The sequence below is a fragment of the Lampris incognitus genome, chromosome 21, assembly GCF_029633865.1.
Source record: "Lampris incognitus isolate fLamInc1 chromosome 21, fLamInc1.hap2, whole genome shotgun sequence".
In the NCBI taxonomy this organism is placed as follows: domain Eukaryota; kingdom Metazoa; phylum Chordata; class Actinopteri; order Lampriformes; family Lampridae; genus Lampris; species Lampris incognitus.
In genome coordinates, this window is record NC_079231.1 from 16233355 (window position 1) to 16305443 (window position 72089).

The 72089-nt window shown below is 46.6% G+C and overlaps 1 protein-coding gene across 2 annotated transcripts; it reads right to left on the minus strand.

The window, feature by feature from the left end:
* Nucleotides 1-4385: 4385 nt before the first annotated feature.
* Nucleotides 4386-57000, minus strand: LOC130131560 (semaphorin-5B-like). 2 transcript variants are annotated; one of them, XM_056301296.1, is made up of 22 exons: nt 56904-57000; nt 51647-51746; nt 50208-50253; nt 40917-40979; nt 40060-40158; nt 37726-37939; nt 36312-36597; nt 31623-31758; nt 31150-31357; nt 29862-30069; nt 24267-24384; nt 23674-23858; nt 19527-19670; nt 18594-18741; nt 15440-15665; nt 10835-11056; nt 9499-9669; nt 9149-9151; nt 8058-8207; nt 6525-6563; nt 5700-5911; nt 4386-4547 (listed from the first exon to the last, which is right to left on the minus strand). In XM_056301296.1, exons 1-22 carry the CDS (start codon nt 56953-56955, stop codon nt 4386-4388), a joined length of 3192 nt encoding a protein of 1063 aa, XP_056157271.1. In that variant the 5' UTR covers nt 56956-57000. The 2 variants fall into 2 exon arrangements, with proteins under 2 accessions (XP_056157271.1, XP_056157270.1); XM_056301295.1 differs by lacking the exon at nt 9149-9151.
* Nucleotides 57001-72089: the final 15089 nt, after the last annotated feature.

Consider the following 72089-nt stretch of genomic DNA (forward strand, 5'->3'; position numbering starts at 1 on the left):
GCTGCTCAGTCACTCCTAATTGTAAACTTTGTTGAAAGGCGTGAATTTGATGCAGTTTGTCGCAGGATAAAAGGAAGCTGTACTAGAAGGCTTAGAAAAGTGATGTAGAAGAGAAATATCACATTACTGTATATGGCGTTACAGTAGTCTTATATTGTGGGCACTTCATTTTAGGAATTTGCAGCTTGTTAAACAGCATGTGACACCACCTAGAAAAACAACTGCTCATGTATGAACACCCCTCAGTCAAACTAGAGCCCCCAAGGCATCCGGGTGGCATGGCAGTCTATTCCATTGCCTGCCAACACGGGGATCGCCCGTTTGAATCCACGTGTTGCCTTGGCTGGGCGTCCCCACAGAAACAATCAGCCGTGTCTGTGGGTGGGAAGCCAGATGTGGGTGTGTCCTGATCGCTGCACTAGCGCCTCCTCTGGTCGGTCGTGGCACCTGCTCGGGGGAGATGGGGAACTGGAGGGAATAGCGTGATCCTCCCACACGCTACGTCCCCCCTTGCGAAACTCCTCACTGTCGGGTGGAAAGAAGCGGCTGGCAACCAAACATGTATCGGAGGAGGCATGTGGTAGTCTGCAGCTCTCCCAATATCGGCAGAGGGGGTGGAGCAGCGACCAGGGCAGCTCGGAAGACAGGGGTAATTGGCCAGATAGATCCATTCATCCATTATCCGAACCGCTTAGCCTGCTGTCAGGGTCGCGGGGATGCTGGAGCCTATCCCAGCAGTCATTGGGCGGCAGGCGGGGACAGGCCGCCAAGCCATCACAGAGAGCCCACACACATTCACACCTAGGGACAATGTAGTATGACCCAGAACGACCACCAAGATTGGACTACCCCGGGGCTCGAACCCAGAACCTTATTGCTGTGAGGCTACTGCGCTAACCACTGCACCACCGTGCCGCCCAGGCCAGATACAATTGGGAGGGTACCCACTTAGCCACCGAAGTTGCACTTGGTGGCTAAGTGTTTTTTGTTTTTGTTTTTTTATTATTTTAAAGGACACTTCTATTAGCTGTTGGTGAAGCTGTCATTGCATATCACTGCAGTGGAACAAGGAGAGTCCTTAGAAATACAGACGCACACTGGGCTGAGATGACACAATTACACAACAGCGAGGACGCAGATCTGTTTGCACGTTACATTTGAAGGCGAGTCTTTCATGTGCACCGTGCACTGTTTATATAGACAGAGAGAGTCAAGGAGGATATGCTTTTAGCTAAATACGTTTGGCAAACTTGAGAGACGAAGGGGAGCAGTGCCGAGGGTAGCTGGGGTGAGCTGATAGGAGCCGGGACGCTAAGCCACGCACACATTCTGCTTCTTAATGCTGGTTTGTGCCTACGCTTCCCAATAAAATATTCAAAATATTCTGCTTAGTCCATTTACACAGGGATATATTTGTGACTGGGATGTGACAATTCACATAAACAGCAGATGAACAAAACAAAACAAGTCCATGACGAGAAGATGAGCAAGCGTCTGTTACAACACACTCAAGTCGTTTTTAGCAAAGAGCAAGAGTTAACCATGAAGCGCACAAAGAATATCTGCTAGATGTTTGGCACCAAAGTTCAGATTTATTTCTCTCTTCTTTTTTTTTTTACAGTGTATAATATACAAAAATATAGAGTACCAAAAAGTTCACAGTGTCCAAAAAAAGGCAGTGTTCAGTCAGATTCACAGAAACGCTATGAAGAGAGGAGGAGTCTTGTGAGGGGGCGAGCAAATCCGCTTCCTGTCCCGTCAGCTGCTTGTGAGGAGAACACGCCGCACATGTGACAGCACCGCTGGTTTCCATTGCATAGAAGGGTGGTCGAGCCCTTGACATGCAAAAAGCATCGCGTCCTGTCAGACAATAGGGTGAAGGTACCCCCCCCATACACACACACGCACACACACAGCCCACCCCCTGAAAAATGTCCGATTTCTTCCGCGATTAAGACGCTCATCTGTACATTCAGATGCATGTGTACCGTGTGCATGTGTGTATTTGCATTTAAGCCTGCTCATACATGCAGACACACGAGTGGGCTCGCGTGGGAGCGGGGGGGGCGAAACTCAGAACACACACACACACACACACACACACACACACACACACACACACACACACACACACACACACAGACATTGCCATTTGGGTGAGAGAATGCCGTACCGGATCTGACCGTGCGGCTACTTAAACAGTTGTGTTACCGGGCTTTCAGCATGCTACATAGTGTTCCAAATGGAGAGCGACGCCTCCATCACCGCTCGGTGTTGGTCGTCACAAAGCACATATCACAAGTTTAAGCCTTAAGAGTACGAGCTATACAGTATACACACATTTTACAGCAGACAAATTTAAGATATTATGAATACTGTTGTCAGGGGGTAATATCAATGCACAAAATATATGGGGGGGGTAGACTTGTTTTTCATGTGACCTTTCCAGCGTGACACACACCCACCATGTTGAAACATGGTGAGTGCTCATAACCTCCAGCTGTGGCAGAGTGGTGTAAAGTGATACTGTGAAGCAAAAAAACAAAGGTGCTGGTATTGAGCGTATGCTAAGTGGCGTTCACATTATCCCGTCATCCCACCATCCAGGTGGCTGCATGCACTCTGTGCACCGAATTCACGCCAAGGGACATTCCCCTTTGACGCGAGGTCGAAAACGTGGTCTTCCGCACTGTCATAGCCGTCATGCATATTTTTAGGGTGTGGGCATCTGGGCCTTTTTCTCATGCCTGGACAAACCCCGTCCATTTGAGGGATGAGGGTGATGAGTTTTCTCTTCTATAATGCATCTGTGTGCCACACCTTTTAATAAAATGCTTTCCCTCGCAAATGCTTTATTTTATTTATTTATTTTTTAAATGGGAACAAGTCCCTGTTCTCGTATGCTGGTGCGGCTACATAATTGGATTTTAATTCCAGAACGGTTCAGTCAGCTCAAATACCCGAAGCCTCTTGTCTTCCACTGTCAGTAATTTAACACCATGAGCAAAACCTGTGCAGGGTTTTCATATTTTCATAAGAGTCAAATAAACCAGGAAGGGATGGAGGGGGTGGGTTGACAGCTTTTTGCCCAAGCCATCATGAGATCATGTAATTTGCTGACAGAAGGGTTAGCAGGCCGGCATCTGCACCAACATACGTTGTGACACATGTCAAAATTGCCCTCTTCAGTCGTCTTTTTTTTTCATGGTCTTCTCCTCCAACCGTGAAAAATGAAAGCAAAACGGGCGAAAACACATCGCTGCAAGGTAATGTATGTCTCTGTGGATTTCTAAGTTGATTTACCATTTATTTCTTTGCCCCCATCAATCTCAAGCAAGGATACATTTGGGGGACTTCTCTCACGAAATACTATTTATCTGCTGTTTTTCTGTCAGAACTAGTTGTTGTTCTTGCAGGGGTTTTTTTTTCAAACTATATTCTGCAGAGGGTATTTGTGTTCTGAATGGGAACTCACCAATGACAGGTGTGCAAGCTGCCTATTGTACAGTACATAGTATCGCTTAGTCCTCTGAGCCAGTCTGCCAAAAATAGTGGATTCCTGTTAGGTAGAAAATCACATCTCGCTTGATAACAACAATTTCAAAAAAGAAAAATGGAACAGTCACATCACCAGTGGACAAGTGTCTCTTCTCACTCCAGTGGAAAAGTGATCAAAAGGGGCTCATAAGTCCTGTGGTCTTAGTGGGCTGTAATGCACGTTACCCCGTACCAGTAAAGTTTTGGATTTGGGGGCGTCTGGGTAGCATAGCAGTCTATTCCGTTGCCTACCAACACGGGTATCGCCAGTTCGAATCCCCGTGTTACCTCCAGCCTGGTCGGACACAGTTGGCTATGTCTGCAGGTAGGAAGCTGGATGTGGGTACGTGTCCTAGTCGCTGCACTAGCACCTCCTCTGGTCAGTCGACTTTTCGGGGGGGGATAGCGTGATCCTCCCACGCGCTACGTCCCCCTGGTGAAACTCCTCACTGTCAGGTGAAAAAAAACGGCTGGCGACTCCACATGTATCAGAGGAGGCATGTGGTAGTCTGCAGCCCTCCCCGGATCGGCAGAGAGGGTGGAGCAGCGACTGGGACGGCTTGGGAGAGCAGGGTGATTGGCCAAGTACAATTGGGGTCCAAAAAAAAAGTTGTGGATTTGGAAAGAAGCATTGCAGGGATTAGTCTTTGCCTCAACAATGTGATCTTTTTTTAATGCTTCCCGCTGTGTTGCGTCTTGAAAAAACAAACAGGAGATGTCATCAAAAGTAGTCTTTCAGAGGTCAGAGTTCGGGTGAGGGTCCCAGTTAGGATGGTCGAGTTTCGTCTTGTTTTATTTTGTTTTTTTATGGGGAGGTGCATGGGATTTAAAAGGGGTGATGCTGGCTCTCAGCTGTGCATGTAGTTCCTACACGGGGAGTCGGGGTGGAAGTCGTACTTGCTCAGGCTGGGGGGGTAGTAGGTGGTGGTGTAAACGTTGCTGGAGGGCAGCGGCGAGGTGAAGTAGTTGCAGGTCTCATCGTTCACGTGGAGGTTGTTCTTATTCAGCGTCTGGAGTCGGGATGAGTGGGGGGCGGAAAGAAAAAGAGGGAGCGGGGAAGGATGGAAGGCAAGATAAAGCAAGAGGACATTAGGGTGACTTTATCGACACACTTGCCACCATCTAAAATGCCAACTGCTGTATATTCCAGTGAGTTTGCGTGCCTGTTGTGGTGTGTTTCCAAAAGACAGATGAAATGGACTGTGATGTGGCTCGGGGCATGTAAAAAATAAAAAAAAACCTGTTCATTCCTCATGGCATGAAGGTAGAAGGCATCAGGTCAGTAACCATCAAAATCTGAGTCTGAGGTGTATAGAGACTGCTAAAGGCACTTAACGTCAGACTCGAGTCGAACAGCATTCGCAATTACTTTTTGTGGTTTGTTTTAGCCTGCTTAGCTGCCAGCTATGAGAGAATCTCAAACAAGCATGTAGACAAAGAGTAGTGAAATTAATTTCCTAAACAAAAAAAAAACAGTAGTGCATTTCCATCTTAATTTTTCCTCTGCACAATTTAACTGAAATGTTTTTAGAACAGCTATTCTCTGAGGCCAGGAATCTAACCAATTACACTCTTCTAAGGTTGACCCTTCTTCGACCTTTGACCGCTCTTCATCTCCTATCCAGCCTCTGCTGACCTTTAACCCTGAGTTAGGCCCCTGGGGTACTGGCTCATTTATGAGCAGTGCCCTGGCTTTACTTTATCAATAAATGAAGGGATTTTGATGCTTCTGTTCTCTGTATATCCCCTGCCAGCCTGACCTGTAACTCGCCTTTCTATCTTCGTTTCTCCGTCACTCCCTCTTTCTGTCTAAATTCAGTATATGAACACTCCATAGTCCCTGAACCCTCGATCCTGGATGAGCCTTAATTTGTGACCAGCGAGCACTAAAATTCAGAGTGACAGTGACACATCCCTGTTGTGTTCCGCTTTTTTTGAATGCACTCAAAGAAATGAAATGTTGGATTTACTTTAAAATGTTATGCCGAGTGGTTCCACGCAACTGTGTTAAGTCCCTTTTGATTCCTTTAGTACTTCTTAACGGTTCAAGTATATTAGAAGTTAGTAAACACATTTGTGTGGAGCCCCTTGACGTTACTTGAAGTAAATCCAACGTATTTTTTTGAGTGTGTGTAGGTTGTAAGGGGGACAAGCCAGCCCACCTTGAACTCCATGGGGGTGTACTTCTCGTTCTTTGGTGTGGAGTTGCCCTGCTTGTTGTAGGTGAGGTGGTTGGGGGTGCTGGGGTGGATGACCGCCGACTCTGCCGAGGGCCGGCTCAGCCGCTGGCAGTAGGCGTAGGCCAACACAGATATCAGCACCGCTGCAAAGAAACTGGCCACTCCTACGCCCACCAACTGGAAAAGGGTGAAGGCTGGGGACGAGGGTATTTTAAGGAGAAGAGAGAGTGAAAGAGAGAGGGGAGAATTTGAAAGTTTGTCCCAAAACTACAAACAAAAGCCAATATATTTACAAGAACTGCGTAGGTGTTGTGTGGTTGAACAAACTCCAAAGTGAACGTACAACTTCACAATGCATTTTTGCATGCATGCATGTGTGTGTGTGCTTTTCAACAAGCTGTGAGAGGTGAACTTTTAACTTTGATTCGTTCAATAACCAGCATGAAATGACTGTTGACTCATGCTCATTTTGTCCTAATAAGATGACACCCTTGTCATCTTGTCAGGTCCCCCCTTTAACTCGCTGTGACACCCACCCCCTCAGAATAGGCGGGGGACTCGGAGGGGTGGGTGTAGCAAAGGAGATTTGCCTTGGGTGCGACACAAGTGGCAGGGTGTGAAACCCTTTTGCCCCCACTCCTTACCCCCACCCCACCCCACAGCAGATTTACTTTGGTGGCTTGTGGAGGGGCACATGTGCTTGCTTAGAGGGTCTATATATGTATGTGTCAGATAGTATGCAAATGAGTGAGAGAGAGAGAGTGCTACAGTTTTCATGAGGTTCCTGTCAGCTTCTTTTTCACTTACTTCCGCAATGCTGCTCATCTTCCTGTCCGGGCAAAATCACTGGAAAAATAGAGATAGAAACAGAGAGATCACAGAAAGACAGACAGGAACAGAAAGAGAATATTACAGAGGGAGAGAAAACGGTCAACATCGAGTCAAACTGCTGCTGCTCAGAAACATCAAACAGCCCAAGTTGAAGACAGCGGTTAGTTTTCCCCTCAAAGGGAATCTGCTCCGCCGCTCTCCGGGGAGCCAGAATGCTGACGTCCCCATTTAAAACGTCTTTTCCAATTTCCCCAGATGCAGATTCAAGGAAGTCAGCATTACGTTGTGTACGGTGGAGCTTTTGTGCGAACACAACCAGGTGTACTACGGCTTTTCAGTACGGAAGAAGACCGCTGCGTTAATTTCTTGATGAAAACCACGGCGATAAATATCCATCGACGAAATTTTCAACCATGACAAAAACGAGACTTTGACGAGTTCAGTACTGATCTTGGTTAGCGAATTCTATGAAGAAATGTATTTCATCATAGTTTTTGTATGCTAATGTGAATTTTGTATTTGTCACCCTCTCGTATTTGTCAGGTCACTGATGGTGTTTTTTGATGTAGATTTCACCAGGAAAATAACACTGGGTTTCAGTGCTGCTGGGTGGGGGTCCAGTAGGTGCCCTTCCATTGCAAAAGACGTCTACAGGTTTTGGGGTGTCTCTCCAGCGGTGGATGTCCATCCATCCATCCATTATCCAAACCGCTTGTTCTGCTTAGGGGTTGCGGGGATGATGGAGCCTCTCCCAGCAATCATTGGGCGGCAGGTGGGGAGACACCCTGAACAGGCCGCCAGTCCATCACAGGGCCCACACATTCACACACATTCACACCTAGGGACAATGTAGTACGGCCGATTCACCTGACCTACATGTCTTTGGACTGTGGGAGGAAACCGGAGCACCCGGAGGAAACCCACGCAGACACGGGGAGAGCATGCAAACTCCACACAGAGGACAACCTGGGATGACCCTCCAAGGCTGGACAACCCTGGGGTTTGAACCCAGAACCTTCTTGCTGTGAGGCGACCACACAAACCACTGCACCTCTGTGCCGCCCCTAGCGGCGGATGTCTCTGGGGGAATTAGCATGCATCACGCCATCTTCCCCCAGATGAAACCTGCAGCCGGTAGGTGAAAAGAAGCGGTCACTGGCTCCAGAGGATACATATGGTAGTCTATACCCTCCCTAACTGCTGGAGGAGTGGTGCAATAGCAGGAACTTAGGAGAACAGGGAATTGGATGTGGCCAATTGCGATGGAAAGGGGGATAAATTTCAAAAAAGAAAAGAAAATCAAACAGGACATATGCTACTACTTGGCAAGTAGGTATCAAAAAATGGGAGAATTCTGTCAGCAGTGACCAGTGAGACAAACCACAAGCCATGTCTGTCTGCTGTCTGTCTGTCTGATCTGATCGGATCTGATCAATATAGCATTTACCTATCTGTTTGTGTATCTGTTGCCGAGTGTCTGTGGAGGAAGTGGCTGAACTGCAGGTTTACCTGGCACCTCGTGGGGCTGGCAGGGTCTGGACTGGGTGATGTTGTCCTGACACAGGCCGGCATCCATCTCCCCATCTTCCCCACACAGCCGGCTCCGGTGCTGCAGCCCGCCCTCCTCACATGCCCCCCATTCTGTCCATCCACCCCAACCTGAGTCAGGGAGGAAGAGAATTGGGGTGGGGGGGGGCACAGGTGATTGAAAGAGAGATGAGGAAAGAGTAAGAACAATAGGAAGCCAACTGCTATGTTTTTAATCAAGCTATTTTTATGAATTTTGTGTGAGATATAAGATGAGCAGAATGAAAAATTATTGGGGAAAAAATCCTTAATATCAGCAAAAAGGCTTTTAAGCTCGCTTGAGGTGGAAAGGGTGAGGCGTTGATAAAGAGCTTATGCGATAAAGCGTGGCAGAATTGAATTTTTTTTTTGCATTTTTCCAATGGCAAATGATTCTTACGCGGCATTTTTCATAACAGCCTTTGATAGAAACCATATATCATTTTTATAATAGCCGCCAGCAAATAGAAATACACTTTGCATTTTAGTTGTGGGGGTTTTGTTTGAGTCATGAAAACGTTTGCCTTTAAATTCACTTCGAATTTGAATTTGTATTGAAATGCGGCCAGCAAGGAGGAGAAAGTAATGATGATTAAAACTGCCCTTTTTAATTCCTGAACATTAAAAAATGGAGATTGATGGCTTTGCATTACAAGTACCGACCATAATAAACATTGTTATTATCATCACACCATGGCCAATTAGGACTGACAAACAGCTCTTTAACATGGAGGTACGGAGAGCCCCTGAGCATTCACATCACATTTTTTTTCTAGTCTGTGTTTGTTTTAATAAATCATGTCCTTGGGAGTTCATTAAAGTTGGAAATATATTCACAGATTCGAACTCCCCCGGATGAAAAACTCATAAGCGAAACGCTGTTAAAACACAAACAACAACTCGTTCCTACCGTAGTAAGGTAGACAGCGAGCTACAACCTAATTTTTTTTCTGCATTTGTTCCCCCCCTTTTTCTCCCCAGTTGTATCCGGCCAATTACCCCACTCTTCCGAGCCGTGCCGGTCGCTGCTCCACCCCCTCTGCTGATCTGGGGAGGGCTGCAGACTACGACATACCTCCGCCGATACTTGTGGAGTCGCCAGCCGCTTCTTTTCACCTGACAGTGAGGAGTTTCACCAGGGGGACGTAGCACGTGGAAGGATCACACTATTCCCCCCAGTTCCCCCTCCCCCCTGAGCAGGCTCCCCGACCGACCAGAGGAGGCGCTAGTGCAGCGACCAGGACACACACACATCCGGCTTCCCGCCCACAGACATGGCCAATTGTGTCTGTAGGGACGCCCGACCAAGCCGGAGGTAACACGGGGATCTGTGTGTGTGTGAGTGAATTCGTGTTTCAGGTTGAGTGTGTGTTCCTTGTCATACCTTCACAGGTGTGTGTGTTGCAGAGGGCCTCCTCGGTGTGCAGGCCTATACAGATGTCTCCTCCGTTGGCCGGGGCGGGGTTGCTGCATGTGCGAGTGCGCTGATAGTGCCCTCCGCCACAGCTGACGGAGCACTGTGACCAAGACGACCAGCAGGACCAGGCTCCATTCACTGGAGCACGTGCACACACACACACACACACACATACATCATAACCAGACAGACACACAAACACATAAGCAGTTATATAAACACACAATAGTGCACACAGACACGCAAGTATAATACACACCAGTGCTCAAACACAAAACACATATTCGCACAACACATACATTATCACATGCAAAAATATACAATATGTGCGCACACATGACCAAATACATGCACACACATGCAAATACACACAATATGTGCAAACAAACGAAGAGATATCAAACTGAAGTCATTTCAGCATATAATCCTATAGATCAGGATGAGAAGCCCTGATCTATGAGATGGGAATGCTGCATCAGTACCGAACGGCAAGTCAATCCGGACTCGGCCCATACCTCGTGTTATGAATACAATACGTTATGAAGTGTAACTTTTTGTATTTTGTGTTGTTGCTGCCAAGTTCACACATTAGCGTTACACCAGAGCATTTGCTCTGAGGGGGGTGCGAAGCTTTTATTGCACTTACATAATGTAACGAGTGTAGTTATCCTCAACTCGCTATCGCTAATGCTATCTTCACTTCTCTGCTCCGCTCCGTGTGTGTGTGTAGGGGCTGAGCCCATCCTTGTTGAAACACAGAGAGCAGAGGAGGGGAGAGAAACTAGCGTGACCATAATTAACAGTAACGAGTACCCTACCAGTACATGAGGGTTTGAGCCAATCAGAGGCGGAGTAGGGCGGGCCACGTTCAGTTCCACGTATTGGTGTGAGTCTGCACTCTCCACAATAAATGTGGTGAAACGCTCATACCGCAGTAGCTTGACCAATTAACATTTGGATCAGTGTCTCTGACTGGCAGTTGCACCATTCGTGCCTAGGTTCGAGCAACTGATTGCAGGGAAACAATGTAACTTCTCCCACTGGGCTCGAATGTATTTTGACTATCTTGACTGTCTTGAACTTGAATGTATGTTGCTTAAAAGTTATAAGTGAGTTGATTTAATGTTATTTTGTTATCGCCAATCATTCCAGACCTCTGACCTTGAATAAAAATCAGATGCAGACCTTTGAGTAGTAAGTTTGAGAACCCCTACCATAGATGCTCTCTGACCCTGTGACAGATGATGGATAGGACATGTGACCAGGGGGGTTTGTGAGCATTCAGGTTTCTTCTTCATCTCACCTGGGCAGGGCTGAGAGTTGCAGTCCTGGTACTCCACCGGGGATCCTGTGCACGCATTGGGGGCGGTCTTGCCTTCTGGTGTCAAACAGGAGCGTCTGCGGGTGCGGAAGCCTCTGGAACACTCCTGGGAGCAGCTGGACCACATTTCCCAGGATGCCCAGCGAGCTCCCTGAGGCCGGACCAGAGGTTGGCCGCTGGTCCTCACCAAGTCTTCAACCAGAGCTGGAATATGCACACATGTAGCCCAGGTGAGAAAGGTGGGGGGTCTAAGACACTATCAGGCTTTGTTCAGTTAAATCAAGTCTTTCCCAGTTATATTGAAATGCATAGTCTCATGTAGACTGAACCTACAATATTTTCTTTCTCTAAAAATATTGCTTGGTCAAATGTGTGGAAAATCAAATTGACACTTTGTGATTGGTTGTTGGGAAAATAAGAGGCTGGAGGAGGGACCGGAGGGGGTGAGAGTGAGCATGGAGGAATGCTCAGAAAACAACAGACACGAAAGACAAATTTCTTTTCGTTGGAAGTCAAAGTTAGCAGTAGCTCTGCAGTGTAATAAGTTGTTTTTGACCGAGTTCTAGCCTGTGCTTTTTTGCTAGTGAACTCCGACACCAAAGCTAATCTTTAGTACAGTAGCTTAGCTTGTTAGCTGCTAACTGCTCGTAGCCTAGTAGCTCAGAGGAGTATGCACATGGAACCAGGCCCCGGGGCCGAGGTCAGACAGAGCCGGTGTTTCCTCTGACGAAGACCTCCAGACTCCGGCTAGGACTAGGGTGACCAGATTTTCAAAATCCCAAACCGGGACCCTAAAAAGTGTACCGCATGTTCGTGCACGCGCACACGCATATGCACGCACTCACAAGCTTGTCTGTCTCGCCGGACATGATACAATGAAGAATTTTTATCCCCTCCCACCAAAAAAAGACAGGCTAGAGTAGCTGGAACTCGGGACACCCAGCTTGAACCCGGGACAATCCCGGACAAACCGAGACATCTGGTCACCCTAGCTAGGACGCTCTTGTCCTGTGCTGTCTCTAAAATACTACCGCCTGTAAGTCGAATGATTGTGATTTGTATTAACACATCTGTGGTTGACTCCGATCAGGCAGCAAACTGAATATGTAACACTTCCTGTTTTGACTGCAACCTGGAGGAAGTTGTTCCTTTATACCTTTTTTTAATTTTTGGATTATCAAAATTCTTTCAATAATTTTTGATCGTGTCGCTGCCCGATCTGACTCAACTGTAGATGTGAGTCGTGCATGCGCGAGCCTAAACAGTTTCCCCAGCTTTATTATATCATGAAGATAAGGACAGAGGTTGTTATTTTTGGTTCGTCCAGTGTTCCTCCAGTTCTCCTGTGCTAAGATCAGCAGTGAATTATTTGCTGACTTGCGAAATACGATCAACTTCTCGTTTACTTTCAGGACTCATACTCGAATACATAATGTTTTGACACTCTCGCTGCCCGATCTCACTCAACCGTAGATGTGGGTCACGCATACACACGGTTGACTTTATCAGGCAGCAACAGAGAGCAGCAGCGTTGGTCGAGCAAGCTGAAGAGAGGGAGTGGCGGTAGCGAGAACAAACGTTTTTCAGAGGTTTTGTAATCACCGCGACCATGAGAGGTTCTTTATCATACAGTCGGTCATCCATCCATTCATTATCCAAACCACTTATCCTGCTCTCAGGGTCGCGGGGATGCTGGAGCCTATCCCAGCAGTCGTTGGGCAGCAGGCGGGGAGACACAGTGGACAGGCCGCCAGGCCATCACAGGACCGACACACATTCACAGCTTGGATCAATTTAGTATGGCCGAGTCACCTGACCTACATGTCTTTGGACTGTGGGAGGAAACCGGAGCACCCGGAGGAAACCCACGCAGACAAGAGTAGAACATGCAAACTCCACACAGAGGACGACCTGCGATGACCCCCAAGGTTGGACTACCCTGGGGCTCCAACCCAGAACCTTCTTGCTGTGAGATGGCCATGCTAACCACTGTGCCACCGTGCCGTCCACAGTCAGTCATAACTGTGCAAAAAAAAAAAATGTCAGGTTGATAGGCCCAGTAGTATGCGACATTAGCCACAGTCAAATACATACACAAACCCACAAACACACACAACCAATAAGACCACATCATTCCGCCGTCTTGAGCAAGAAAATCTATCCTCTCGTTTAGCGGGGACAGGCGGAAAGTGAGTGTCCACTTATTCTTTAAGGAATTCAAAAGTCAAATTATGCCACACACTCTTGCGTATACTTGCACACGTGTACATAAACAAACAAAGACACACACATACAAACACTTAGCCTGACATTATGGCTCACTATACCATCTTTCATATCATTTCCATCCCTCTATAATCCTGATGTATTAGTTATAGGAGCAGGAGGGTGTTAAGACATCCTGCAAAAAAAAAAAGTGGACTGCATATTGAGTTACACCCAGTGTACAGTACAGGTTAAGTTATCGTGGGGAAGAAAGGAAGCATTGCAGGTTTAATGTCAAAACATTCTTTTTATGATGAGAAATGAATGCTGACAAATTCATTACACTGACAGAGGCACAAATCCTCCAGATGTCATCGAGTTCAAATAAAAAAACCCCAACATTATCTTTTTATTGCCGAGCTCAGCAGACAGCTTGTTATTAAAGATTTATTTGTGAGGTGCGATGTGGGTCATGTCGGAAAATGAACTAGTTTCATCTTCTTCCCCCGTCTGATGTGTGTGTGCGCACACACACACACACACACACCATAAATCAGCGCATGCACCATCGTAATCGCAAATAATTTACATTTAAACCAAGAGGGGTCTCCGTAGCTTCAAACGAGATCAGCAGAAATCATTACTGTTTTCCATTTCATACATATTAATATCCTTTTTTGTTTGTTTGGGGGCCACGTAACTGCCAGACAAAAGGTGTTAGCAAGTAAACACTGTGCGACATAGTCGCTGTCAGTGTAGACATGGTATAATAGGAAACTCCTGTGAGATGCCGTCAGCGCCTTAATTCATACTTCAACATTACAAACTCTATCTCTCGCTCTCTGTCTCTTTCTCTCACTCTGTCTCTCTCTGTCTCTCTAGCCCTCTCACTCTCGCTCGCTCTCTCTCTGTCTCTCTCTCTCGTGTGCTCTCTCTCGTGTGCACTCTCTCTCTCTTGCTCACTCTCTCTCTCTCTGTCTCTCTAGCGCTCTCACTCTCGCTCGCCCTCTTGCTCCCTCTCTCTCTCTGTCTCTCTCGTGTGCTCTCTCTTGTTCTTTCTCGTGTGCTCTCTCTCGTGCACTCTCTCTCTCTGTCTCTGTCTCTCGCTCTCTCTCTGTCTCTCGCTCTCTCTCATGCTCTCTCTCATGCTCTCTCTCTCGCTCTGACTCTCTCTGTCTCTCTGTCTCTCTCTCACGCTCTCGCCCTTTCACTCTCTCGTACACCTGCCTTGCCTTGTATTATAAATGTTTAATCAGCCGGATTTTAAATTTGTAGATGTGGAAAGAGCCTCTAAGCAATTTCACCACCCACATGTAGTTGGTAAACTTAACTACGTTCCACAGATTTTCTCCACCGTTTACTGGCGTAGCCCATAGTCTACATCATTTTTTAAATACTTTTAAACAGATGAGCTGTGTCTTGGGCGGCACGGTGGCGCAGTGGTTAGTGCGGTCGCCTCACAGCAAGAAGATCCTGGGTTTGAGCCCTGGGGTAGTTCAACCTTGGGGGTCATCCCGGGTCGTCCTCTGTGTGGAGTTTGCATTTTCTCCCCGTGTCTGCGTGTGTTTCCTCTGGGGGCTCCGGTTTCCTCCCACAGTCCAAAGACATGTAAGTCAGGTAAATCAGCTGTACTAAATCGTCCCTAGGTATGAATGTGTGTCGGCCCTGTGATGGACTGGCGGCCTGTCCAGGGTGTCTCCCCACCTGCCGCCCAATGACTGCTGGGATAGGCTCCAGCATCCCGTGACCCTGAGAGCAGGATTAGCGGTTTGGATAATGGGATGGCATGGAGCTGTGTCGTTGTGTTGTTTTAGAACTTGCCCTGTTGCATCACTGTTCCCATGAAAGACGCATCTTATTTCATTTTACACCAGTATGACTGAAATAGCAAACTTGACTTGACTCGATACGCTTCTTTTCCGTGTTTTTGATCCTCACAATCGGGCTTTTATTGATTTATTCATTGGTTTTTGGGGTTTTTTTCCATGTATTTAATTTTACATCAGTTTTTAATGATTTTGTTTGTTTGTTTTTTTAGTAGCCTTAAGTGAGCTTCCTGTTATTGCTTAAATGTTATTGCAGCATCTCTTTAAAAAGTGCTGTACAAAATGAGTCTGCAGTTAAGCTGGTGTTGAACTCCCGTGCTGGTTATCTCCAACGCCAAACACTCAGCAGGGGCGCTTTTGTTTTCCTTGAAGTCATTTGGCATTTGTTTAGACTGCAGGCCACAGCGGAAGCTGTACGAGGACATGTGTTGAGGAATGGGAATGTGCTAATGTGTGTGAGTGTGTGTGTTTGTGCAGTTGCAAACACACACACTCACCACTCACACACTCGCAATACTGTATGTGTATGCACACCACATCCTCTCCCTCCACTCACAGTCAGTTTCGCAAACTCCGGAGCCGTCATTGGGACACATGCGGGTCTCCACCTTCTTCTTGCCAAGCTGCAGCCTGTGGGGGTCAGGGAGGAGGGCCCTGCAGGTGTAGCGGGCCCTCTGCTCCTGGCGCGCCCCGTCCTGGCTCACGTTTACAGGCATCCAGGGTGTCCAAGGGGTGTTGCGGCGCACCTCAGGGCAAGCCTCAAGGTTACAGGCCTTGTACTCCTGCAAAAAAATAGAAAGGGAGAGGGTTGGACCGGGACCAAAATGTCAATCATGTTTAAGTCGCATTTTTTTAACCTATTGATGCCACTGGTTAGGCTGGCAGTTGCAATGGTGTCCCCCCCCCCTTTTTTCCCCCCAATCGAATTTTGCTCCACCCCCTCTGCCGATCCAGGGAGGGCTGCAGACTACCACATGCCTCCTCCCATACATGTGGAGTCGCCAGCTGCCTCTTTTCACCTGACAGTGAGGAGTTTCGCCAGGGGGACATTGCGCGTGGGAGGATCACGCTATTCCCCTCAGCCCCCCCAAACAGGCGCCCCGACCAACCAGAGGAGGTGCTAGTGCAGCGACCAGGACATATACCCACATCCGGCTTCCCACCCGCAGACGCGGCCAATTGTGTCTGTACGGACGCCCGACCAAGCCAGGAGGTAACACGGGGATTCGAACCGGCAATCCCCCTGTGGTAGGCAACAGAATAGACCGCCACGCCACCCGGACGCCCCACTGCAATGGTGTTGCAATGGTGTGACAAGTCCAAATCCCAGTGATCCCTTTGAAATGAAGCAGTCGTCAGTGCTGTTGTGTTGTTACTTTCCCCAACACAACACAGAGAAAACAACTTAGCTGAACCTGCGTGTTCGCTGTTGACGTGGTAGTATCTGTTGGTGAAGGTCTTCTATGAGCTCAGTCTGCCATATCTCCATATACTGTATGGCGGTACATATGTATATATTTGTGCAAGGCGGTGGACCCGTTTTCCGTTGTGATGAACTCTTATTTGGACGTTTGCATGTTGTGATGTACAGGCTTTGTGATCTGTATGTCTAACCGTCTGTTAGCCAGGACAATTTGCCTTCTTCAAATTCATGACCATCTTCTTTCATTCATTTGTCTGTTTGATTGAGGACACTAACACCATGTGCTGCATTTTTTTTTTTTCCCCAAGGTACACTCAGTGCTCCCTGACAGCGACCATTAAAACTACAAAATCCTTCACGATTCGCATATTCGTGGACTTGGAGTTGTAGCTTAGGTCCCTGGACATGTCTGGAAAGGTAGAAAATAAATGAGAACTTACCCCCCCCCCCCCCGTCTCCTTAAACAACTACTTTTGGGTAAGGCTCAGCGTTTTCGGTTTTTACCGATTTTCACTGAAAAATACCCAGATTTTTAAACTGATTTTCACCCAGATTTTATGTTTCCACTGATCCTAAAGTTGTTCCTGTTCGTGTGAGGTTATGTAACAGTGTCCTCTTGTGGCGAAATTCGTTATACTGGATGGCTTTGAAAAATAAAAACCGAAAAACGCCGAGCCTTGAGAATACTGCAGTTGTGCGAACGTGTGAAGCTCGATTTGTGTAAGGCCGGTCACTGCCGGAGAAGAGTGTGTGATCCGTAAACACTCCCTGGGTGACTAAAGGTCAAAGAGTGTGTCAAAGAGTTCTATTATGGTGTGTGTGTGTGTGTGTGTGTGTGTGTGTGTGTGTGTGTGTGAGGAGAGAGATTAAAGCCTACCTCTGGCTGTCTAATTTCATAGCATTTCAAACCAGCCTTAAAAGCTTTTCAAAGCAGCATGGGGGGTGGGGGGGGGGCAGCAATTTATTTCTCCCAGTTCAAATGGCCAAGCGTACGTCGCCACCCAGATTTATCGCCAGGCGATGATTTATTTTTTTGCGTCTTCCCGTTGTCCATATTAACGCTGACCTTTAGCAGGGTGACAGAACGTTCCGGTTAAACGGTGGCTGTGAAAAATGAATGACACTGGATTTGAAATGTGCTACACAAGGAGAGGGAAAACGGTTTGTGGCAAGGGGTCTCACCAGAAACCCATGGCAGAGGAAAAGCTTTGTTTTTGCATCAGGTAGATGAGTTCCTTACTTAGCTGATTTGGTTGACTGGGGAAATCTCATTGCGTATATATTTTTAATTCATGGGACACAGCAAGCTGCAGAAGTGGCCGACATGTGATATTTCTATGTGGCCTCTATCATCGAAACGCACCAGTCCTGACAGTTCGGTGCGTCCACATTTGACAATAATAATTAGTGCTGCATGATTTGGTGAAAAAGTCATGTTGCGATTATTGTGGACAATATCGCAATTTGCGATTGTAATAAACAAATTTATACATATAGAAATAATACAGATTTGTTGTGTTGCCACGACATGTAGCGACTTTCATTTTGCGTTTTTTTTTTACATTTCCCCCTTTTCCCCCCCAAATATATCCGTCCAATTACCCCACTCTTCCGAGCTGTCCCGGTCTCTGCTGCGCCCCCTCTGCCGATCCGGGGAGGGCTGCAGACTACCACATGCCTCCTCCGATACATGTGGAGTCGCCAGCCGCTTCATTTCACCGGACAGTGAGGAGTTTCGTCAGGGGGACGTAGCGCGTGGGAGGGTCACACTATTCCCCCCCAGTTCCCCCCTCCCCCCCGAACAGGCGCCCCGACTGACCTAGAGGAGGCGCTAGTGCAGCGACCAGGACACATACCAACATCCAGCTTCCACCCGCAGACACGGCCAACTGTGTCTGCAGGGACGCCCGACCAAGCCGGAGGTAACACAGGGATTCGAACTGGCGATCCCCGTGTTGGTAGGCAATGGAATAGACCGCCACACCACCCAGACGCCCGACACGAAACATTTCTCTGTGGCCTCCGTCATCGAAATGCACAAGTCGTGACAACTCAGTGCTTCCACACTTGACAATAATAATGCAATCTCTTTGGTCAGATCTGTTTAGATTTCCTATTCCTGATCAAAGTCGGTATTGTTGACCCTTGAAATGTCTCTGAGTATGACGGGAGATTATGTTGCTATGCTTTGTGTTTTAAGTTGTTTGTATCGCAAACTTTGCCAAACCCGGTGTCAGCATGTTGTCTGTGATCGTTTGCACTGGACAGCATTTCAAGTGTAAAGTACCACGGCACATCCAGGACAGCTGTTCCCGTTCTCACAGGTTCTGCTCCGTGAATGGACCCCTCCCCCACAGTCGGCGCTGCATCGGGCCCAGGACGCCCATGGCGTCCAAGAAATGGGCTGGGGACACGGAGCCTTCTCATTGCACAGCCTGGAGATAGAGAAAAATAGTTGGCTTTTCAACATCTTTCCCCCCCTCCCCCTTTTCTCCACAATTGTACCTGGCCAATCACCCCGCTCTCTTGAGCCGTCCTGGTCGCTGCTCCACCCCCTCTGCCGATCCGGGGAGGGCTGCAGACTACCACATGCCTCCTCCGATACACGTGGAGTCGCCAGCCGCTTCTTTTCACCTGACAGTGAGGAGTTTCGCCAGGGGGACATAGCGCATGGGAGGATCACGCTATTCCCCCCAGTTCCCCCTCCCCCCCTTGAACAAGTACCCCGACTGATCAGAGGAGGCGCTAGTGCAGTGACCAGGACACATACCCACATCCGGCTTCCCACCTGCAGACACGGCCAATTGTGTCTGTAGGGACGCCCGACCATGCCAGAAGTCACACGGGGATTCGAACTGGCAATCCCTGTTGTTGGCAGGCAATGGAATAGACCACTACGCTACCCAGGCGTCTATTCACATGAGATTTTACCAAAAAAATGTTATAGCATAGTTTCTGAAAGAAGAAAATGAATGATAGTAACGGTTGCTAAAACTGAAATCTGAGCTTCATTCTGGCTTTCACCGTTGAGAAAAATGGAGACACAATGTGTTGACCCATTTTGTGTCCTGGTTGCTTTTGCCTGTGCAGAAAGAGAGACCTCTATTTAACCCTAATCTTGACACCTTGGCTTAACAAAGTGCAGGCCGCTTTTTAAATTCCAAGCTTCCTCAGGGTCAAATCCCCTCCCACCCAACACACAAACCACATGCCCCCTCACCTCTCCTCCCTGCCCTGCCCCACACAGACGCGCCCGCCGTGGCGGGGCGACGGGTTGTTGCAGGAACGCTGTCGCACCTCGAACCCAATGCCACAGCTGGTACTGCACTGGCCCCAGGAGGACCAAGGTGTCCAGCCTCCGTTCCTGAGAGGAGGTGAAGGAAGAGAGAGAGAGAGAGAGAGAGAGAGAGAGAGAGAGAGAGAGAGAGTGACAGGAAGGAAAACTGATGTCTACGCACGTTCATATAAGCACAAAACAACAAGCAGACAGCGGCTCAGCTCGCTCGCAGAAGCACACCGACGTGACGCCGGCGTGTTACACGATTTTAACTCGTCTAATCCGGAGGTTCCACTCGCCTAAATGGGAAACTGACCAGACAAATCTGGGGAAGACGTGCAGACCAAAAACCGTCCAGCAAAAAATGGGTATTTTAATTTGTCTGAGTGCTTCTTCTCTAATGGTTTCTTGTCCTCTAATTCAATCAACGCTTCCTTTAAAGGCAAAATTCAATTGCACTTCCTTCACAACCCCCACCACACACACACACACACACACACACACACACACACACACACCAGCCACCCCGTCCACAGTTTGTTGGGATGCGGTTGAAGATTGAAGGAGACACAAGTGAACCCATTTAATCACTGTGGCCCATTACAACAGACAGCCTGTTCATTCATACTCATGGAAATGCGGAGAACAAAAGGAAACAATAAGATAGCCAGGATCACGTAGTTTCCATCTCTTTGTTTTTATCTCACTCTTTCCCTCCTTCCCTCCTAAAGAATGACCTGTCTGAGCTGTCCCTTCATGGTGCTCATTTATCTTTTTAACCAAATAAGGTCAAACTATAGAAGTCATATCAAAAACTACAGCTCGTACAAATGTAAAGACACCAACCAAAAAGAACGGTCAGTCCAAAGAGTAGCACTTTGAAAGTTTTCTTTTAGAGTGTCCTATCATATTCGTCATGTTGAGAGTAGCTCTGTTACCAAAACCTGACATCGCAGTCTGCTTTTATTTTTCCAATTTGGAATAGTTCCACATTGCAGACTGTGGCAAATCTGGACCCACAGCCGAGACACGGACACGGGTGGTCAATGAGGGCACAATAGCCCCTTTTATTAAAACAAAGACAACAAAAACACCAGGGATAAAACCCACTTAAAAGAGTAAAAACACGTCCATGTAAAAGACGGGGGGGGGGGTCAGCGTCCCTGCACCCTTCAGCTCTCTCTCTGGCTCTGGTGTGTCTTCGTCTGGGGCGTGGAACCAATTTATCTGTCCCCGAGTTGATTAGACTAACTCAGGACGGCTGGTGACTTGTGCCTTATCGCTGCAGGTTGTGGGTAATATCAGTTTACAGCAAGTAGGCGGAGCACCTATAGTGTATGGCAGCGGGCAAGGATGGCACACAAATGAAATAGAGGATTTCACAGAAAAATGAATCGGTTCGTCTGGACACAACGTTTATTGACAGATATGTTTCATCACTCATCTAAGTGACCTCTTCGCTCTAAACTGACTGCAGGTAGCCCCACCCTTATAAACAATACAGTTGCATAACAACTGAAACCAACAATCGGTTTCTTATGCAAATATGGGCGTGGCCATTAGCCAGAGTTTCAATGGCCATGTGTAGTAATCACAGAGGATTAATTAAATTTCCTTTATTAATCCCTTGGGGACATTCAGTTACTGCAAATTAACCCATCCTAGCTGTGATCTGTGTAGCTAGGAGCAGTGGACTGCCGCCTTCATGCTGCACCCGGGGACCAACTCCAGTTCTTTTCCCATTGCCTTGGTCAGGGGAACAGACAGGAGTATAAACCCGAACATGCATGTTTCTTTTGATGGTGGGGGAAACCAGAGCACCTGCAGACATGGGGAGAACATGCAAACCCCATACAGAGGATGACCTGGGATGACCCCTAAGGTTGGGCAACCCCGAGGTTCAAACCCAGGACCTTCTTGCTGTGAGGTGACAGTGCTAACCACTGGGCCACCATGCATGGTGGGAATTTGGGGATGTTTGCAATCACAGCATTGTAAAACGGTGACAGATGTGCGCTTAGCCCCCCCCCCTCTTGGTTCAGGGATGGTCATTCCCTCTTAACATAGATGGCCTCTATGACTCCCCGTTCAAACCAGCGTTCCTCCCTATCAAGGATGTGCACATCCTCATCCTTGAAAGAGTGGCTGCTGGCCTGTGTTGTACCATCCTCTTGGCCAGCATCTGTTTGGTTTCCCTGATGTACAAGGGATACCTGCAGTCAGCTGAGACTGAAGAGGCCACTTAGATGAGTGATGAAACGTTTCTCCCAATAAACGTGTCCAGGTGAACTGATTCAACTTTCTGTGATTTCCTTACCTGGATTATTGAGCATGCATGAAGACGAAATAAAGGATCAGAATTTGTCTGATACAGCCGTTCGGCTCCGACACAATCCCTCAGATTGGATCGGGACATCCCTAACCAGCTCTGCAGGTTTTCTGTTCTGCCAGGCAGTTAATTACATTCACCCGCTGTACCAAGACCCTCCTGATTAGGCAGTTGGAACAAATGGTAGAATATAAAAACCAGCAGCACCGGAGTCCAGATTAACCGTGCCGCAGTTACTCATTTATTCAATGTCAGTAACTGCTTAATCCAATTCAGGGTGGCTGGGAGCCAGAGCCTATCCCAGCAGGCATCTGGCAGAAGGCAGTCCATTGTAGGGGCCCACACGCACACAATCATTCACTCTCCCCACTCATACCTGTGGGTGATTTTGCCAGTTAATCTACCATGCACGTCTTTGGACTGTGGGTGTACCCAGAGGAAACCCACACAAACACGGCAAGAAAATACAAGCTCCACTTAGAAGTCTGGGATTGAACCCATGACCCGTCTATCTGCCAGGCAGCAGTGCTAAACGTTTAGCCACCAAATGGGACCGGGCAGCAGGAAATTAAAGCGATGATCCTAAAAGATTAGCATGAAAACAAATGTCCTTTTTGGTACTTTCTGTTGCTTGTGTATTCAAAAGGCAATAGCTAATCCACAAATCTAGTCATGTGCGCCTTTTGGACTTGCTCATTTCAGTGGTCACTCTCCGAGTGGACCTTCCCAGGAAAAACACAAATACACAAGTGTTTTATAATCAAATTTTAGGTGCCAGTGGTGAAAAATCGGTTTCGCCTTTGTTTCCTAAATGGATAGAACACGACCGAGACCATGGAGTGATTTCACAAACAGTACAATTCAACTCCAAGACTACATTTATCTTTTTTTTTGGGGGGGGGGTTTCTCCCCAATTGCACCCAGCCAATTACCCCGCTCTTCCGAGCCATCCCAGTCGCTGCTCCCCCCTGCCGATCCAGGGAGGGCTGCAGACTATCACATGCCTCCTCCGATACATGTGGAGTTGCCAGCCGCTTCTTTTCACTTGACAGTGAGGAGTTTCACCAGGGGGACGTAGCACATGGGAAGATCACGCTATTCCCCCCAGTTCCCCCTCCCCCCTGAACAGGCGCCCCGACCGACCAGAGGAGGCGCTAGTGCAGTGACCCAGGACACATACCCACATCCGGCTTCCCGCCTGCAGAAACAGCCAGTTGTGTCTGTAGGGACGCCCGACCAAGCCGGAGGTAACACGGGGATTCGAACAGGCGATGCCCGTGTTGGTAAACAATGGAACAGACTGCTACACTACCCGGATACCCTACATTTACAGTTGACAGAGCGATTCAACAATTAACAGAAATATTTGTGTGTCAAACATTATATCATAGCCATGCGTGTCATGTTAAGTGCTATAAGTGTAAGTACACAATAGGTGGCTCTCCAGTAATGATGTTGCAGGTCCCAAATATAAAACTTCTTCTTTTAGGATGGCTGCAAGTTATCCCGTGCCCTTTCATGACAAAATTATGTATCTAGAGACAGACTTTTTTATTCTGTTATTTCCATCCACCATAATTTCTTCCCTGATAACAGTTGTGTGTGAGTTGGAAAATGAACTTTGTAGGTGGTGGTGCATGCTAACTGCTGAAGGAGAACGTCTCAGCAGGGCGAAGCGATGTAGACACGTCGCCCTGCTGAGACACGCTGCCCTGCACACGTGTAGACAGAAGGCATCAGGCGTTTACACACAACCAATACCTGGAGCAGTTGGCCACTTGGATGGTGGGGCCCTTACAGGTGGCCCCGCCGCACTGGGCCTTGGGGCTATCGCAGGCTCTGGAGCGACACAAGCAGCTGCTGCCGGAGCCGTCGCCGTCGTCGTGGTTACACGGTGTCCATGGCGCCCAGGGGCCAAAGCCGCCATCCTGTGTCAGGTTCCTCACCTAGAAAGGTGTGGTGGCAACATCGCAGTTGAGCCGTAGCATCGATGTTGTTCTTGAGTGTTTGTGTGTGAGTGTCGAGGCATGCGAGTGTGTGTTTAGGGGTGTGTGCACGTATTCAAGTCAGTGTGTATCAGTATGCACAAATGTGTGTGTCTGTGTTAAAATGTACAAGTGTTTGTATATGTCTGTGAGTGTGTGTGTGCGGTATGCATGTGTGTGTTGTGTGTTGGTATTTGTGTGTGAATATGTAGTTTGCATCTATGCGTTCATGTTGCAGAGTGTGCATATATATACATGTATATAAACATATGTATGGATGGTTTTGTGCACACATACATGTGTATCTTTTGTGTGTGTGTGTGTGTGTGTGTGTGTGTGTGTGTGTGTGTGTGTGTGTGTGTGACTTACCGGGCACTCCGTGATGTTCTGGATCCACTGGTTCATGTTGAAGCTTTCCTCGATGGTGGTGCAGCGTTTCTGTTTTCTGTCCCAGCCACAGTAGGGGTCCCGCGCTCCCAGACAATGCCTACCCCACCGGAGCCCAACATACAAGCACATCAGTCAGGATGGGAAAAAGAACTTTGGATTGACAGGTGGATTGATGGTCTACTGTAGATTCTCAGGGATTCTTATCACAGGAGCTTGTTTAAAGATGCACAGATCAAGACAGCACTCCAGAAGACCCTGGACATGTTATAGGGGTCCCCTCTCCCAGTGACTGTGTTTGTGTGTTGTGTGCCAGTGTCCAGCTTGTGCGTACATATGTGTGCGGGTCGATAAGTGTATGTGTGTGTGTGTGCGCTCTGCGTCAGTGGATGCATTTCAGCAATGCAAACATGTTGTCGCAAACCTCTCTGGCTCTCAACTGGGGCTCTGTGTATGGGGCTCGACCCCCCCCCCTTCCTTGTCACATCGGTGTGGTGGATGTTGTATGGGTCTATTGTGGGCAGCGACAGGGCTGTTTTCTTGAATGAAAGGGCCTTTTCTGGAGCAGCCCTGAATAGCCCGACTGTGATTTCATCACAGAGCCTTCACACTGCAGCGGGAAGAGGTGAAAAGTAACTAATTACTTCCGAGTTATTAGTTCTACCCTAATTTCTCTACAAGATAACAAAAATCAACCTTGCAGCTTTTCAAGGTATTTTTTTAAAGTCTGTGCTTTTACTTGGGTAGCTTAGTTTTCAGGACCCACAGGTCTGTCAACAGTTTTCTATATTTCCAAGAAAGCAAACAGCTCTCTGAATGGCCCCCCATTAGACTGTTTTTCCATTCACCCATGTGAGTAAAGCAACCTTTTTATCAATCTTACTGCTCTCAGACATTGAAGTACTGAGAATTAATCATCAGTTTGGGAATCTGAAGCAGATTCAAAGGCAACCTGTCAGTTGAAATGAGAGTGTGTTTCACAAGGCTGTCTCTAGGATAAGACTGGGGACGTTAGAGAGGCGGAAACTAAGGAAAAGTTCCTGCTTCTAAACTACAGTAACCAATATGGCTTATTGCCCTCTTTTTTTGGGGGGGGGGGTGTGTGTGTGAATTTTTCTCCCCAATTTTACTTGGCCAATTACCCCACTCTTCCGAGCCATCCCGATCTCTGCTCCACCCCCTCTGCCCATACAGGGAGGGCTGTAGACTTCTACATGCCTCCTCTGATAAATGTGGAGTCGCCAGCCGCTTTTCACCTGACAGTGAGGAGTTTTGCTAGGGGGAAGTAGTGCATGGGAGGATCACGCTATTCCCCCCAGTTCCCCCTCCCCCCTGAACAAGCACCCCAACCGACCAGAGGAGGCACTAGTGCAGTGACCAGAATACATACCCACATCCGGTTTCCCACCCACAGACACGGCCAATTGTGCCTGTAGGGACGCCCGACCCAGCCGGAGGTAACACAGTGATTTGAACAGCCAACACCCGTGGTGGTAGGCAATGAAATAGACTGCCACGCCACCCAGATGCCCCCAAGGGCTTACCGCCCTCTTAGTGTCAAACAAGGCCAGCTCTGAATTTCGAATTGAGCCCATCTTGAAGCTGTCTGCACAGTTTCAGCATCATCTTCTGTTTTCCTTTTTGCCTATTGCGTCTTGGCGAGCTCTAGTCATCGTTTTACAGAGGAAAAACCCAGCAGTCTCCTTGTCAAGCAACAGTTAGTTTCTGGTGGCTGTATCCACCATGATGAGAGCACGGAGCTGTAACTAGAGAAGGTAGTGCCTGCCCATGCTGCAGTGATTCCCCTGAATTTACCTTCAGCAAAACTCCCACTCAAATTCTGGTCTCCTTAAAGAGCAGCCATGATTTGGGGAGCCTGCCAGGCTCAACTTGACGTTCCCAAACCTTTTAAGTACACAACCAATATTTTTTAAAAGAAATTATCATAGAAGGATTTGCTAACTTTTGGGGAGAAGGTTTTGGTGTCCTTATGGAGTTAATGAACAGATGCAAGGAAACTTTTAGAAATATTCCTACTTAAATTTGGACCAAAGCACTTCTGCTCACACCAAGTGGGATTTAGTACAGAATCTCCAGATTTCTTTCTAGTGGTACATCAAAAGAAGCACAGGGGGGAAATAATGTAATTGGTCGATAGCAGAAACCTCACAGCGTCTGCAAAATGTGACGCTCCACTGAAAGGGCTGTTGTGGGGAGACAGGCAATGTATCCCAATGTCTCCTGCCGGCAGGTAGACAGACAGAGATATACTTTCAAATGACATTTTAGATAAAAACTAGTCAAGAAACGCTCACTTTGTGACATTATGGGTATAAACCTCTGCCATGTGTCATCCCCTTTACTATCCTATCAGTCTTCGAGGTGTATTATGTTATCGAGTACGGATGCCTTTATGGGAATTGTAAAATGGGGGTGTTGTGGCTAACTTTCCATCATGCTATTTTCATGCAAATTTAAAGTAAACCTATTGATTAATAGAGAAGCTGATAACAAACAACAGAAGCAGTATTTCCTACTTTCGCCAGTGGACGTCAACTCGTATTAAACCATCTGTGTCTCACTGCTAATTGTCTCTGATGACAGTCTAGTCACGCCTCACCTGATATGCATTTCAATTGTTTTTACTGTTATAAAGTTGTCTTAAAATCCTCTTAAAATCTGGATGGAAAATTGGCTACTGATACTGAGACACCCCTTCATAAATTACGGCTAAAAAAATCCACTAGCAGTAAAATAATGTTGGTTCTCTCCTTCTTCCTTCTTCCCCTGTGTTGTTTGATTACCAGCATATCACCTTATTGGTGGCACTCTGCATTACGCGCAGGCCCAGGACCAGTTATACACACACACATGTGCACATAGTTGTGCGCACACATAGCCATGCAGTAAGTACTTCCACCATGAGCTCCTGATAGGAAGCCCATGCGCAAGTTTTTAGGTGACGGGAATCCACTTTTTAGCATCATATTTAACCTAATCCCCATGCTGACTCACTGGCGACACTCACTAGCTGTGAGAAGGAGGGAATATGGAGGCCAGAAAACCCCAATAAATACTGAGATTTATGGGAACTATTAGTTTCCCTGAACTCCACCGCAACCCTCTGCAAAACAGGACATCCATGTGCTTACTAGCTAGCGAGGTAAAGCTAACTGCAGTTATAAGTAACTAAACCTAACTGACAACTGATGTGATCAGTTTTTGTCTCTGCCTATTCCTACTACAAAGTTATTGGTTCTTATCAGATTCCCGTTGGTCGACAAAGGTAGAAACATACAAATGTCTAAAAGTGGATGAGGCTAACCTCATATCAGGCTAACGGACAGTCACTAGCTGTGAGGAAGAGGGACTATGGAGGCCAGAAAACCCCAATAAATACTGAGATTTATGGGAACTATTAGTTTCCCTGAACTCCACCGCAATCCTCTGAAAAACAGGGCAGGACTGCCTATTCCGACTACAAAGTTATTGATTCTTATCACATTCCCGTCGGTCGACAAAGAAATGTACAAATGTGTAAGTAGACGAGGCTAACGTCATATCAGGCTAACAGAAATATGAGATCATTAAATCCAGGTTTTAATTAAACCGTCTTCTGTCATCTAATTTGCTCTACCTTTTACTCAAATATTCTATTCATTTTAGTTTGGTTCAGCTCTGTTGTAATATGCTAATATCCTCTGTTGTTAGATTGCCTTAAAATTGGTTTCACTTTTTTGTTCTCTCTCGTTGACTGATTTTAAAGCACTTGAACAGCATCTTTATTCAGTCTTCTGCTTGTGATTTTTTTAAGTCATCGGTTTCCTTCTAATGTAAAGCACTTTGAGCTGCATTTCATTGTCGTCATTATTATTTCTACAAGATTGATGTGGTTCAGAATCTAAACATGTACTTAAACAGTTCTCGTCATAATTTAGTTGTTTTATCTCCCATCTTATAATTTTGTCAGTCTCTCTCCTGTACTTTAGTGGTGCCCAGTAGGTGAATGCACAAACAGCAAACAGGAAGCGTCGGCTAGTAGTTAGCTGTGTACTGTATAGTCCCGCAAGATCGAAGTACAAGTACTTGTATAACACACTGTAAAAGAACGCTCTCTCTCACTCTCTTGCTTGACCCCTTTCTCTTTATGGATGTATTATGGGGTGTGAGTGAGTCAGGCATCAGTGCTGTGAGTTGGCTGCCAACATCATGACTGTGATTATTCAGCTTTTTGGGGGAGGAGTGGGGCAATTTTCCCTCTTGACAGTTAAACAAATAAATACCCATAGTCCATAAATCTCAGGTCACAAGGTGCCGCAGTGAGGGCTGGAGGCACACCTGCATGTGCACATAGTCATCTCTCATTTACATGCAAGTGCTCTCTCTCTCGCTCTCTCTCTCTCTCTCTCTCTCTCTCTCTCTCTCTCTCTCTCTCTCTCTCTCTCTCTCTCTCTCTCTCTCTGTCACACACACAAACACACACACAATCTGGCTGTTGGAGTGCAATGCAGCATTCACAATTCATTATCCTAAGCCAGGTGAATCCAAGAGGTCACATATAAGTAAGGGACTGCCTCGGCTGGATGGCCGATGCGCACCAGGAGCCTCTGACTCTGGGGAACTTGTTGGGAATTATTCATGAGGGAGAGAAGCCTCTCAGTCCTGATGCAGGGCACGCTGTGGGGAGTAATTCCCTGATGTTGTTAAAGGAGTGTAGTGGCGACGGCGCCCCTCACTCGAAGATGGCGAGAACCAAGAGAACAAGTCATTTGAAGTTGTTAGATTCGATTCTCACTTGGATGTTGAAGGAAATCTTTGTCGTCTATTGTAAGCACATAAATATTCAAAACTAGAGGTGCCTGGAGCTTCTGAACTGGCAACCTGCCCGCAACTCCCCCCTGTTCTCGTCTATTGCATTTGCTTGACATCAATGGCTCTAAGGGTGCCGCAATGCAATTCTTAATAACTTCCTGCGTTGTTTAACTTGCTATACCCATTTTACATGAATGTTGGCATTGTATACTGTATCATTCAGACTAACACTTAAATCCTTTGATACCCATCAAGATAATTAGCCACTCAAAAAACCCTTTCCAGATGTGAAGGCTCGCTTACAGAGTATGTCTTTCAGAAACCGAAAATTTGGTCTGGGGTCTGCAATTTTAGTCAGATAAGATAATTAATTAGCAATACACATGTTTAAAAACATAATGTTGTTGTCTGAGAACAAACTTGGCCACATTTGTCCTATATTGCTCAGGCATAGTCATTCTCCAGCTGTGGCGTCAGCAAGCAGTGCAGAATAGCATCTAATAGGATTTTAGTTTTAGCCATTTAGTCAATATGATAAATAATCTAAAAGTCTATGCATATTTTTTACTCCAGCATTTTTCAATCTGATTACTCAATTAGTCACCGGAAAAAAAAAAAATTCAGCAGAATCCTGAATTTCTAAAATAATCAATAGTCCCAGCCCAAAGTTAAGACAACCTGTACTAAATTAACACCACCTCCTCAGTTGTGCCTCATTTCGCTGCATAATTTCTGTAGGTGGGAAATTAATGACTGGCATCCTACCGTTCTGTTGGATAGGTGGAGCAGCGTTCCAGTGGTATCTTCAGCAGTCTGTCCGCAAAGCCAACAAACAGCGACCTGTCACTGTGAAGGATTTGCAAGCTCTTTATTGTCCCGTTCTGTCCTTCGGGGAGAAGCCTCATCTCCTCCAGGTAACATCCGTGGAGGCTTTCATTGGTTATTGAAAGAGCCTTCAGTATGCTGCCATGTTCTGATTGGATTGAAAGACAGGAAGAAATGTTTTCTTCTTTTTTTTTGTGGCTTTTTTTCCCCAATTGTATCTGGCCAATTACTCCACTCTTCCGAGCCATCCCGGTCGCTGCTCCACCGCCTCTGCCGATCCGGGGAGGGCTGCAGACTACCACATGCCTCCTCCAATACATGTGGAGTCGCCAGCCGCTTCTTTTCACCTGACAGTGAGGTGTTTCACCAGAGGGACGTAGCACGTGGGAGGATCACGCTATTTCCCCCGAGTTCCCCCTCCCCCCTGAACAGGTGCTGCGACCAACCAGAGGAGGCGCTAGTGCAGTGACCAGGACACATACCCACATCTGACTTCCCACCTGCAGACACAGACAATTGTGTCTGTAGGGACGCCTGACCTAGCCGGAGGTAACACGGGGATTCGAACTGGCGATCCCCGTGTTGGTAGGCAACAGAATAGACTGCTATGCTACCCGGACACCTGGAAAAAATGTTTTCTGACCGACAACCACACGGTTCACTAATGGAAACTTCACTGCCTTTTTTTTTTATTCTTTACAAACTGTACTTCCTCATCTGATACAACAAGGCTCTCTCTGTCGGTGTCTGTTGCTCATTGCAACAGACAGCAGTCGATTATGAATGGAAACTTCTTTTACAAACTCCATTATACCATTACTGTCAGGAGTCCACCATTAATCATCATAAGTGTCCCTGCGGGTTGGGGATGGCGGGAGTTGTTAATTCCTTTCATTCGATTATGTTTTCATATTTTTATATGTGTTTGTAATTGATGTCAAAATTTTTATTGATTTACCAATTTTGTTTTTTCTTCCTATGTGTAACGCTCCCCAACTGCTATTCTTATGTGAACTGTGAAAATGGTAAATGATTTATTGCAAAAACAAGTTATTAATAGAAACCCATTAGCTATCTGAATGCTGCTTTAGTTTCCACTGGGCAAAATACTGCCAGGGTTTGCACTTCTGGGGCAGGGCTATTTGTTCCATAGATTCAGGCCAGGCTAATTACAGTGAGACAGCCCGACCCATTTCAGGTAGCAACCCATACACACAGGCGTGCTCACCTGTACCGATGTACATCACATGGTAGAGGGTGTCACGGCCTTGCACGATGTCCACCACCAGCTTGGAAAAGCGCACGTTGTCCTGGGTGAGCAGGGGGTCGATGGTGACGGGTTGGACCACGTCATTCATCAGGAAGAGTCGCTGGGCGTCCTGGAGGCTGCGTTCTGTCAGGTTCTCCCCCGGACCCTGCTCCTCCAGGGTCCCACACTGGTGATGCAGGAGAGAGGAGTTCAGGGTTGGGTGTATGGGAGAGAAGTAGCTAAGTGCTGAGATAAGCTTATAAGATAAGCACTATCTTATACCAAGGATAATGGAGATGGACGTGTGTCTCTTGAATCCAAACCCTGAGTAAAATATGACCCAAGTGCATGTGTGTATGTGAGTGTGCTGATGGGTAAAGGTGGAACAGGACAAAGACCCAGGTTAGGGTAAACCATGTGATATGAGCTGTATTGTACTGTACTGTGTATACCTGGAAGTTGGGGATGGGGTTGGGAGTGGACAACCAGGTGGTCCGGGGGTTTTCCTGGTAGCGGAAGGGTCCGTTGAAGGCCTGGGTGATGGCGCTCAGGTTGAAGGCGCACACAGCAGAGGCTGAGATGCTGTTCCTGAAAGATGAGAGATGGAATAAGGGGCCGTCCACACCAAACACGATAACCATAAATAAATAATTTTAAAGATAATTCCAGCTCAAGTGGGTGGCAGAGTCCAGGGCCGCCCATAAGGGGGGAAAAGGGGAAAGCTTTCTGGGGCCCAGCCGCTGGGGGGGGGGGGGGCATGGAGGCCAGCAATAATCATGTTCATCCTAAATATAAGCAATGGTAATGGCAATACTTGTCAATGAGTGTGAACTGGCTTCACAGATGGACTTTAAAGACATTATAAAGGAGTTTCAGGAATTGTCATTGAAACTCTAGTTAATGGTCACACTTTCATATTTGCATATGAAACTGGTCGTTGGTTTCGGTCGTTATGCAGCTGTATTGTTTATAAGGGTGGGGACACCTGCAGTCATTTTAGTCTGAAAATCACTTAGGTGAGTGATGAAACGTATCTGTCAATAAACGATGTGTCCAGATGAACTGATGCAACCTTCTTTGATATTCTTACCTGGACTATTGAGCATGCATCAAGACGTCTCATAACAGAGCGTTGGATTCGCCTAACTCCTCTCGCCTTTGAAGAATTTCGTGAACCCATACCCTTCTGGTTCTTTTTCTTTCTCTGCACAGCGTACAGCAGTAACAGGTCAATATCCATTTTCCTAAGCTGCCAACACAGCTGGAGCACACTGCACGTGCTTGGCGCCACCGCTTACAGAACGTTATCATTCATCAGTGTGGATGCTCACATCGTTATCGTTATAGTTATCATTATCGTTGTCATTCTTGGCATGGATGGCCCTTAAAGATGGAGCCAGACAGTTCCTTCATTTCCTTGTGCATATCCAATCTAGTGTACTGTTAGTACACTAATATACTGTTAGTATGTTGTGCTGTTAGTATGCAGTATATTTTATTACTGTGTTTTGTTTTGTTTTATGTTGGTTTTTATTGGATAAAACCCAGTGGGAGCTCAAGATCCACAATAGCTCTTTGGCTGGTGACTCCAGAACTCACAAATTCTGTGACTAATGTCTCAGTGTCTGCTGCTCCCTTGACAGACCATTGTGTGATTGAAATAGCTCTGAAACCAGGTAGTAATCGTAAATGTAGAAAAAAAATGATCGGAAGTTCAATACTGATCTGTTAAATTTAGAAGAATTGTCCTTAGGTGTGAATGTGTGTGAGTCGGTGCTGTGATGGACTGGCAGCCTGTGCAGGGTGTCTTGCCACCTGCCGCCCAGTGACTGCTGGGATAGGCTCCAGCATCCCCGCGACCCTGAGAGCAGGATAAGCGGTTTGGATAATGGATGGGTGGATGTTTTATGTTGCAGAGTATTTGGACACAGCCAGTCACTCACACACCATTCACATCTACAGAGGGCCATGTGTATATGAGCTTTCATTCCAACCCAACACTGCAACTGATTTCACTGTCTGGTTGAAGGGGTGATAGTAACAGAAATCAGCTGGTTTCACTAATTAACAACCTGCTGATGTTTGCCAATACATACGACAACACAGCTGAAACCCAGTTTCAATCATGTTTCCCCTGCAGGCACAATTGGCCGTGTCTGCAGGTGGGAAGCCAGATTTGGGTATGTGTCCTGGTCGCTGCACTAGCGCCTCATCTGCTCGGTCGGGGCACCTGTTCGAGGGGGAGGGGAACTTGGGGGAACAGCATGATCCTCCCACATGCTACGTCCCCCTGGCGGAACTCCTCACTGTCAGGTGAAAAGAAGTGGCCGGCATGTGGTAGTCTGCAGCCCTCCGCGGCTTGGCAGAGGGGGCTGAGCAGCAACCGGGATGGCTCAGAAGAGCGAGGTAATTGGCCAAGTACAATCGGGGAGAAAAATAAATAAATAAATATAATCGTGTTTCTTTGCTTGGAAGGTGCTGACACAGAAGCGCTGACAACGCTATCGTGTTGAATGGTGCCCCGGGATTTGAGGCGGTCACACACCAGTGCCGTTACCAGCATCACCCCAGGTACGTTTAACCGGAAATAACACGTTCTTCAAACTTTTATCGCCGTAGTTTAAAAAAAAACCTCTGCCCACACACACACACACACACACACTTCAGCATCAACAATGGGAAAACTAACAGACACTGATAGCACCAGTAGCCTACATGCACACAGAGGACATGCAAAAACAGTCACACATCCTCGTATCACACTTTACACATTCAAACCCACAACATGAATAAGTGTGCCTGTGTGACTCCTCTGCTCTGGCAGCTCTGAGGAGGTGAAACATCAGTATTGGATAATGGTTTTGTTTTACCCTGTTGTCGTTTTTCTCTCAGCTGGGAGGTCTTTCTGCTCTAAAGTCATCTGAGGATTTACCGCTGACGTTTCCACCACTGTCACCTCATCACTTAAGGTCAAGAGTAAGTGCCGCAAACCACACATGAACAGACTAGACGAAAATACGGTAGAGTAAATCTATCCTATCAATAATTGAACAAACTTAGGAAACTTGCGATAAACACGAGGTCGCCCTGACTCACAGACAGGTGTAAGCAGGATATACAGGTTCGTTTTTGTGTAAGTTAAATGGGGTAAGTCGTCCCCTCTGCAGCTGTTTTAATCATAACTGATTTCTTGAAACAGCTTCGTCACAGTCGGTTCACCTCTACGTAACAAACAGCTCAAGTCCAGCGAAGTCACACGGTATCGTGATAGTGTAATCATGATAACAAGAGTAATAACAGTTACATGGAAAAGCACTACACAGATCAAAAACATATACACCCAGCTGTGCATACACACAAACACTCAAACACACACGCCAACATGCACGTATCTGTAAACACACACACACACTCATATGTGCACGCATTACAAACACACACGAATACACACTCATACATACACACTCACGTGTGCATGCATTACAAACACACCCGAATACACACACACACACACAGCATTACATTACACACAAACACAGATACAAACAGGAACTCACATGTGCACGTATTACAAACACACCTGAATACACACACACACACACACACAACAAAGGCTAACCAGAGATCGTCCCTCACACTGGAGTGTGTGTGTGTGTGTGTGTGTGTGTGTGTGCGCGCGCGCGCAGGAAACATGGCGGTTAACCCCAAAGCCTTCTACAGACCAGCCCTCTCCCACACACTGAACACATTTTGATCCATCAAGCATGGCTGTGGTGTCCGAGGGTGCTGATGCAAGCAGACTGGACACCCATGAACACACACACACACACTGAGGACAGGCAACTTGAATTGACATGAGCTGATTCCTTAGCCAGCTTGCACACTCTTTGAACTGTATATTGTAAATTTCATGGCAGATAAAACCTCAGGGTTCCCCTCTGGGTACCCGTTGGATCAAAAGGAAAACGAGAGAGTAGATGTGGGAAGTGTAAAACATCCACTCAGGATGGTGTAAGTTTCTGCTCAGTAAGTGACCTCTCTGCCCCGAGAGAAGAAAACCATTTGTCGGGGTGCCTCTATAGTCGAATGGTTACAGCACAAACCACATGGTCACAACCGTCGCCGGTTCAAATCCAGCTGACAACCTTTGTTGCATGTCTTTGGACTGTGGGAGGGAACCGGAGCAGGTTTAACATATTGTATGAATTCAGGGGCAGCTGGGAATCTGCCACAGCGTCGGCCCTGTGATGGCCTGTACTGGCCTGTCCAGGGTGTCTCCCTGCATGCCATCCAGTGACTGCTGGGATAGGCTCCAGCATCCCCGCGAACCTGAGAGCAGTATAGGCGGTTTGGATAATGGATGGATGGAGGTTTTCTTTGGTTGGTTTACTGGATCACTGGTTCTGTAACTTATTCTCCATGGTTTGAGCGGGGGTATATTGGCCTACTACCTGGGAAGAGAAGGGTAACTTATTTCGCAGACAATGACTCACATGCAGTTGTTTAGAGTAAACTGATATATTAAGGTTGTTTTGTCAGACCATTCATTTACTAGCCAGCAGAAATGAATTGATAGCATCTCACTTTCTGCAGTTGGGATTGCCAACACTGTGTGTGCTACGATATAGCTAGTAGTTTTTTTTTGTTTTCTTTTTTTAAATCATTGAAAGAAGTCACACAAAAATTAACCTCTGCCACTCCAGAAAGATTAGATTTGTCCTCTTAATTTTTCCCCTTTCTAAGACTTTGACCTCGTTATATATGTGTCCTTATACCATAGTACAGATTTTATTCACGTGTGTGTGTGTGTGTGTGTGTGTTTTGTGTGTGTGTGTGTGTTTATGGAGGGACCTGTGGTGGTACTGAAATCTAATTTACCATAGAAATCTGATTGGCCACCATGGACACCCCACCCCCATCCCAACTCAATCTGACAGCTGATAGGTGTATTGGGTTGTCAATAACACTGATTGGCCTTTCTTATACACCAGTATGTCAAGCACCAAAGCATTATGGACGTGGACACCAAAGCATTTGAAATTGGTCAAGATGGAAGAACGGTAACAACTTAAAAAAGAGAGAGGATCCTTTTTTCTTTTTTTTTTGGTTAAGAAATGGATGGATGAATTCACGTTACTCACACATTGGTGGTGAAGATCCCGTAGATGAGGTCCTGCTCTGGCAGGTAGAAAGTGCTCTGCAGCTCATTGTAGTAAAACGGGATTTCCCCCGAGCGTGAGCAGTTGAGCCGGGCTTTCATGAAGGTCGTCCAGGTGTCCTCCAGCAGGAAACGCCCGCCTATGTCGTTCTTGCAGACCCGGGCCACGCGGGAAAACACCGTCTTCCCACAGTCGTGTTCAACGGCATTTTCCCTAAGGAAGAAGTAGGCGAACAGACCGACCTCGTAGACGGAGACAAAGTGAGGCTCTGGAAAGGAGACGGGGTCGGGAACAATGACATGAAACACTTAATTTGCTAAAGTCATTCTGTTTAATTAGTATGAAATCCGTGAAGTGATGTAACTGAAGCTTGTTAATGAAAAAATATGGCTGAATGATTATAACTGATAACAGTTTTTTCTGAGGCTCAATACATTTTTAAAAACATTATATTACTTCAAGGTTAACAAGTTGATATTAAAACCCATTTAACCACTACCTTGAAAAATACGACGAAGTCTTTATATGTGGCATTAAGGTCTATACAATATTTTATATGTTTCACAATATTCACTTCAGTCGCCCAGAGATTTTAAGACTTTACAGATATTCCAACTTCATTTCTTTCTACAGCTCATTATATCATGGTTCCCCTTGGAATAACTTTCAACACTAAATACATTTTGCTGTAGCGTCTTAAAGTCATTTTTGTGCATCTTCTTTAACCATATCAAGACGCGCCATTTCGAGGAAGCTGCTGATTGTATTAGATAGTGGCTGCTGACAGTGATGGCCAGAAAACCACAAGAGCATAAGCATCACAGCTTGCTTATAGGGCTGAACTATATTGAAAAAAAATCAACAGTGCGATATTTTTGTTTTGCTATATTAAAGAATAAAAAGGAGTGATATGATTTCACCAGATATATGCAACTCTTATCTTTAGAGGCTTCGTCTGCACAGAATTCATCACTCCAGCAATGGTTATAGTGATTTTAGAGGGGGACATAAGTTATTAAATCAAACTAAATTATATCATTTGTCACATGTGATAGAATATTTTACTTTAAGAGGACTAAAAAAAGCAGACCTTGCTCAATTTAATTTTCTATCAAGCAATAAGAGTTTGAGCCTAACATGGCTGATGTGCCCAATTTGCATTACATTACATTGCGTCCTTTGCAATGTGACTATTGCACATCTACATATTGCGTTGTCATTCTGAAATGATAAAATGTTCAGTCCTACTTGCTTATGCCATTTTATCATGCTGTGATAGCTTTATGATGACCATTCTGGTAAGTGTGATGCTCGGCAAGCTATGACGAGGGATACCACAATATGGAGACGTGAGAAAATTATCTGGTTCTTTGTATTCTTTGTATTGTCTTGGTACCGTTGAGCCATTTGGAGTTGTACTGAGCGGTGCGCAGAGGAGGCATGTTCCCCAGGCTCCGGTAGATGACGGGGTCGCGACCCGAGAAGTCGATGACGGTGGCGGCATAAAGCTCGCCCTTCTCCGTGACCATGGCGGTGGAGTTGTGACGGGGGTCGTACGGGCACCGCGCCACGCCGTTCACTGTGTCCACCACTCGACTGATGTTACCAATCTGTAATGAAGAAAGAAAAAATGACCAAACGAAAGAACAAAATAAAGACCAAACTGGAAGAGTGCACTCAGTAGAGTGCAGGTCTCCATCAGACGTATCGCCCCTTCTCTGGTGCTGGGACTTGGTGACAAACCACCCTTTTTTCGCCTACCAGGAGAAGGGAAAATACAGAGGCACTGCCTGCATATCTCCCCTTCTCCAGTGGTTGGACCTAGGCGAAAAACCAGCTGAGGTAGCATTCAATTGCAGTGTAAAACAGGTTTTCAAAGGTTTTGAATCACTGCAAACATGACCGGTCCTTGATCATACGGTCATAACTGTGCACAGAAGTTATGAAGCTGACAGGCCCAGTACTATGGGAGATTAGCAATGGACAGATACATGCATAAACAGACAGAAAAACCAGTGTCTTTTGCAGTACCCAAGTCATTTGAATGGGAAATATGGAAAAAAAGTTAATATGCAGCACTCAACCTAAAAAAAACTACCTAATAAAAACATTTTGCCTGTCAGTCTGTGGATGCACAGCCTCCAAGGTGGACCCAAGTCTAATATGAACTTGCACCTTCCAAAAAGAAAAGGTTTGCTATGCAGCTATTTTTGGTCTAACCTTGTCTTTATTTTCATACTATAATAAAGCTGGGCAAACCGATTACACTCTCGCATGTGCGACTCACATCTACAGTTGACTCAGATCAGGCAGCAACAAGAATACATGACACTTCCTGGGTTGACTGCAACCTAGACGAAGTTGTTCCTTTATAACATTCCCATTTTTTGGATTATCAAAATTCTTTTACTAACTATTGATCATGTCGCTGCCCGATCCGATTCAACCATAGATGTGAGCCACGTGTGCGCACAATTGACTTAGATTGGGCAGCGATAGAGACCAGCATTGGTGGAGTGAGCTAGAGAGTGAATGAAGAGAGGGAGCAGCGATAGCAAGAACAAATGTTTATCAGAGGTTTTGAATCACCGCAACCACAAGAGGTTCTTCATCATACAGTCATAACTGTACAAATTTTTTTTAGACTGATAGGTCCAGTAGTAGTAGTAGCAGTAGTAGTAGTAGTAGATGGACAATGGATGGAATGGAGGTCCAGTAGTATGCAAGAGCTAGTATATGAGAACGGTCAAAGAAAGAGAGAGACCAAATGAAAGATAGACCAAATAAAAGAAGGACTGAAGATAGCAAGAAAAGAAGAACAGAGGAATGTAAGAACAGGGAGAGGTTTTGTTTTAACGGGGCTCTCTTTCTTTTCCTGTCCTTCACCTTGTATTTCACTTCCTTCAGTCTGCAGGGAGCTCATTTGTCCTCCATCACCAGACTATTACACTGCTGCCGTTACTGCCCCTAACTATTACTATCAAGAGTTATTTAGGGGAAGGGTGAACATAATCACGCAGCATATTCCAAATCTTTTTTTTTCTATCGATATAGAATCAGAGCTCTGTGGAAAAGAAAATACTACATCGTTGTGAAACCACTGAGAGAATGAACTGAGTGAGTTGATGTTCTTGTTCTAATTTCTTCCCAGGGGTTGGACAGAGTCCATGCATCCAGAAGTGGTTAAAATAAAACACCGTGGACTTCTGTTTGGGAAAGAGATAGCTTTATGGCATGCTGAGCAACTTTTAAAAATGTGTTCACTCTGGGAAATGTATTCCCAGACACCGGCCATTCCCTCATCCCCGTTCGCATCTATTCAAACCTTTCTGAATCGAGGGGTTGTTGTGTTTTCAAACAATGACTCATTTGGTATTCTGGTGATGACCTCACCTCACAGATAACAAGACTGTCTGAACAGTTGTGCTGTGAAGACACAATTTTAGCTTGTCATTTATCAGCCTACTGGATGGCACAGCTCTGCTTTTAAGATAGGATAAAAGTATATATTAGCCCGAAAGTTTAACGCAAGTTAATCTTAATGCTAGGCGATCCTGTAATTAAATTAAGCTTGACTTCATTGCAATGGCGGACTAGCCATCTGGAGCACCAGGAGTTTTTCCGGTGGTTTGTGTGGGTGGTGGTGTATCACTGGGGGGGTTGGTGGGCCGGTCTGAGTCAAAAAGTAGTCCGCCCCTGCTTCATTGAACTAAAGTCAGTTGTGACCCACCTGTCTGGTGGTGCATATGGGAGTGAAGGCGTTGGTCCCACACGTGAAGAGCCTCCTCCCGATGATCAGCAGGACCCGGATGTAGTTCTGACACTCTTCCTGTGGGCGGGAACCAGGAAATCATATGCCACCTTTCTAAACATCTAAACATCAATTCAGTGTTTCCCAACACGGTCATCAAGTACCCGCTCTCCTACAGATTTTCATTGTAACCCTCTGTAGGTACTTACTCAACCAATCTTATTATAGCTGTTAAGCACTATGATTAGTTGAGTATATGATGAGCTCTATTCAATGAACCAGTTCCCTGTGTCTTCTATTACAGATTTTAACATGACCGTCCTTTGCCAGAAGTCCTATAGGACTCCACATCAGTAGATACCAGCAAGAAGAATCTCAAAACATACCTTTTTAAGTATTTTTCCCCTTCAATGACCTCTCTCACTCTTTTGCTTTTTCAGTAATTTTGTTTCTAATCTATTACACTTTATTTTTATCTGGTTTATTATCAAGCTCGACTCTTTCTTGACATCGTTGTTGTGTTTTCTTATTGATTTAGGCATACTGTGTTGCACTCCTGTATTCTCAATCAAACAAGGCTCGTCAATGTTGTTGTCAATCATGGCGATATTTATAAGCTTGATTCGTTTGCCACTGAAACCAACTCAGGCGGGAGACCTTCTTCAGAACTCATCATTTTTTTTCAAAACTGTTACAATTTTAACAAAGAAGTATCATATTCCAAAAAAAAAAATTAAGAATGATTGTTTTGGCAATGTTGTGTATTGTGACATATGTTTAGAATGGCTTTTAAATAGTTTGACCCCTGTCAGCGACTAAACATGATGGCTCATTACCTCAGTTTTTCCTTTGCTCTGACAGGAGAGTCTGGTGTAGTCATCCGGTCCCCATTCTGTGGCCTAGGAAAGACAGATATCATCGTCTCTGCAGCCGGTACGTACAAGTTGGTTTTGTTACAATTAAAATGCATAAATGGACACAATGCATAGCAACAAGTGTGAAAGCTCGAGGCGGCCTGTCCAGGGCGTCTCCCCAGTTGCCGCCCAACGACTGCTGGGTTAGGCTCCAGCATCCCGCGACCTGAATTCAGATAAGCGGCTTGGATAATGGATGGATGGATGAAAGCTTAAACATCAGAGCAGAGAGCACTGACCGAAAGCTGAGGAGTCTTACTCGGATAAAAAGTCTGTAAAGTCCAAGTTGTCACTAAAGAAAATGAGACCTCTATGTCTAGACTTTCCTCTCATCCGGCCCAAAAATGGTCTAACATTACCTCCCGATCTCTATCAGAGAGACTGGCTCATTTACTTCCATAAGGAAGGCCTGAAAATGTCCCACTTCCTGGACTACCTTAAGCCTTGAACACCCTTATTATTATTGGTGTCTACTATAGTGCCCTCCTTCCACCTGAAGTTGACATTTAATGCTCTCATGATGATAATATGTTTGCTATACTGATGGGTATCAATGTAAATCTACTTTGTATTTGAGTCTCTGATTCGCTGCCTCTTGATTAAGGCATACCTGACTAATACATTTGACATGACATGTACAATAATAATAATAATGGATTACATTTCTGTAGCGCTTTATCTAGACACCCAAAGTGCTTCATGTTGAAGGGGATAACTCACTTCAAATACCACCAATGTGTAGCACCCACCATGCACGGCAGCCATTTTGCACCAGGACACTCACCCCACATCAGCTTGAGGTGGAGAGGAAGGAATCATTGAGCCAATTACATGAGCCAGGTTGGGAATTTTGCCAAGCTACCAAGGGACTCCCTACTCTTTGCGATAAGTACCATGGGATCTTTAATGACCACAGTGAGTCAGGGCCTCGGTTTAACATCTCATCCGAAGGACGGCATCGACCTACAGGACAGTGTCCCCGTCACTGAACTGGGATTTTTGTTGTTTATTAGAACCAGAGGGAAGCCTGCCCCCTACTGGCTCATCAGCAATTCAGTTTTCCCAGGAGGTTTCTCATCCAAGTACTAGCCAAGCCTACACCTGCTTAGCTTCTGTCATGCAGCAGAGCCAGGGTCCATTTTGGTATGGCTGCCATGGTCTCTTGACTATGATTACTATGTACTACTACAACTTCATATAGTATGATATGATTAATATGTAGTACTGCTACTTCATATAGTATGATATGATTAATACGCAGCGCTCATTGATACCAGCTGGTGATACTCTAACTTAGCTGCTAATTGCTGACTCTCTTTTGTAAGTTGCTTTGGGTAAAAGGGTCGGCCAGATGATTCAGTACATAATTTAAATATGAATGCTCTTCACAGCTGGTTTCTGTTGGCTTCATGTATGCATGATGCTGTTGAGCTGAATAGTCAGTCATAATATGTAGAACATATCTTAAAGCAAAATGTTTGACAGGGTGTTAGCAGAAGAGTTGGTATCTGGTAAGAAAAGAGCTTTTCAATACATCAGTGATATAGAAAAAGTACATATACTGTACCTTACCCTGAACCTTTTAAGCATGTATTCTTTATGTCCTTGTGTCACCTTTCAATGATACACATACTTTATCTGTTTTGATTTTTTAAATATAACCTCGTTGTCATGTGAGACTAATATCCCATCACAAAATGTGAAACATGAGATTTCTTTTAGCACAGGCAAGCAGAGCTTTACAAAATTACATAACACAGATGGGCGTCTCGGGTGCAAGCCATTTACTTTGGGCCAGAGTGATTTGTTTCACTGTCAGCGAGTGTCGGGCCTTTGCGATTGCTAGTCGGTGACATTTCTTCATCCACAACCGTCTAAGTGCCAAAGTGTCTCACACGCACAGACACATACTCGCACACACGCACACACAGACACATGCTGCGCGCACACACACACACACACACACACATACACATCCACATTCATAACCGTCCCCTTGCCTGATTCTCAAGCAATCTCAAACTTGATCGCTGTACAAAATTGCACACATGAACAGTTGAGGCTGAGAGGTAAATGAGGGTAATCTGGTTACAAAAATAGTCAACCGTGATTACAGTTATGAGTCTAAAGGTTTCAGTATGAAAAACGGAAGAGACATTTTCCCATTTCATTCATTTGGACAATCTCCTGAATTCAAATTTCACAACACCGCAGGTGTACTACGGCTTGATATTGAACTAGCATGTAGGGCGTCCAGGTGGCGTGGCGGTCTGTTCTGTTGCCTACCAACACGGGGCTCGCCGGTTTGAATCCCAGTGTTACCTCTGGCTTGCTTGGGCGTCCCTACAGACACAATTGGCCGTGTCTGCGGGTGGGAAGCCAGATGTGGGTATGTGTCCTGGTCACTGCACTAGCGCCTCCTCTGGTCGGTCAGGGCGCCTGTTCAGGGGGGAGGGGGAACTGAGGGGAATAGCGTGATCCTCCCACGTGCTACGTCCCTCTGGTGAAACACCTCACTGTCAGGTGAAAAGAAGCGGCTGGCGACTCCACATGTATTGGAGGAGGCATGTGGTAGTCTGCAGCCCTCCCCGGATCGGCAGAGGGGGTGGAGCAATGACCGGGACAGCTCGGAGGAGCGGGGTAATTGGCCAGATACAATTGGGGGGAAAAGGGGGGGTAGGTTAATATGTAAAGCATGGCACCATGACAGGATCGCAGGTTTAAATGCCCCGGTGACCTCCTGCGTACCCTCGTATAAACACTAAGGTCCAAATACCGAATTCTGAAATGTACGAGGTCTATATTTACAGTGTAAACATGGAGTACTTGCAGGAGATTTATGCTTTCATTTCAGTTTGCTGATCATATTCTAAGCACCTTCTTGTATACCTCCTTCCACTGCAGTTTTACCTCCATTGTGGGACACATTAAAACCTGAAAAATCCCATTCTGAAATATAAGCAGGTCTCCCCACAATAACATTTTGTTGACTGAGATTATAAAGCGAGCCAGTATTTCGGTGCCAGGCACAAGTCTGAATCAGCGGTTTGGACACGTGCTCTTCCGTTTGAAGGGGGAAAGGAAATGTACCAGTAAGGGATGGCAAAACACCAGAAATGCAGAATAAGCTTTACGTAAACAGTGAAAGATTCGCAACGAATTGCTGTTTGGCTGGTCCTCACTGTAGAAATGGCTCTACGGGGCATCTTTCATCAGACTCTGTGGGCTTCTGGTGAAGTTGAGCAAACTTGAGCGAATACGATTGTATGCGATGTTGCCTTTCAGACAACATTAGTTGTCTTCATCTTGTCTTCAATGGCCAATAATGTGTTAATCTATGACGCCAGCCAAGAGCAATCCTGACCATTTACTACAGGGACACCCAATCTGGAATGTGTGTGTGTGTGTGTGTGTGTCGGCCCTGTGTGATGGCCTGGCAGCCTGTCCAGGGTGTCTCCCCGCCTGCCACACAATGAGTGCTGGGATAGGCTCCAGCATCCCCGCGACCCTGACAGCAGGATAAGCGGTTCGGGTAATGGATGGATGGATGGACACCCAATCTGAAGTTGTGTAGACTATTTTTTTTTCCTCCCCAGTTGTATCCAGCCAATTACCCCACTCTTCCAAGCTGTCCCAGGCATTGCTCCACCTCCTCTCCCAATCCGGGGAGGGCTGCAGACTACCACATGCCTCCTCTGATACATGTGGAGTCGCCAGCCGCTTCTTTTCACCTGACAGTGAGGAGTTTCGCCAGGGGGGGCATGCTGCGTGGGAGGATCACGCTATTCCCCCCCAGTTCCTCCTCCCCACTGAACAAGCACCCCGACCAACCAGAGGAGGTGGTAGTGCAGCGACCAGGACACATACCCAGATCCGGCTTCCCACCCGCAGACACGGCCAATTGTGTCTGTAGGGACGCCGACCAAGCCAGAGGTAACATGGGGATTCGAACTGGCGATCCCCCGTGTTGGTAGGCAACGGAATAGACCGCCACACCACCTGGACGCCCTGTGTAGACTATATTTTAAAACACACCATTGCCCAGGCTCAGAATACTATGGCGGTAGACTGCAGCGCACTATTAACTCCAACACTAAGAATAACATATTTCTGCCCTTGGTGTGATGCTGAGATGCAGCCGCAGACAGACAGTTTACTTGACGTCTGGCACTTGAAACACTGACGCATGTCAGCCCAGTTCATAATGTCTGTGTCCTACAAGCCGAGATGGGTCTAGCCATGGAAAACATTATGCATGTACTTCTGAGATCTCAGACATAAACTCAGCTCCAATGACACTTTTTCAAATCGCTGCCCCTGGCAACAAGGGCAGAGGAAAAATAAAAAAGAAAGATGATCCGTTTGTAAAAAGCCCGAGACGCGATCTGAAGGAAAGTGGAAAATGAAAACCCTCATTCACCTCACGGTGTAAGGGTATTGTGCGCTGGCGCAGTGGCTGCTTCTCACATATGTCTTTCAGTCCCCCTCCTCATTCCTAATGACAACCCTTTTAAGTCCCCTTGAAAAAAGAAAAAAAAGCGGCAAGTACCCCTGCCCCTGCCAAGGCTGTCCATTCACTAAAGCACTGATGGATGGCGGTTGTGAGACTTTATTGCTGATGAAAAAACACATTTACACAGCAAATATCCATAGCCTGGGTGAGCGTTGTGTCCAAACTGCATTGATGCACATTTGCCCTGATGTGAATCAATGCGTCTCTCTCTCTCTCTCTCTCTCTCTCTCTCTCTCTCTCTCTCTCTCTCTCTCTCTCTCTCTCTCTCTCTCTCTCTCTCTCTCTCTCTCTCTCTCTCTCTCTCTCTCTCTCTCTCTCTCTCTCTCTCTCTCTCCTCTCTCTCTCTCTCTCTCTCTCTCTCTCTCTCTCTCTCTCTCTCTCTCTCTCTCTCTCTCTCTCTCTCTCTCTCTCTCTCTCTCTCTCCTAACGATGTCGTGTTGTCACCAAAGGTCACATCCCGAGGATACGTCTTGTCACTGCTGAGCCTCTCCCCACGCCCATCCCTCTGTTCCGTAGTCTTTTCAATGCTGCGGACAAGCCTTAAGATGTAGACTGGCCTTGGTCCCGTGTTACAATTGAAAGCAAGTTTGGTCCGTCACGTTTTTCTGTTCTTATTGCCTGTTTAAGATGCCGGGGGTGCTGCGGTTTTCTGGAGAAATACATCTTGTAATGGTTTTCCTAATTCCAGAGGCCGTCTCTCTTTTCATCTTCTTTCATTTTTTTTTTTTACTGAAATAAATGGAATATTTTGTGCGCTGCACAGGGCACAATCATTTCCTCTCTTATCCTCATTCTTTCACACCGCCTATTTGCTGTCTGGCACATCAGACTGCGAATGACATTTCCAGTTAAGACTGTCCAAATGACGACATTTGAATAATCACGCTGATTCATCTTTGGACCGTTGAGAATAACCGTCCGCTACATACCAAAACAAACTTTGCTTGCAAAACCTTGAGTGAAAATGGTTTAAGACCCCATTTTGAAAAGTAAATTATAGACGTGACTCTTGATGGAGTTCTGCTGAGTTGCACCAGTGTGGAAGAAGTATCGGCTAAATGGGCCAATGGGTTATGAAATTAGCGACAACGTCTGGGAAAATATTTTGGCCGCTACTGTAGATTAGTGATGTGCTGACACGGCTCCCTGCATAACACCGGTTCCAAACTGACGCGATGCGAACTGGCGAGCATCAGACTATTTCAGTTTTTCCCGGGGAAGATGTCCTAATCTGCTCCGTTCATCAGCGATCCGGCAGGTGACGTGTCACTTGTGGGGGAAAATCGCTCGCCCTGGCTCTATTCTTGCCTAGTTTCACACACTTGCTAAACGTCCAACCTATTTTCATTGGTCAAAATCGATGCTGATGTGGCCATCCGGGTGGCATGGATCCCAACACAGGGATCATTGGTTCGGATCCCCGTGTTACGTCCAGCTTGGTCGGGTGTCCCTATAGACACACTTGGCCGTGTCTGTGGGTGGGAAGCCGGATGTGGGTATGTGTCCTGGTCGCTGCACTAGCACCTCCTCTGGTTGGTCGGGGCACCTGTTCGGAGAGGAGGGGGAACTGGGGGAATGGCGTGATCCTCCCACGCGCTACGTCCCACTGGCAAAACTCCTTACTGTCAGGTGAAATGAAGCGGCTGGCGATTGACACCACATATATCAGAGAAGGCATGTGGTAGTCTGCAGCCCTCCCTGGATTGGCAGAGGGGGTGGAGCAGTGACCAGGATGTCTCAGAAGAATGGGGTAATTGGCCAAGTACAACTGGGGAGAAAAGGGGGCGGGGAATCCACCAAAAAAAAATCCACACTGACGTCATTGACGTTTCCCCTCTGGTCAGCAGTAACACCAGCCGTTAATTAATTTGAGATTTAATGACTGAAGAAATAATTAAAACTTGAGAAAATTGCGTTAGTTATGAATAAATAACTTAAGACACTCATTGCAGAGGGGGGTGCACTGCGACATCGTTCGCGGTATATCTGGACAATTTTTCGCGCTGCATCCGCTGGTGCAGTGTTCCCAAAACTTATTTTCTGGGGACCCACTTTTTAAAAATGACAAACCATCGCGACCCAATTCACAATAGGCCTTATCTAGAAATTTCGAGAAGAGCGGATTTGTGCATAAATGAATGTTCCTGACCATTTTTACTGCCATTTCCACATCACCTTACATTATCTTGAATAACATGCTTCTTGGTGAAAGTTTTTTGAAATGCTCATGCCTGTTATCAGAACAAGTAGCCTTGTGTTTAAGTGCTGCTATTGATATAAAACAATCAATCAATTTTAACAGTCAACAATCAATTCGTTATCCACAACACGTCTATTCCATGTCAAATCTCATTAGCCCATAATGTGCTGTTTACTTATCTATATTCTCTTTTCAGGCCTACTCCAAATATCCAATTGTGCATATACATTTTACTTACACCTTGCTAATGTGATAGGTGGGCCTGCTTGCTTTTTAGTATTGTATGAGGAGGGCGCAATGTGCATAGCCGGTGCAGCGTTCAGTCTATGGTGGAAACCACAAGTGTGGGAGAAATACTAACAAGCTGCCTCATGTGACTCAAGGGTGTACTGCAGATTCATTCATTCATTCGTTCGTTCATCATCAGCCGCTTCTCCAGGGTCGGGTCGCAGTGGCAGCAAGCTAAGTAGGGCACTCTAGACGTCCCTCTCCCCAGCAACGCCCTCCAGCTCCTCCTGGGGGATCCCAAGGCGTTCCCAGGCCAGATTGGACATGTAATCCCTCCAGCAAGTTCTGGGTCTACCCCGGGGTCTCCTCCCAGTTGGCCATGCCCGGTAAACCTCCAAAGGAAGGCACCCAGGAGGCATCCTAATCAGATGCCTGAACCACCTCAACTGGCTCCTTTTGATGCGAAGGAGCAGCGGCTCTACTCCAAGCTCCCTCCGGATGTCTGAGCTCTTCACCCTATCTCTAAGGCTGAGCCCGGACATCTAACAGAGGAAACTAATTTCAGCCGCTTATATCCGCGATCTCACCCCTTCGGTCATTACCCAAAGCTCATGACCATAGGTGAGGGTTGGAATGAAGATTGACTGATAAATTGAGAGCTTTGCCTTCTGGCTAACTGCCTTCTTCACCACAACGGTCCGGTACAATGTCTGCATTACTGCTGATGCTGCACCAATCCGCCTGTCAATCTCCCGCTCCATCCTACCCTCACTCGTGAACAAGACCCCGAGATACTTGAACTCCTTCACTTGAGGCAACAACTCATCCCCAACCCGGAGGGAGCAATCCACCATTTTCCGGTAGAGAACTATGGCCTCAGACTTGGAGGTGTTGACTCTCATCCCAGCCATTTCACACTCAGCTGCAAACCGCCCCAGTGCGCACTGGAGGTCGCGCTCTGATGAAGCCAACAAAACCGCATCATCTGCGAAGAGCAGAGATGCAATTCTGAGGTTCCCAAAATGGACACACTCCTCACCTTGGCTGCGAATTGAGATCCTGTCCATAAATATCACAAACACGTCTCCTTTGCGGCCTGAGGGTAATGCAATCCATGTGAGGCTTCAGCGTGTAAAATAGCAAGAGAAGCCGGCACGAGTGTGAAGGAAGCTGGTGTTACAACTATCTCCTTCCTGTGGAAACGTGAGCCAGGGGAGTTATTCAACAAGAGTTCCGGCCATATGCCATTGAGTTAATCGGTTGGGATAAGGGGAAAAACTGAGTAAATTTATATTAAGTATATTTAAGTAAATTTATTTTTAAAAATAAAATTAAAAAAAAAAACACTGTGGAAGAAATTCTTCAAATTTATTTGGCGACCTGAATGAAATCTCTTGTGACCCACCTTTGGGTCGTGACCCAGTCTCTGGGAATGACTGCGCTAGAGTTCGCTCGCTGCGTGTTAGAAAGACGTGTGATAATTCTAAATACACGACAAAAAATAAAGAAGCTAATGGTGAGCACGAGGAGTACTAAATCAAGTAATTTATACCTCAAAAGGACATTATTACCGTTTGGAAAACAGTTTTGTCAGATTAAAAAGAGCCAATTTGAAGAAGCATTTGGTTATCAACTTTTTTAAAACGTACCCATCGAATGCTAATTCTTTTTTGACAGTGAAACCTACATGTTTGAATTACTGAACGATGCACCACAGGTAACATCAGTGACTTGGTTTTAAATATTTTTTGATCTTCAATTTCAGCATGGCGTTCACGTACGAACATGAGATACATGAGGAAAGATAAGTGGAAAGAAACGAGGCTGGAAGTGGGAAAGGAGCTCAGTAGGCCTGAAGGACGGCAAGCCAGTAAACTCCACGGGTATGTTGACATTCCTGCGCAGCTGACCCCAGGGGACCCCACTCACATGGACACACAAACACACACCCATACTCCTCTCCCCTCCCTTCTGCACAATCTTTTGTCACTCCTTTGTTACAGACCTTCTCCCTTCCCCCCCTTCAGTCTCTCAACCCGTCAGGTCTTGCTCTTTTCACACAGCTCTCTCAGTATGCTCAGCAATGACACCAGAGACACACCCCCCTGCCCCCGACCCGTACAGAAGATAGTTAGAGACCCACATGAACAAGTCTGTAAGGCTTCTGCAGCCGAAGGGCTATACGGTCAAAACAACATTGTCTCCCTCATGTGTGCCGCTGGTCTCAAACCAGCAGGTCTCCACTATGACCGGCTGGCTTGGATCTTCTTACCTGTATGAGAGAGGCGTTGCTCAGGCTCAGTCTGAAAATGTAGTTTCTGCAAGAGGGGAAATAAGAAATAGAGAGAGAGAGGGAAAGAGGAGTAATTTACATTACAGACAGTGCATCAGTGTCATGTCAGATTTAGGTCTGTATAGTGTTTTTTGACGAGATACAATATGTCCACTGTGATGTGATATAGGCATTTTCAAAGGCATCCATCCATCTCACCGATCATCTCATCTCATCCACAAATCCATATCTTACCCTTTGAAAGCAAACACAGCTGACAGTAAGCCTAGAAGATGCATTAAAAATGTGCATTTTTGGTTGAGCCAGGCAATGAGTCAATATCATTGTTTATCATGATATGGCATTATCCGAATTTCGTCCTGCTACATTACCACTGAAAAACTATAAACAGTCTAAGTTAATGATAATGAGAATCTATTTGCTAAGACTTCTCGCAAAATGAGGTCTGAAATAATTGATGAAGCATAATTTGAAAACTTGTTTTGGTTTGATACTTTACATTACCAAACAGCTCAATGTAATAAACCTCAGTTGAATTCTTACATATGGTATTGTTGCATATGAAAGCAGTTATCATGATGCATATCAACATCATAAAAAAATTGCAATGATTATTGTGATAATATTTTCTGGATCACCCAATGCTGATTTTAGGCATTATGCCTACTCGCCCCCCTCCCCTTTTTCTCCCCAGTTGTATCCGGCCAATTACCCCACTCTTCTGAGCCGTCCCGGTCGCTGCTCCACCCCCTCTGTCAATCCGGGGGGGGGGGGCTGCAGACTACCACATGCCTCCTCCGATACATGTGGAGTCACCAGCCGCTTCTTTTCACCTGACAGCGAGGAGTTTCACCGGGGGGATGTAGCGCGTGGGAGGATCACCCTATTCCCCCCAGTTCCCCCTATCCCCCAAACAGGCGCCTGACGGACCAGGGGAGACACTAGTGCAGCGACCAGGACACATACCCACATCCGGCTTCCCACCTGCAGACACAGCCAGTTGTGTCTGTAGGGACGCCCGACCAAGCCGGAGGTTAACATAGCGATCCGAACCGCTGATCCCCGTGTTGGTAGGCAATGGAATAGACCGCTACGCTACCCGGACCCCCCATTAGGCTGACTCTTATATCGAAAGAGACTAGTGATGAGTGAGGTAGGAGTCACTAAGCCAGGCTTACTTAGGCAAACTGGACTGGTTTTACTGGGACAAATCCTGTGAGTCTGATCATCAGCATGACGTTCTTGATATCTATACAATACAAGTCTTTTGTGTCCATAATTTCGTTCTTCCATTGACAGGAGTGTAAAATGTGACGCACTTTCAACACATGTTGTTTTTAATCAAACTCAAATGTCGGCTGATCGTGACCAGCGCAGGTCAACCTGACGTCTCTGTGATGTAAATGAGCATTACGTACCTTGCGCCGACGACAAGCTGGTTTCTGGGCAGGTCCAGGGCCAACTGGGAGAAATCCCGAACTCCTGGACGGGAAAACTCTGCCATCCATGGCCTCAGAGCTGGACGGAGGAAGAGACGAGAGTGAGACGAGAGTAAGAAGAACAGGATTTGAATGAAGGGAGGAAGATGAGACAAAATCAACAGTAAGCCTTGTAGTCAAGACCACCCAAGTCCAGTTTGGGTCCTTAGAGGGGACAAGTCTGAGTCTTGTCTAGGGGCAGCATGGCTCAGGAGCTAGAGCGCGTCGTCTAGTATCAGAACGCCGCTGGTTCAATCCCCGGCAACTCCAGAGGGCGTGTCAAAGTGCCTTTGAGCAAGACACTAAAACCCTAACTGCTCCTGATGAGCAGGTTGGTGCCTTGCATGGCAGCCTCCACCATCAGCGTATGAATGTGTGTATGAATGAATGGGTGACTGTGAGGCATGCACTGTAAAGCAGTAGACTAGAAAAGTGCTATATAAATACAGTCCATTTGTCTGAGACCAAAATTTATCGAGTTCGAGTCAAGTCCAAGACTTGAAGTGGTGAGTCCAACTCAAGACCAGTGGGGCCAAAACCCACCGTTTCACCAGAACAGTGAAAGACTAACTGTAGTAGTCGACCAGTGCCATAAAAATGTCATTACACTAATATTTATTTAAGTGTTCCAGATTCCAATTTTCCAATGTTTTAGAGACATAATTAATAATAAAAAACAGAAACATTAAATTAGATCGCTCTTTATTGATCTCCTCAGGGGAAGTTTGATATTCATTTCAAGAACTTGGGGAGGAGGAGAAAGGAAATTAAAGTCTTGTACCCGACTGGTCTTGAAAAATGGTCACGAGTCCACACCGTCCAGGACCGAGTCAGATTAAATCCACACGCCGAGAAGTCTGAGACGAGACCGAGACCTTCGAGATGCGGACCGGAGACCGAGACCGCACTCGGACCCCACAATGTAAACACCAAAGTCAACTTTCATATCCTGTGTGGGAAGGTTTCGCTACCAAACGGCAGCCGGCGTACGGCTCTGGCCTCACAGTGTTTTCACACATGTTTAACATCCCTCTCTGCTCCAACAAGGACTTAGCTGACCCCCCCCCCCCCACACACACACACAGGATCCTCTCAGCCTGAGGCACTTACAAAGAGGGCAGAGTTCAAACCTGAGCCCATCAGCCCCTTTTCTACAAGCTATGCCAGAAAATTGATATTTTTCTCATTTTTCTCAGCGTTTCATGAACACTCGACCGAATGTGAGAAGCCTCTAAGCAACCCTTTTCACCCTCCCTGCCCGAAACAATAACTTCGCCTCATATATGTGCGGTGTTGAAAGCGGTGTGAATTTACCGAGCCGTCTTTAAAACCAGATGATGAATTTAGTCTGGGCCTAAAACCCATGTTGATGTGAGGATCGAGTCCAGCAGTAACGCCATGGTTTCACCAGACGGTGTGATCTTAACGCGGCCCGGCACCTTGTCCAAACAGGCCATTCACGTAACGCGACTTTCAATCAAGACAACCAGTGTTCATAACTTTATTGCACAATACAACCTCGAGCATTACGTCTCTGCAAATCAAAAGTTACGCGCGCCTTAAAAATATATGGCGGCTCGAAACGAGTTATTACAGAGATAAAGCCTGGTGAGCGTCGCATCCGTTCAGTTTACGGCGGCGCTTTTATTGGCAGCGAATGAAAGCCTGAGGTCGACACTCTGGTACTTACTGCGTTGTTAGCGAGTACGATTTAAATCTCATATCTGCCATCCTTTTACTTCACCAAACCTTGACTTCGTTATCCGCCTAATAAATCAAATGCCGCCTCCTGTGTTGCAGTAATTATTATTATTATTATTATTATTATTATCCATCCATCCATCCATTATCCAAACTGCTTATCCGGCTCTCAGGGTCACAGGGATGCTGGAGCCTATCCCAGCAGTCATTGGGCGGCAGGCGGGGAGACACCCTGGACAGGCCACCAGGCCATCACAGAGCCCACACACACACATTCACACCTAGGAACAATTTAGTTTGGCCGATTCACCTGATCTATCCGGAGGGAGCTTGGAGTAGAGCCGCTGCTCCTTTGTGTCGAAAGGAGCCAGTTGAGATGGTTTAGGCATCTGATTAGGATGCCTCCTGGGCACCTTCCTTTGGAGGTTTACCGGGCACGGCCAACTGGGAGGAGACCCCGGGGTAGACCCAGAAATCGCCGGAGGGACTACATGTCCAATCTGGCCTGGGAATGCCTTGGGATCCCCCAGGAGGAGCTGGAGGGCGTTGCTGGGGAGAGGGACGTCTGGAGTGCCCTTCTTAGCTTGCTGTCACTGCGACCCGACCCCAGAGAAGTGGCTGATGATGAATGAATGAACGATTCACCTGATCTACAAGTCTTTGTACTGTGGGAGGAAACCGGAGCACCCGGAGGAAACCCACGGGGAGAACATGCAAACTCCACACAGTGGACGACCCTGGATGGCCCCCAAGGTTGGACTACCCCGGGGCTCAAACCCAGGACCTTCTTGATGTGAGGCAACCACGCTGACCACCGTGCCGCCCATTATTGTTATCATTATTCTTTCGTCTTCATTCTTCTTTTTCTTTCTTCTTCGTTCTTCTTCTTCCGGCTTGTCCCCTGTCTCTCAGGGGTCGCCACAGCGGAATTCATAGTTTCCATGGGTACCCTGTGAGGGCACAGCGCCGATGGCGGTCGTTGTTAACTCGGGCCCCGACCGATCCGCTATGATCTTGTCAAGCCGCATACTGATTTGGCAAAATTTTACGTCGGAGGCCCTCCCTGACACAACCACTATGGACGGGGGCACAGGTGAAGCGCTGGATGCCATCTCAGTATTCATGGATTTGCGCCCATGCCTGTCGCCATAATTCTGTCACGGTAATTAATCTCCTTTGAGATGTGAAATTGCACTTTGCAAAGCAAATGACCAGTCTAAAACGTGCCAAAGAACTTTTCAATATTATTTTCAAATGTCACAACATTTGAAAATAACACTGAGTCATCATTTATGCATCACTTTCATCTAGTCCACACTTAAGATGGCTTTAAATGGCAGCGCTAGCTTTTTTTTTTTCTTCCTCCGACCAAAACAAAACAACAACAACAGGACATGACTGCAAACCATCATCCGAATGGTTTCTGTTTTTCCAAGGAAAGCCTTGAATCTGATTTGCTTTTAGCACGTCCTTCGGCACAAAATTAAAGACCATTCAAACATTTTACACACACACACACGTTATCATATACTTGTGGGGACCCCTCAGTGACTACATTCATCCCCTAGCCCTTAACCCTAACCTTAACCATCATAACTGCATGCCTAACCTTAACCCCTTACCTTAACCTTAACCTAATCCTAATCCTAACCTTAACCCTAAACCCAAGTCCCAACCCTAAAATAGACCCTTTTCCTCATGGAGACCCATAAAATGTCCCCACAAGGTAGGTGGTTTCAGGTTGTCTCCATTGTGATAGAAAATCTGCGCACGCACACACACACACACACACACACACACACACACACACACACACACACACACACACACACACTCTTCCCAGAGCACAATGGCACAGATAGCCCTATAAAAGAAAAGTGACAGCTTCTTGACAGGAGCTGCTAGCAGGCTGATAGAAGCAGTCCTAATTCTTTGACCTTTGGCCCCTGGAGAAAACTGCGGGTAAATAGAAGTAGTGGCTCTTATTAGAAAAGCAGACCCTGTCCAACAGCAAGCCAGATGGAAGGAGACTCAGGGTAGAGAAAAGAGGGGATGGAGAGCAGGGGGGAGGTCTATCTCTCTCTCTCTCTCTCTCACTCTCTCTCTCTCTCTCTCTCTCTCTCTCGCTCTCTCTCTCACACACACACACACCTTTCTCACGAAGTAAAGTTACTGTCATCTAAGTTGGAGCAGACTTGGTGGACGATAAGAGCCTCTGTCCTTGTAATGGATTTAACGACCGTGGCTTCAAATTGTCTCTTACACACTACTGGATAGAGGAGGGTATAGGTCACTGACAGACAGAAACAGAGAACAAAAGAGGGAGAGGGATAAAGATGGGGTGTGTGTGTGAGAGAGAGTGCAAGAGAGACAAAAACGGACCATAAATCGCGAATGTCATGAGGAACACAGAAAAAAGCAACAAAACCGATCTCAGCCGTTATAATTCATTAGAAATCACACTTAAAAGAAAATCACATCAGTGACAAATGAAAGAATCTGTCGAGTACTTCTGCCCTGTGAGGCACCTGAAGACGGCGACAGGGTGAGAGGAAGTATGTGAAGAAGCTTAAGTTGGAAAAGACAGGTCTTCTGGATAGGCCGGGGTTAAAACACATGTACATCGCAGGAGATTTGGTTGCAAGTGTGGTAGAAACACAGGAATTATGCACACTTCATCTGCATTTTGTGTTGGGTGAGGCGAGTAGGGCGTTCAGCAGTTTTACTCAAGGATGCTTCAGCAGGGACGGCCTCATTGGCTACAGTGTGGATCAAACCTCAATCCACCGGGACAATCTGTTACCCATAATGCATTGAGGTGTTGTCAAAGTGAGCGCATGCCAGTCTTCCCCCCACCCCCTTTTTCTTCTCAATTGTACCCGTCCAATTACCCCATTCTGCCGAGCTGTCCCGGTTGCTGCTCCATCCCCTCTGCCGATCCGGGGAGGGCTGCAGACTACCACACGCCTCCTCTGATACATGTGGAGTTGCCAGCCAATTCTTTTCACCTAACACCACCAGGGGGACGTAGCACGTGAGAGGATCATGCTATTTCCCCCCGGTTCCCCCTCCCCCGTGAACAGGCGCCCCGACCGACCAGAGGAGGTGTTAGTGCAGCGACCAGGACACATACCTACATCCGACTTCCCACCCGCAGACACGGCCAATTGTGTCTGTAGGGACGCCCGAGCAAGCTGGAGGTAACACAGGGATTCGAACTGGCGATCCCCATGTTGGTAGGCAACGGAATAGACCGCTACGCTACCCGGACACCCATGCCAGTCTTTTGTTTTCAACAGCCATGTTGAAAAAGGACCCAATGTCACAATGAGAATGAGGCCACGTCACGTTGATTCAAGAATTTTCAATTGGCATGTCCCCAACTTGACTGTCTGATATGACGGGGCGTTTAAAGTAGTCTTCAATGGGGGGAAAGCCGTGTACTCATTAACATTTCAGTCCCGGAATGTAACAGAAGCTCTGTCGTTGTACTAACCTTGGTATGACACAAAAGGGTGTTCTTTTCGGTTGCAGTCTGTAGGTGGCATATGCTGGGCGTTGACATTGGGTATGAGACAGATGGACAGACAGAGGACGAGAGGAAGACCAGACAGGGGGAGGGACGCAGCCCCCCGACCCGACATAACCATGGTGCCGACCATGTCTGATCCTCTATCTGGTCCACGGGACACACCTGTGGAGAAAAAAGGGAGATGCCTGTCAATCAGCACACACAGCCAATGAGAACTAATCATCACCAAAAGAGGGCGGAGACTGTCACCTGAAACAACAGCCTCTGTAAAACTGAGTCACAGCTATGTGCAATTTTAACACGGCGACAAATTGCTCTTTGAAACTGACTGGCTTAGGGGGTAGAGTGGGTCATCTAGTAATGGGAAGGTCGCTGGTTCGATCCCTGGCTCCTCCAGAGAGCGTGTCGAAGTGTCCTTGAGTAAGACACTGAAGCCCCAGCTGCTCCTGATGAGTAGGTTGGTGCCTTGCATGGCAGCCTCCTCCATCAGTGTGTGGTGTGTGTGTGTGTGTGGATATGAGGCATGCATTGTAAAGCACTTTAAGTGGTCGCTAGGCAAGAAAAACGCTATATAAATACAGTCCATTTACCATTTACCAGTCGTCAGAGGTTTACATTGCACATTACTGTCTGTATTCCTCAATGCCATGATTTAAGGGTTATTGCACCCCCTATCTTTTAGAAACCTCATTCGACCCCTTTCACACAATGAAGTGTGATCCTGTTACATCTGAAATAGACAAGACAGACATGGACCTGAATGAAATTTTCTTTAGATGAGGCAGTCTCTGCCAAGACAGATAGATCTGATGGAGAGGAAAGGGCAAAGGTATGCAGCAAGGGTCTTCTGCTGGATTTGAACCCAATTTTTCATCAGTGCAAAAGGAAACATCCACCAAGTGACTGTAGTTAAGATTCAGAACATATGTGGTAATTTGAAAAGTCATGAAAAAAAGTTACAATATGAAAATATCAGAGGGGGCATTAGAAGATTAAGAGGATGGTAGTTTTGTTGCTGTCGTATCTCTCCACAGTAAATAGTGACTCCTCGATGGGTTTGACACTCAAACATCATTGCACAACGGGGACGTGACAATAGGCTATGTGACCTTTATGACCTCACGGGGTCAAAAGGTAAGCTAACAATGATGATCTAATTCCAGTGCCGAGGAAACCACAAGCTAATTAGAGGGAAAATTCCACACTCGCATTCAAAGCGGCCCCCTGGATGGCCATGTGCACCCAGTCAGTCACCAACGATACAAAGATGTGAATTCATCGTGTAAAGCAGAGACAGACAGACAGACAGACAGACAGACAGACAGACAGAGAGTGAGCGTGAGAGAGATAGATAGAGAAAGAAGAAGAAAGCCACTTTATTTTGTCATTGTACAGTTGTTCGGTTACAGTGAATTTGTTCTCTGTCCAGGTGGCATGGTGGCCTATTCCATTGCCTACCAACACGGGAATCGCCGGTTCGAATCCCCAAGTTACCTCTGGCTTGGTCGGGCATCCCTATAGACACAATTGGCCGTATCTGCGGGTGGGAAGCTGGATGTGGCTATGTGTCTTGGTTGCTGCACTAGCACCTCCTCTGGTCGGTCAGGACACCTGTTCGGGGGGGAGGGGGAACTGGGGGGTATAGCGTGATCCTCCCACATGCTACATCCTCCTGGCAAAACTCCTCACTGTCAGGTGAAAAGAAGCAGCTGGTGACTCCACATGTATCAGAGGAGACATGTGGTAGTCTGCAGCCCTCTCAGGATCGGTAGAGGAGCGACCAGGATGGCTCAGAAAATAGGGTAATTGGCCAAGTACAACTGAGGAGAAAAGGGGGAGGGTAAATAAATAATGACTGCTGGGATAGGCTCCAGCATCCCCACGACCCTGAGAGCAGGATAAGCAGTTTGGATAATGAATGGATGGATGGATTTTTTTTTCTTTCTCTTCATTTAAGCCATTCTATTATATAGGAGCAGTGGGCAGCTGCAGCACCCGGGAACCAACTCCAGTTCTTCTTTCCATTGCCTTGCTCAGGGGCACAGGCAGGAGTATTAACCCTAACATGCATGTCTTTTTGATGGTGGGAGGAAACTGGAGCACCTGGAGGAAACCCACGCAGACACGGGGAGAACATGTAAACTCCACACCGAAAGGACCTGGGACGACCGGGGGTTCGAACCCAGGACCTTCTTGCTGTGAGGCAACAGTGCTAACCAATGGGCCACCATGCCACCTAGAAAGAAAAGACACAGTGGTAACTTCACAGATGGCTCGCCTGGCTCTAGCCAAAAGCACCAACTGTTTACGTGCACAGATCCGCCATGTCCACATCTGTATACCCGACACAGCACAAGCATCAGCCTCGACACAGACCCTCTGGTTTTGCACACAGTACTTTGAATCTGGCCAAAACAGCCGGGGAGTCTTAAGCACCTGTTGTCTCGAATGACTCACCAGTGAAATGATTTGTGTTTTTCTCAGCCTGTCATGATTCTGTGTTATTTCGGTGCAAGTGTCTCCTGTAAAGTAGGAAGTTTTTACAGTGGGTCTTGTCTTTTCTTGCGCGAGACCTTGATGACAGTTTTGGATTGCGCTTTCCCCTGTCGACGATGATAAGAAAGAAAAGACCTCGGGAGGCTCACTGATGTAACGCCAAGCAATGCTGAGAGTGGCTGCGCCACAAGTGAGTCAGCTGTACGCTTCAAGGACTCGGGATTGTAACATGCATCGCAACATTGTAACATCTATGTGGGCACAGCACGGCCCCTTATCGCCACATGCACGTTGACTCAGGGCAGCGTTAATGTTAAACAGTGCAGGTGGGTCCACTGCATGCAGGAGCAATGGTCCTTCATGCTTTCAATGAGGTGGGGTCAAGTCCTGTGTGTGTGTGTGTGTGTGTGTGTGTGTGTGTGTGTGTGTGTGTTAGTGTGTTAATACGCTCTGTATGTGTTGTTGGGGGGGGGGGTCACACCTAAATGATCAATGTTGTTGAAACAAAAACCCAAAATTACAAAAGAAGAGTTTTTCATTTGTGTTGATGTCAGAATTAATGACTAGGTCAGAGCATGCACAGTCTCAACAGCCAAACTGAGACAAGTAGCATTTTTCACATCAGAGACTGACGTGAAAGATTGATGAAGTTGTTGTGACAAGGTGGCGCAGTGCCACCGGCGCAGCGCGGTCGCCTCACAGCAAGAAGGTCCTGGGTGTCTGTGTGGGTTTCCTCCGGGTGCTCCAGTTCCCTCCCACAGCCAGAGACATGTAGGTCAGGTGAATCGGCCGGACTAAATTGTCCCTAGGTGTGAATGTGTGTGTGTGTGTGTGTGTGTGTGTGTGTGTGTGTGTGTGTGTGTGTGTGTGTGTGTGTGTGTGTGTGTGGGCCCTGTGATGGCTTGGCAGCCTGTCCATGGTGTCTCCCCACCTATCGCCCAATGACTGCTGGGATAGACTCCACCATCCCCGCGACCCTGAGAGCAGGATAAGCTGTTTGGATAATGGATGGATGGATGGAGATTAAGAAAAAAAATTACTTTTTACATAACTTCACGATAGAGAGGAACAGCCTGAAACAAAGCTCTTACGTTAACCGAGCTCCTTGCCTGGTCAGAGTATGGAGGACTGAGAGAGAGAGGAGGAGGAGGAAAGGGCAATTAAGGAGAAGAGTAAGGAGAGGAGTGGAGGCGCTGAGTCAAGTCAAGTCAAGTCTTTAATCTCTGCTTGTTTGTGTGTGGGGGGGGGGGCGGGGGGGGTCTGGGTTGTGTCAGGCTGTGGGCTGACCCCGGGGCCCTGTAAACATGAGCTAACATCGGCACCAGCCTGTGATATCTGGCTACAGAACAGACAGACACCGGGCTATCTGATGGGCTATTCACACTGACTTACCCTTGCAGCACTGCGCGCGTGTGTGTGTGTGTGTGTGTGTGTGTGTGTGTGTGGAGGGGGGTAAACTGTTGCTGACAGCAAGGGGATGATGAGAGATAAGTGTGATTGCACAGAACATTGACATGGAGAGAAAGAGAGGGAGTGAGGGAGAAGCACCTATCTCCATTTCTAAATACTTTGACTATACAAAAGTAAATTTTGTCATGTCAATAAAGCACATTGAAATTTAAAAGAAAATCTGAAATAGAGAGGGGGGGGATCTGGTCCCTGAACGCTAAGGGCATTCAGATCTATTTGTGATGCTGCGCCTCTGAACGTGGCAGACCAGAGCTACTTTAAATCCACTTATAGTCGGTTTAAACCAAAAACAGAGAAACCTCACTTCACCTAGAGGTATTTTCAAAGTTAGTCGTAAAAACTCACATTAAAAAGGTTTTTTTTTCTCCACTGGCAGACGTAGAGCCCACCCACCAGATGACTGAGCCCATATGATTGGTGGGCTTGACCTCAGACAGACAGACGGAGAGCAGACTTGTTTGGAGAGCTCGAGAAACCCAAGAGGCTTAAGGGGATACTCTGGCATTTTCAACTTCAGTAGGTTATTTTCTTCACCGAGCACCGTGCTGCTGCTGCTGCTGCTGCTGCTGCTGCATTGCAGGGAAGGAGAAATGTTCAGCAGCAGACTTTGCTTTTCCCTTTTCTGACTCGTTGGCACACTAAGGAAAACGTCCGCGCACCCTTAAATTCACATAAGGCCAATGCACACAGGGGACCCCACAGAAGGTGGAAGGGCTTCCTCCCCTCTCCATCACCTTATCCCTTAGGTCACCTTCTCAGTTGGTGAGCGGTTTATCTGCAGTTTTACAGCGGGGAGGAGAGGCGCCGTCTTCGGGCCGAGCGATGTAAAACAATGAGTTGAAAGTGAAGACTAAGCCCACGTCTCCTTAACGAAAACTGTCGACTGCACGCTGTTGGTTCTCAATGCAATCGATAGGACGATTACGTTGATTTTTTTCCCCACTAATAAATAGTTATTTTATCCATCTGGACGGTGGAGTCAAGTGACGTAACACTAACTGGCATCTTCATCATTGGGCGGCACGGTGGCCCAGTGGTTCGCGCTGTCGCCTCACAGCAAGAAGGTCCTGGGTTCGAACCCTGGGGTTGTCCAACCTTGGAGGGGTCATCCCAGGTCGTCCTCTGTGTGGAGTTTGCATGTTCTCCCCGTGTCTGCAGTGGGTTTTCTGCGGGTGCCCCGGTTTCCCCCACCATCAGAACGACGTGCATGTTAGGGTTCATACTCCTATCTGACCGAGGCATGGCGAGACAAACTGGAGTTGGTCCCAGGGTGCTGCACGGCGGCTGCCCGCTGCTCCTAGCTACACAGCTAGGATGAGCTAAATGCAGAGGAAGAATTGCCCCATGGAAAGTAGTAAAATAAAAAAATGTAAAAAAATCATGGTTGGAGACAGTCTCCATATACTACTGTTGGAATGGTTGACCGGGTAGGATGAACGCTGGTGCGGTGGCAAACACGTTCCTACTCAAGGATTGAAATGTGGTGATTTGGCGATGCTTCTGTTAAACAGATAATCTACCAATTCTACAACCAGTGTTACAATAGAACAGTGTTCCCATATAGTTCGATGTAGTTTGTAATACGCTAGGTTGTCTGTGTTAGCTTTGATCCGAGGACGCCATTTATACAAGGGTGGGAACTGTTTACTGCTGAGCTGATGGCACACAGGCCAAAATGGCTGTTACACCCTGTTTTGTAGTTTTTGCTGGGAAATCACGGATATCATCTTAAAATGAAATTTTAGATAACGAATTTCATTTTATAAGTCATTTTGTTTTATTTTATTTTTTATCTTATTTTATATTGTCATATTATTATCGTAGCCACTCATGCACTTGGAGACACATGTAATCACGAGTGTAGTACAATAAAGTTGCAGTGCGTGCAAGTTCCTTGGGTGAAGTGCAGCATCCAGCCCGCCTCCTCCCTCCGTAACCCCCTGTCTGTCACTCTCTCTCACTTTCTCATTAGTTTTGTCATCCTCCTCTGGTCCGACCCAGTACTCCCACCGCTGGCCCATTCTGTCTGGTCTGTGTGTCCAGCCCCTCCCTGCTCCTCCACCACCAGTATCAGCAGGACTCGGTCATGGCTAATCTGACTCAATGGGCCGGGGCCGCTTAATCTCACTAATGCCTACTCCCAAACCAGGGGTGGTATGGACAGAATCCTTTATGACCAGAGAGACCCATTCAGACACAAGCTTTGACTAGAGCCAGCTGGAGAGAGAAAAACAAGTGAAGATGATTTACCTTTTTTTCTTTTTTTCTGCTTGTTTGTGGAAGTGACTGAACTTTGAACTGTCATCACATAAAGGCTCTTTGTATTGATGCCAAAATCCCTTTATGTACACATCAAATCTGCTCATCTATAGAGGACTGGTAGACTGAAAAGAAGTGAAGGAGGGAGGAAGAAAACACTGGCAGGTTCTTCTAGAAATAGCCGATCCATTCTGTTCTATTCTGATCCATTCTGTTCTATTGTGTTCCATTATGTTCTATTGTAATCCATTCTATTCTATTATTCTGATCCATTCTGTTCTATTGTGTTCTATTCTGATCCATTCTGTTCTGTTGTGTTCCACTCTGATCTGTTCTGTTCTATTCTGATCCATTCTGTTCTATTGTGTTTTTTTGGGGGGGGGGGTTGTTTTTGTTTTTTACATTTTCTGTCTCTTTTTCTCTTTTTTTCTTTAAAAGCAACAGTCAAGAGAGACAGGGGAGAGAGAGGGGATGACATGCAGCAAAGGGCCCAGGCCGGATACGAACCCAGGCCGCTGCGGTAAGGACTCAGTCTTATGTGGTACGTGCTCTACCAGGTGAGCCACTGGGGCGCCCCTACTGTGTTCTGTTCTGATCCATTCTGTTCTATCGCATTCCATTCTGCTCCATTCTGTTCTATTCTGATCCACTCTCTTCTATTGTGTTCTATTCTGATCCATTCTGTTCTATTGTGTTCTATTCTGATCTATTGATCCACTCTCTTTTATTCTGATCCATTCTGTTCTATTGCAATTCTATTCTGATCCACTCTCTTCTATTATGTTCCATTCTGATCCACTCTGTTCTATGGGGTTCCAACTAACTTTCATATCTCCTTATCTCTGCTGTTCCGTACTATTATTCTCTCAGCTAGGACATCTAATGCTGATGTGCTGTGTCTGGAATGTCATTTTGTGTCCTACGTCATATGTCCACACTTCAACACCTAAGACAAAGACTGACCAGTCGAGAGGAGGACACAGCTGATGAAGTGATTAAATTCTATTCGCATTTCATTTTCAGTTGGACAAATGCGTTTCCATCGCCCATTTGGTGCATGAACTCTTTCTCGACAAAAGCAAAAACCACCTCAAGCAAGTGTATAAACTTTTTTGTGATTTCTTTTTTTAATTTGGTGTTTCCATTCAGCGTTTTCCCATCAGAAATGTCAAATTTTGCATAAACTGGCTTGATGGAAACCCCGCGACTATATGTCGCTACCTGATACCAGCTAACTTGAGAAAACACCAGTCCAAAAAAAAGCAGGGGTCCCAGACTTATGCAAACCGTGGAGACCATATTGCGCAGATACATTTTAGTCCGAGACCCACCCAGATATTTTGTGCAGTAAAATAAGCAGTAAATTCTCATCACGTGTCAAAAAGCGAGCTAATCAATGGTCCTCTCTATGTTGTACATCAGTACAGCATTCCCATTTTCAGTCTTCAGTCATGGCCTACTAATCAGCTAATAAAACGGACAAGGCATGTCATCATTAACCATTTTGTATATTGTAGACGTCCCGTGACCCACCCGGCCCCCTGCTGTGACCCTATGTGGGTTGCGACCCATCGCTTGAAAACCACTGCAATGGGGAAAAAAAACACACTTTCCCATTACATCATAACGTAGTCCACATCCCTCTCTTGGCTGGTGGAAATTCCACACAATGGCCAACATACTGGGCATTCCCCAACATGAGCTGCGCAAACGTATCAGGACATCGCCTCTATCCATGACAACCAATTGTCAAGAACGTGTGTAATTTTTCAGGCTGTTACAAGCGTTGTAAATCCATTAACCATCAGTCATGCCACAGTTTCCAAACTGCTCTGGGGAAAAAAAAGACTAATTTGTGTGATTTTAGCATAACGGGCTTCATGGACCGGAATATTTTCCAATGGGGGAAAATTAGGCTTGACCTGAAACATGGAAGTGGGACCCCCTGTGTTGTTCATCCCATCAAACCGTTAAAAGCACAACAGAAGAGTCTTCAGGGTGGAGAATGTCATCAGATCTCACTTTGTGGGCATGCTTCATTTCTTTGGGAAGAAAATTAAAACCCTTAACTGAGTAATGCCCTCGAAGCTCTTACTAATTTACAGGGTACAGATGCTGTCAAGTCATGAGAAAAGCTTGCCCTTCAGACAATATTGGACCACGTAGTCGTAGAGGAATCTGTCTGGCAATCTGCTCAGAGTGCTGTGTACCCTTGATTCCTCTCAAAACACATAACCTCAGTGACCTCAGTGATATTACAGAAAACGTGTGTCACGGGTTGGAGCCGGCTGCACACACAGAAATTGAGGTTTGATCAAATATCTCAGAAAGCTGAATCAGTGCATCTGGACAAAAAGTTTAGTGTCCAGATGAACTGATTCGACTTTCTGGGATATCTTTACCTGGATTATTGAGCATGCATCAAGACGCTTGTAGTGATCGGGGTGGCCTCCGCGGAGTACCAGGCAAAAATCTGTTTTTTTGAGGGGTGGGGGGGTTTTCTCTCCAATTCCATCCAGCCAATTACTCCACTCTTCTGAGTCGTCCTGGTTGCTGCTCCACCCCCCTCTGCCGATCCAGGAAGGGCTGCAGACTACCACACACCTCCTCTGATACATGTGGAGTTGCCAGCCACTTCTTTTCACCTGACAGTGAGAGTTTTGCCAGGGGGACGTAGCTCATGGGAGGATCACGCTATTCCCCCAGTTCCCCCTCCCCCCCGAACAGGCACCCCGACCGACCAGAGGAGGCGCTAGTGCAGCAACCAGGACACATACCCACATCCGGCTCCCACCCGCAGACACGGCCAATTGTGTCTGTAGGGACGCCCGACCAAGCCGGAGGTAACACAGACAAAAATCTCCATACCTCTCAGCTGTAGTTTTATTGAGGACTGGCGTTGTTGTGATACAGGTCATGGTTTCAGCACCGAAAAGGGGATTATTACAAAACTTTGTGACGACGGTTCACACGAGCGTCTACCCATTACCAAAATAAAACCGGAACTCCCGAAGCACGGAAGTATTACGTCACAAAATGGACGCCTAGGCAGCGATCATTACACGCTAGATCAAATACCCAGTGGCATTTTGGCAGCACTGGGTGTGATGAGCAATAGCATGATGGCCTAACTACCCATCTTACCAACCAAAGGCAATATATCTTGACAGACATTACTTACAGACCTGCGTCAACACAGACTGAACTTATATATTGAGTTTAAATTACCTGCCGTCACTGGAATAACTACGTGTGGTAACAGTGAATGTGTCAGCCGTACATCTCAGGGGCTGTTCCACTTCATCTCTCCTGGAGAACACAAGCAGCGTGCCACTTTACTGAGAGTCAAATCGTTTAAATCTCATTTCCCGAAGAGACATCGTCTTCTTCGTCGCCGTGATCAAAACGAAGAGGTAACATGAGACACTTGGAAAGATGCCGATGGAACACGGAAGTCACCTCCAGCAGACTGATGTTCACCTTTTCACAAAACGACACGTCCATCCATCCATCCATTATCCAAACCGCTTATCCTGCTCCCAGGGTCGCGGGGATGCTGGAGCCTATCCCTGCAGTCATTGGACGGCAGGTGGGGAGACACCCTGGACAGGCCACCAGGCCATCACACAGGGCCGACATACACACACACACACACACACACACACACACACACACACATTCATACCTAGGGGCAATTTAGTACGGCCGATTCACCTGACCTTGATGTCTTTGGACTGTGGGAGAAAACTGGCGCACCCAGAGAAAACCCACGCAGACACGGGGAGAACATGCAGACAACCCGGGCCGACCCCCAAGGTTGGACTACCCCAGGGCTCAAACCCAGGACCTTCTTGCTGTGAGGCGACCGTGTTAACCACTGCGCCACCGTGCACGTGCACTCCTTTAATACACGTAGCGTTCATCGTGATCGAAATTCAAAATGCGACAAGAAACAGGAAAAGCAATGGCGGAGGAGGAATAAAAAGCAATAAAGCGTTTACCGAAAAGTGCCTCTCGACAAGAAGAGCTCATGTAAAACACATTTAGGCATTTTAATCAACGGTGTGACAACCAATCAAACAGCAGGGTATTCAGCCTCGGTTTACGTTCTGTAATGATCGCCTCCCAAATGAGACAGTATGCGCCTCAGGAAATTACACCTTCACAATGAATTTCACGGAATATCGGCACACTAAAGACCTTTGTTTGCAAAGTGGTTCTGTTTTTGTCGAGGGACCTGTCAGTATGTTTTAAAATACTGAGCAATGAACCCCATGATACATTTTTTATGAAAACCCAGAATATTGTATTCTCCATCCATCCATTATCCGAACCGCTTCTCCTGCTCTCAGGGTCGTGGGGATGCTGGAGCCTATCATATTGTATTATTGTACGGGGAAAACACTTTAAGAAAAATATAGCAAATGAAAAACTGTTAAGAGATTCAACTTAAATTTCCACTTCTGTTTCATTTTGGTGAGGAACACCCATTTCTATGTAAAATATTTTTAAGGGAGATTCACCCCAGTCGTGAAACATGGAATAAATATGGGTTTCTGCTCCACAGCACTTGCAGACCCATAACAAATTTGGACTTTTTCTCCTCAAACGTTCTTTTCTTTGAAGGACGTTGCTCATTTTCAGGACAGTTTCAAGTCCTAATCTGTAAATACACAGAGCAACACCCCGTGGAGACACCATTTCCACTCTCATACCTAGCTAGATGTTTTATTTCCCAAGACATGCAGTCTCTAATCTCTTGATACGAGGAGCCAAACGAGAGCTTTACGTGTATTTCAAGAATGAAAAAATGTTAATTCATCTTACCTTTGTGCACATTGGAGTAAGACTGCACAAAATGTCCTAAACTTCAATACACACACTGCAAATTATAACCTTACGAAGCCAAACTATGTACCTACGGTGAGTATAAATTACTTTATACCCGGAGTGCTTTGTCAGTACACTAGCACATGCACCTTGTTAATGCTCTGCTGATACATATTTCTCTTCACTCTTTTTTGTTAATGTTTAATGTAGGCTGAAAGGCTAGGAGGGTGCAAGAACTGATTTTACACCAGCTCTTTTGTCAGACAATTTCAGATAAAAAGCAACCAAAATGTGCATGGCGGCTGGCCTCCTATGGCTCTTGGGGCCCAGGGAAAGAGGCTGCAGCAGGTGGTAATGGTCCTTGAGCTGCTGTGCTGATTTCCTGAAGGGAAATTGCCCCACTTAATGCTGGTCGGACCCTCTAATGGTGCATCAGGCAAGTACACAGCCTACTCACGTTGCCCTGACGAGTTTGAGGAAAGCAATGGAGGAGATATTTCCACGAAGAATGTTCCTCGTTCACGACCAGTTTATCCATTCCTCAAAGAGAGAACAGATAGAGCTCCCTTATTTCTCGCATCTCTTTTCAGACAGTGCAACTTCGATTGGTCAGAAAAGCATCCCCAGATTTAACCTCTTAAAATTTCTAGTCCTGTTGTCAGAAACGGCACAAAAGCATGGAGCTCAGTTTTCTGTGTCCTTTACACAGAGGGTGGAGTCAGTATGCATAGGACGCAGTGAGAGAACTTTAATTCTCTCTTTTTTGTGTGGCAGTGGAGACATACACTCATTTTGTAAATTAAGCATTAATAGAAATTGAACTTTTAGCTGTGACACTTCTTTATCTATTACTAGACCTCTCCGGGTCATTTAATAACCAGAAGCAACTTAGAAGTGAGTGACATATTGACACGAGTTTGGCTGTAGCTGCAGCAATGGAGGTCAAAAGGCATCATAGGAAGCATCAGTATCTCTTTTTTGAGTATGAATCCATCAGAATCAGTATGGCTTCTTTCACAAAAGACAAAATAAGCTTGATACAGAGATGAATGGGCAAACTTCAAAACCAGAGCAAGTGAGTAAGACATCCCTTAAGCCATCAAGCATCTTTAACATTGTTGGACGTAGAACTCAGATGTTGTTCCTGGAATCTGCTGGAGCTACTCTCCCAGTTTGGGGGTCACAGCCTCTAGTGCTCCTATTACTACTATTACCACTGGGACTACTGTGGATTTCACCGTCCACTTCCGATCTAGTTCTCCCCTCAGCCCTTGGTATTTCTCTAGCTTCTCATGCTCCTCCTTCCTGATGTTGCCATCACTCGGGATTGCTACATCGATCATTACTGCTGTCTTCTGTTTCTTGCCGACCAACACAATGTCTGGTTGGTTAGCCAGCATCTGCTTGTCAGTTTAGAACTTGAAGACCCACAGGTTCTTAGTTCTGCCATTCTCAACCACCTTTGGCGGTGTCTCACATTTGGATTTGGGGACTTAAGCTGGATAGCTCAGTAGGTAAAAACGTTGGCTTTACCACCAGAGATTGGGAGTTCAAACCCCAGTTGGAACCAGTCTCCAGTAAGAGTCTGTGGCTTAGTCTCCTAATGTTATACAAGCCAACTACCTCGGCCATAAGTTGGAGTAACATGAACAGAGTTGTACCGGCTCAGATGTCGCCCGGGTTAACAAGGTCCGTATCAGGTGTTGGGGAACTAGGACAACCTGATGAGAAATGGGCTACTAGAACTAGACATTCATGGACAGGGGCTTAGAACCTGGAACTGATGGAATGCTGCTTCATCTGGACACGTTTATTGAGAGAAACTCAATAAATGTGGCCAGATGGAACTGATTCAATTTATTACTAATACTAAGTAATAGTAATACTATGTGCAGAAAAGTGTCTACCTGTGACATCATCAGTGGACAATCTGTAAATCACTGTCTTTATTTTGCATTTGGTAGCATTCAGTCCAACAGCTGTATGTAGCGTTGTTATATACATTTTCTTATACAATGTAGTGCAGCATGGTGGCACAGTGGTTAGCACGGTGGCCTCACAGCAAGAAGGTCCTGGCTTCGAGCCCCAGGGTAGTCCAATCTTGGGGGTCCTCTGTGTAGAGTTTGCATGTTCTCCCTGTGTCTGTGTGGGTTTCCTCCCAGTGCTCTGGTTTCCTCCGACAGTCTGTCTCTAGATGTGAATGTGTTGGCCCTGTGGTAGACTGGCGGCCTGTCCAGGGTGTCTCCCCGTCTGCCGCCCAATGACAGCTGGGATAGACTCCAGCACCCCTGCGCGCCTGAGAGCAGGATAAGCGGTTTGGATAATGGATGGATGCAATGTAGTCTATTTCAATGTAGCCCACTGATGGTAACAGGATTGTTGTACATGAGTAATGTCTCTGCCGGACACTTTTCAAAATTTCAGTGGCGTTTCAGACACACTGAGGACAGCTCGGTATCATGGCTGCCAACAGTGTTATTCCTACAACATGTATTAAGAGATCATGTTAAAAACTGAGATTGTTTGCTTTTAACAGCACCAGCCTGTCCCTTCCTTCCTGCTGACTGGTGCTTATAAGGACCACTCCCTAGTTGTGCTTTTTCTTTAACAGAGATGCCCAATCTATGATTCTTTTGCTTTGTAGGGTTTTTGTGGCTTGGTCACAAAGAAAATACCCAAGTTTTACTCTGTAGTTGCGCCTTCTTTTTCTGTTTCAACCCTAAAAAAAAAAAATCTGTTTCCTCGCAGCTACCAGGGGGCGTAGAGAAAACAGTGGTTATGAATGTCTGTTGTTTTTCACCGTGAGGAATGAGTGTGTGTGTGTGTGTGTGTGTGTGTGTGTGTGTGTGTGTGTGTGTGTGTGTGTGTGTGTGTGTGTGTGTGTGTGGAGGCAAAGCCCTTCCAAGTTGCTGGTGCTGCGTCCAACATTGCTGCCTAATGAAGCGATAGGCACAGAGCCTTCACCGCTGGCTCGGCTTTTGTGCCTGCACATCTCTTGCTGTGCAAAGGCTGGCCGGTGGGAAGCGAAATGTTCCAGTCTTTGTCTGTTCCGTAGAATATGGGACAATGGCAACAGGTGTCGGTTGAATTCCTGTCTTGTCTCTTCTAGATTAATTGTTGATAGACGCGATGGTAAGAATACAATAAGGTAAAATTTTGTCATCGTGAGCAGGAAGTCCTGTTAAGAAGGGGACGGGGGAAAGGGAGACCCAAGAGAGAAAGCTGTGGTAGGATTTGATTTCAGGTCAGCAGGCGCATGTGCATCTCCAGAGGTCAGCGCCCTTAAGTATTCAACCGTCTCAGGGAACACTTGGGCCTTGTTCAGACTGCCAGCCCAAATCTGTTTTTTTTTTGTTTTTGTTTTTGTTTTTTTGGCATATCCAGATTGTATCCAGATTCATTTTAGAAAGTCTGAATCACATGAAATGTAATTTTTGCAAATCAGATCCATCCATTTTCCGAACCGCTTATCCTGCTCTCAGGATCGCGGGGATACTGGAGCCTATCCCAGCAGTCATTGGGCGGCAGGCGGGGAGACACCCTGGACAGGCTACCAGGCCACCACAGGACCGACATATACACACACACACACACACACACACACACACACACACACACATTCACACCTAGGGACAATTTAGTATGGCCGATTTACCTGACCTACATGTCTTTGGACTGTGGCAGGGAACCGGAGCCCCCGGAGGAAACCCACGCAGACGTGGAGAGAACATGCAAACTCCACACAGAGGATGACCTGGGACGACCCCCAAGGTTGGACTACCCCGGGGTCGAACCCAGGACCTTCTTACTGTGAGGTGACCGCGCTAGCCACTGCGTGCAAATCAGATCCAAACCAAATTTGGAGGTGGCTTGAAATGCGATTCCAATCGGATCTCTACAGATGCATCCCAGTCCTGACGCTCTGACTGCCCAGATCGGATTTCAAACAGTCTTTTGCATCACTCATAATGCGTCACAAAAGTGGAGCCCGCCATGACTGCAGCGCGGAACATTGTAATGTATACCAGCCTCCTCCGTCGCTCAGTTCTGCACTGCGACTTGACAAGCGCGACTTGATGCTTGACAGCGTTTGGA

Bases quoted from the DNA above. Each gene is read 5' to 3' on its own strand.
- LOC130131560 (XM_056301296.1), bottom strand. From the start codon at position 56,955: ATGCCACCTACAGACTGCAACCGAAAAGAACACCCTTTTGTGTCATAC. The intron at 6,564-8,057 runs GTAAACCTGCAG...CTATTTTTCCAG, and splicing joins CCAGCCCCACGAGGTGCCAG to TGATTTTGCCCGGACAGGAA. The intron at 4,548-5,699 runs GTGGGCTGGCTT...TCCCGACTCCAG, and splicing joins ACACCCCCATGGAGTTCAAG to ACGCTGAATAAGAACAACCT.